Raw genomic sequence first — 66,143 nt, forward strand, 5'->3', positions numbered from 1 at the left:
CGCCGCTGGAGGAGTGGCCGCCGGTGGAGGACGGGTTGCAGGCGGCTCACGCTCGACTGACTGAGTTGCTGTACGCCGCGGCTTCCACGCTGGAGGAAATCAACCGCACGGGGCTGCGGGCGCAAAGACTTGCCGTTTGGCGCGGGGGCGGGGGGGGGGAGTTTACCTATTGATGGTGTGAAAAGGGAATTTATAAGAGCTGCGAAAGTTTGGGGTACCACTACTTGAAAAATATACTGTACCATTGAAATTAGTTTAATGTTTAGTTCGATTTAGAACATCTTTCCAATGGTTGCTTAATTTGAAACCATCTTCTCGGTTGAAATTGTCTGTGTTTGTAGATCTGAATTGCCTCGTGAACAAATCTCTGATAAAAACCCGTGGGTTTGCAAAGAACCTTGGTATCGGAGAAAATTAGATCGTGATCACCTACAGCGTTGTAACAGTGATCAGCCACAGCAGAAGAATTCGTTTTGCCGTGTTTCAAATATGATTTGTGCTCGCGAATTCGGTCAGAGACATGTCGCTTTGTCTCCCCGATATAGCAATCACCGCAGGTACAACTCAATTTGTAAACCCCGGGGTACTGTAAGTCAGGAATGACATCCTTCACGGATGGGATCAGATCACGAATTTTGTGTACTGTATTGAACCGGACCTGGATCTTGTGTTTGTTTAGAATTTTGGAAATCTTTTTAGTAACGCCTGATATATATGGTAGTGTGATGGTTTTAACCGGAGTATCAAGTGGTTGTTTCTGTATGGAGGGAGAAACAGCTTGGTGGATGGTACGGTCAGAGTAACCATTCCTTTTGAGGGCCAGGTGTACATGTTTTAATTCACTGGTCAGGTGGTGTTGGTCTGAAATGCAATGAGCCCTATGGTATAAAGTTTTGATGAGATAATTCTTTTGGGCTGGGTGGTGGTGGGAATCAGGTTTCAAGTAGGAATCTGTGTGGGTGGGTTTCCTGTAGACAGAATGCCCCAATGAGCCATCAGGTCTCCTCTCAAACAGAACATCTAAGAATGGTAGCTTGCCATCTTTCTCCACTTCCATGGTGAATTTGATGGCGGGATGTCTGGAATTGATGTGGTGTAGGACTGGGAGGCCATGTGGTCAAATGACGAAAGTGTCATCCACATATCTCTTCCACAGGGAAGGTCTGAGGGTGGAAGTCTGGATGGCGTCTGATTCAAATTTCTCCATGAAAATATTGGCTATCACTGGTGACAAGGGGGATCCCATGGGGGTACCCCTTTGTCAAGGGGTGCCTTTGCGGATGTGTATGCTTTAACTTTAACATAGCCATTTTTGTGACCCGTCACAAGCTAATCACTCAGCCATTTCAATGCTAAATTATATGCTAATTCCTTTGTCAAGGCGCTTTGTTTCTTCTCACACAGCTTAAAGGTCGTGATCTGAGCGTGGCTTTTTTCACTCCAGCGCTGTCCTCCAGACAGTCTCGTCCCTTCACCTGATGAAGGCCGCTTGTGTTGTGGCCGAAACGTCGTGACTTTTGTTATTTTATTTTTTACCTACGTGACTTTACCCAATAGAACCAAAGAGTATGGATCCTTGCAGTCACGGAAGCTTTAAATCTAGAAGTGTGGGGTTTATCTGGGGTCAGCCTGAGGAGACGGCAGAAACAGTGGGGTCGTGTTAGGACAGCCAGGTGAAGAGGCTGGGGTGATGAGGTAACGGTCGGGCCAATTAAGCCAGAAGGGCTGTGATTGGTTGGTGCTGTTGCTTGGGCCGAGAAGGCGTCGAGGTGTCTGGAAAAAGGCAGGTGGTTGAAGACGCGAGGCGTGCGGAGGCATGCGGACCAATTAATTAGCGATAATGAGAATGGGGATAAATTGGGAGGAGACAGAGAGAGGAGGAGAGATTGGAGTTGGGAGCTCTGCGGTGAAGACGTGGAGTTAGGAAACAGAGTTTAGAAGAGAGTTGGAGCATGGTGATAGCGAAGCCGAAGCAAGACGAAGCAGTTAGCAGTGGAGTGAGCATAGTGATAGCGAAGCCGAAGCAAGATGAAGCAGTTAGCAGTGGAGTGAGCATAGTGATAGCGAAGCCGAAGCAAGACGAAGCAGTTAGCAGTGGAGTGAGCATAGTGATAGCGAAGCCGAAGCAAGATGAAGCAGTTAGCAGTGGAGTGAGCATAGTGATAGCGAAGCTGAAGCAAGACGAAGCAGTTAGCAGTGGAGTGAGCATAGTGATAGCGAAGCTGAAGCTAGATGAAGCAGTTAGCAGTGGAGTGAGCATAGTGATAGCGAAGCTGAAGAAGACGGAGCAATCAGCAGTGGAGAGAGCATAGGAATAGAGTTGAAGACGTGTGTGCGGAGGAGAGCGACGTGATACTGGGAACCAAGGTGGTGAGCGAGACGGGCGAAGCACGGCGAGCGAGCGGGGTGTCCAGGATACGGTGGAGTGTGGAGAACGTGTTAACGATGAAAATAAAGAAGTGGTTGAAGATAGACAAAAGTTGTTCATGTAAAGTTCAACCACTACACATGTACAAGAAACACGTGTATAGTTCTCCAGGAAGGAATGATTTATTTTTTTGTCATCGGCTCCAGGACAATTCTTTATCGGGTCATAGCGTGGGTGACAGAGGCTTCGCTCTTATTCACAATATCATACAGACGTCAATGTCTCACTTTGCAGTTTGGAAACACAACTTCGACACCCAACACTGCACACCAGTAATAGCAAGGCTCTACGCTAAATCTATAGCATACGTACTAAGAATAGTATACATACGGTACGGTATATACAATGCTCACACGTATATGGCAGAACCCATAACACGATTTTAAAGTTTCAGTTTTATCTGCTCGTATAATAACATTCTAAATTCTAAAACAGCATGATTATCAGGTACAATTTGGATAGAAAATTGCAGTGAAAATACTTTGAATTAAAATTGTATCAACACAGAGAAAACTACTTTTTTTTCTTAAACAATAGTCCAGATATCTGCAGAGATACTTCCTTGGGAACAATGCAATTTTTATGGTACAATGTATCAGCACATTGTCCAAAACTTAATTACTGTACAGTCGATCATGGATTATCTGGCGTGCGCGATTATCCAGCTTCAAACATTATCCGGCGATCCCGGACCGATCCGGCCAAACCGGCATGTAATCCGGCACTGTACATTATACACTACATATAACAATTAAAAAAATTAAAATACTGCACATAAATACAATTTTCATGACGAATAACTAATACAAACTGAAAATATACAGCACGATCTGGCGAAAAGTGCTGTATTTTTCGGTCTCAAGGCTGCATCAGCCCGGCGATCGTCAAACACATCAAGTTGTTGAAACAAGAGCGTATGTACCAGTCGGCTCCTCCTTAAAAGTGTAGTGTAGCACAAGTTGGAGACAAGATAGTTGCAGTAGGCGCCTTCTTTATTGTAACACACACAACGCTCGCTTCCTGCCCTCCCTTTGCCGTACAGTTCAGCCTAGACACAACCCTAACCACGTTGCACCGACGGCATCGACCGAGACAGCCAACAACTGTCCGGCTGCACAATTATCGAGTGAAGGCGGCAGCGACGAAGGCGGTGAAGATGTCGGCGAGACGCGTTCACTCCCAGAACCGGCAGCCCAGAGCTCTGGCTCTCTGCTGCTTTTATCCTACTCGACGCGGCCTGGCTCTGCCCTGGCCGCGCCTCCCTTCTCAAATCCACTTGCGGGTTCCAGGGGCTTCCCGATGAGGTCTTCCGTGATCCTTGCCCCAGTTGCTCCGCCCTGCCGGCACACTGGTGTATATGCTCGACGCAGTTGCCGCTGCTGGACAGCAGTCGGTGCTATGTCACTACAAAAGCAATGTGTACGATTGCGTTAGCGAACAATATACAGAAAATCAGTCAGATTCAGACTGAAAAAACACCTCCAATTCCAAACTCCCCTAATCACATCACCCCATACAGAGTCTTCGAGATTGAAGCACAGCACAGTAAATCCAGTAACTCTTTACAGTGAATATTTTTTTTGTTTTTGTATATCTGTTTATGCCAATTCCACATTGTAAACAAATTTTAAAAAATAAAAAAACACATCAACAACACCTAAAAACATGTTATTCAAGAATGTACAAAAATAAGCTATTTTAAATAATGTGATTATCCGGCGTTTTTTGAAAATCCGGTGCCCCGTTCCCACCCCGAAGCTGCCAGATAATCGATGATCAACTGTATGAAGCGAGGTTTGTGACACAATGTTGTAAATTCTGCCAGAAAATTGAAAAATATCGTTTCATATCAAGTTATGCGTATGCAGAAAACGTCATACTTTTGGAACAAAACAAAAACACATTTCTAAGCAGTTTTGTTTAAGTATTACATATTAAATATGAGAGTAAAAAGTCAAAATAAAGACAATGCTGTGCCAGCATAGGGGCAATCGAGAAGAGCCGTGCGAAAAAGGCATCTTTCAGAATGCATTAATGAAGTCACTGTTCCATGATCAGGGTGTGTTAGGCAACTTCTGCGATCAAAACTAATTTTTGTGATTATCAGGATATTTTTTCAAATGGATTTTCCGAATAATTAACGGTATTTTCAAATTTTGATTTAAAGCTTTCGTGACTGCAGTGATTCATATTCTTTGTTCTTTCGGTAAAGTCACGTTGAAGGGAAACAATAAAATAATAAAATATATATAAAACAATAAAATTCTCACGACGTTTCGACTGCAACACAAGCAGTCATCATCAGGTGTGAAAACCAACGCCAAGAATATTTGAAAGAAGTGGCGGTTCGTATTTATTTATTTTTAAACGTTAGCGCCACAGATAGCGATTTGACAGTTTGTTTAGATGGACGATTCCATCTATGTTCGGAAAAGAGGAGGGGGGAGACGAAAAATTAATGTATGCTGTCTGAAAGCCACCATAAGCGTGAACAATCAATTAATACCCGAAATGGTTTATCAAATCCTTCCAATGATTGCTAAGCCAGAATCCATCTTCTCGGTTGAAATTGTCTCTGTGTTTGTATATGTGGATAGCCTCATGAACGAATCTCTCATGTATCACGAGTTTGAATCACTGTGTGAACTTGACAAGTAATTTAATCAATCTTGGTTATTTAGATTGTTTTTAATTATTCTAAAGCCTACATACAATATTATTTATATGCGCACGTTTGTGATGCATATTTCGTGTTATATTGTCTTCCTTTTACAATAAAAAAGGAAACAAGAAAAAGTACACTTTACTGAAGTAATGATTAAAATAAAGGGCTTTCACAATCTGAATGTTCTATCTAATTTGGAACTGGTAAAAATATTTCATCTCTAACATGTCTTTATAACACTGCCTACAGATAAGCTGCAGTGAGGGAAAAAAGTATTTGATCCCCTGCTGATTTTGTACGTTTGCCAACTGACAAAGAAATGATCAGTCTATAATTTTAATGGTAGGTTTATTTGAACAGTGAGAGACAGAATAACAACAAGTAAATCCAGAAAAACGCATGTCAAAAATGTTATAAATTTATTTGCATTTAATGAGGGAAATAAGTATTTGACCCCTCTGCAAAACATGACTTAGTACTTGGTGGCAAAACCCGTGTTGGCAATCACAGAGGTCAGACGTTTCTTGTAGTTGGCCACCAGGTTTGCACACATCTCAGGAGGGATTTTGTCCCACTCCTCTTTGCATATCTTCTCCAAGTCATTAAGGTTTCGAGGCTGACGTTTGGCAACTTGAACCTTCAGCTCCCTCCACATATTTTCTATGAGATTAAGGTGTGGAGACTGGCTAGGCCACTCCAGGACCTTAATGTGCTTCTTCTTGAGCCACTCCTTTGTTGCCTTGGCCGTGTGTTTTGGGTCATTGTCATGCTGGAATACCCATCCACGACCCATTTTCAATATCCTGGCTGAGGGAAGGAGGTTCTCACTCAAGATTTGACGGTACATGGCCCCGTTCATCGTCCCTTTGATGCGGTGAAGTTGTCCTGTCCCCTTAGCAGAAAAACATCCCCAAAGCATAATGTTTCTACCTCCATGTTTGACGGTGGGGATGGTGTTCTTGGGGTCATAGGCAGCATTCCTCCTCTTCCAAACACAGCGAGTTGAGTTGATGCCAAAGAGCTCCATTTTGGTCTCATCTGACCACAACACTTTCACCCAGTTGTCCTCTGAATCATTCAGATGTTCATTGGCAAACTTCAGACGGGTATGAATATGTGCTTTCTTGAGCAGGGGGACCTTGCGGGCGCTGCAGGATTTCAGTCCTTCACGGCGAATTGTGTTACCAATTGTTTTCTTGGTGACTATGGTCCCAGCTGCCTTGAGATCATTGACAAGATCCTCCCTTGTAGTTCTGGGCTGATTCCTCACCGTTCTCATGATCATTGCAACTCCACGAGGTGAGATCTTGCATGGAGCCCCAGGCCGAGGGAGATTGACAGTTTCGATTTAAAGCTTTCGTGACTGCAATGATTCATCTTCTTTGGTTCTTTCGGTAAAGTCACGTAGAATGAGAATAAAATAATAAATTGATAAAATAAAATAACACAATAATATTCTCACGACGTTTCGGCCACAACACAAGTGGCCTTCATCAGGTGAAGAGACGAGACTGTCTGGTAGGACAGCGCTGGAGTGAATTCCAACAGTGATCTGCCACGGCAGAGGAGTTCGTCCTACCGTGTTTCAAGTCTGCTTTATGTTCGCGGATGCGGTCCGAGATATGTCGTTTGGTTTCTCCAATGTAGCTACTACCACAGAGGCACTTTAGTTTGTAAATGCCCGGGTACTGTATGTCTGGAACAGCATCTTTTACAGATGGAACTAAATCACGGATTTTATGTACTGTGTTGAATCGGACCTGGATCTTGTGTTTATTCAGGATTTTGGAGATCTTTTTTAGTGACCCCTGCAATGTAGGGTAAGGTGATGGTTTTGAGTGGCTCCACAAGAGGATCCTTCTTCATGACTGGAGTGATGGCTTTGCGGATTGTGTAGTCGGAGTAACCATTAGCCCTGAGAGCCTGGTGTACGTGCTTGAGTTCACCGGTAATGTGTTCCTGGTCGGAAATGCATTGGGCTCTATGGTATAGAGTCTTGATGAGGGAGTTCTTCTGGGATGGATGGTGGTGGGAATCCGGTTTCAAGTAAGCATCTGTATGGGTAGCTTTCCTGTAGACAGACTGGCTCATTGAACCATCATGTCTCCTTTTAATTAAGACATCCCAAAAGGGTAGTTTGCTATCTTTTTCGACCTCCATGGTAAATCTGATGGCTGGGTGTATGGAATTGATGTGGTCGCGGAATTGGTCTAGAGCAGGCTGGCCATGTGGCCAGATGACAAAGGTGTCATCAACGTACCTCTTCCATAAGGTCGGGCGTAGAGTGGCAGTCTGGATGGCGTCAGTTTCAAATTTTTCCATGAATACGTTGGCTACAACTGGAGATAGGGGGGAGCCCATTGGGGTGCCCTCAGTTTGTTTGTAGAAAGTTCCATTCCAGGTGAAGTATGTGTTGGTTAAGCAATGTCTCACCAGGGGGGGTACATCAGTATGCAGTCCTTGATGAACCAGGTCTTCAATGATAGCGATGGTGTCAGGTACCGGGACTTTGGTGAACAAGGACACCACATCAAAACTGACAAGCAGGTCGTCTGGGGACAGGGAAATGCCTTTGATTGTCGATACCAGGTGAGTAGAATTTAGTACCGCAGAGGTGGTTTTTCCAGTGAAAGGTCGCAGTATATCAGCAAGAAAACGTGCCAGTTTGTAGGTGGGGGAGTTGATAGTAGAGACGATGGGACGAAGGGGTGTATCTTCTTTGTGTATCTTTGGAAGGCCATATAATCTTGGTGGTCTGGCAGCAGAGGGTTTCAACGAGAACTGTTTGATCTCATCAATTAATGCTGTTGAATCAGAGATGATTTTGTTCGTTTTGGTGACCAGGCTGTTGGTGGGATCTCTTTTTATTTTTGTATAGCTGCCATCGTTGAGTAGTTCTTGAATTTTGTTGTTATATTCTGTTTTGACCATGATGACAGTGGCATAGCCCTTGTCGGCTGAGAGGACGAACGTTTTGAATTATCTCAATTAAAAAAGAGGGGTGATATTGTTATTCTGTCTCTCACTGTTCAATTAAACCTACTATTAAAATTATAGACTGATCATTTCTTTGTCAGTGGGCAAACGTACAAAATCAGCAGGGGATCAAATACCTTTTTCCCTCACTGTACTAATGAAACACTAAACAGATTAAACACACTATATCATTCTGCTCTTCGATTTGCACTAAATGTACCATACATGACCCACCATATTGACCTCTACTTAAAAATATCACACCATTCCAACATTTGTGGTCCATATTTCAGAACTAGTATGCTATTTATGTGAATATATTTATAGCATATCTCAATACTTATTAAATAATAATTTAATTAATATATATTAATGACAACACCCTTCAAATACTGTTGTTGGAAAATACAATCAAGTGGTAGTATTTTATAGTCTACTTGTACCTAAAGGCAGCTTTGAGTAAATAAAAGAAAAAAATAGAAAAGCACGTAAAATAGCCCTTAGGAGGGATTGTTGAAATAGCCTTTAAAAAGGCTGTTGTTTTAGAAAAAAAATGAAAAAGTCTCTGAATATATTCCTGTGGCATACCAAGTAAGAAAACAGGCTTTTCCTACCAAGAAATCTCTAAAATACCTGCCTGACACAGAGAGAATGATGTTGCTTGAAATTCAAAAGATAACATTTTTCAATGGCTGAACAACCAACAAAGGTTGTTGATAAGTCAGTAAAATGACTTGGTGGAGACTATGCACATAGGCCACACCCCATCGATGGGGAGGGGGAAAAAAGACCTCGTAAGTGCTGTTGACAATTTGCATGTCAACGTTGGCATTATCTACTTCAATGGATCTAAGAACAGACAGTCTATGGAAAAAATGAATGGGGTTTTCCTTAATCTGTAAGTATGGCTTGGGTCTCTTATATATGTGTAGTGGGTTGCATAACTAGAAGAATGCTTCTCTGAGGCAACAAAGTTTTTATTTAACAATTAGCACTTAACACAGAGAGGTAATGGCCCCTCACACCCAATACACTATGGAGGTTACTCTCCAGACTACTACGCCTCTCACTGGATAATCTACAAGTCCTCCGTGAGTGAAGCTTGAATCTTTACTGGTATATAAGCTGGAGCTGACTCTTGCCAGGGGTGTGGCTCTGCCCTTCAGGCTCTTTAGTCTTCAGGAGGCTTCTTGTCTTCAGCTGGACGACGACTGCCGGGACCGTCCAGAGGTCCGGCTTTTATACAGAGCCGTGGCTCGCTCCGCCCTGGCCACACCTTCATTCTCAAACCTTCGAGAAGGATCCGGGGATGATGTCATCCCCCAGCCCCCCTCCTGGGGCCTGGGGTCTACCCTTTTTAATACTGTTCCATAGGGTAACCGTTGGACCCTATGGCCCATAGACTCTCAGCACTGGGGCTCAGCCCCTCTGTTTTCCCCTATTGGCATGAGGCTGGTATTGCCGGCGACCGCATAGGAACGGCGCATCTTGGCCCAATAACATCGTTACATATGCGTTCGTGTATGAAAAAATATGGCTTTTTAGTGTTTCACAAAACCGAGGTGTATTTTCAATACTAGATTCTTCAATGACTAACTAAGCTCTCAACAAACGATGAGCCCTCGGTCTCACTAGCTGGCTTTTTAGTGCAGCTAATCTGGTTGTAAGGTCAGCTAGCTGGAAAAAATGGCAGCTAGCTAACTAATTTCTGTTAACAAGCTGAATCATGGGCAGCTAGCTAAGGAAAATGGGCAGCTAGCTAAAATAAAGGGATAGCTAGTTACGGTAAGTCAAATAACGAATGGCTTGCCATAATATGACGCCCTTCAAACTGTCCTGTTATGCAGAATGAACTGACTTGTTGGTGAATACTGTATCATGTCACAGCATATTGTAGTGTGCCAACCAGTGGCTCAGTTGTAGAGAAGCACTGTACTTTCCGAGAGGCTCTCGTTTTAAGCATGCACTGTATGTGCCAAGGGGCCCAGGTGTTACGCTCGATGTATGCACCGAGGGGCCTGAGGGCCCCAATGGTCAACTCACGCTTTAAGCACCGAGGGGGCTCACATCATAAGCGCTGCGGGGCCCGGGGGCTCTAGTGGTCAGATCACGCTTTAAGCCCCAGGGACCTAGGGGTCCTAGTGGTCAGCTCACTATTTGAACGCCAAGGGGCCCGGGGGACCTCACATTGTAAGTGCTGAGGGGTCTGGGGCGCCCTAGTAGTTAGCTCATGCTATAAGCACCCAGGGGCCGAGTGGTCAGCTTGCACTGTGCGCATTGAGGACCCTGGCGTTCAACTTCCTTCGGAAGTCTTGGGCTACGCACCGCGCACGGCCTGATGCTTGGAGGCCCCCTGGCAGTCCGAGGCCCCGGGGCACTGGCCCCACTGGCCCGGTCCATAATCCAGCCTTGCTGAGCAGCACCATCAATAAGCGAATATGACAGGGTGTTGTCGAACCCCAAATTGCCAATTCACCATGATGTTGACGATCCTCCCATACTATCCTGAAATATTCACCTTTTCTGGTCAGTGAATCAAAATGTCAATAACAATACACCACCTTCGGATATATCGGAGCAGCGTTTGTATTTTCTGTCCTGGCCTTATAGTTAGGGACTTTATATTAGCTAATAAGACGCCTGCAGTTGATACAGATGCCTCATATCTGTTGTTTGTGTCCGTGTCTGTTGATCAGAGTTCTTACATGGGGTCATGTGTTTCTATGTAAATGAGGAACATTTGTATGTGCACTTGTCGATGAGTGTCATGAAGGTCATTAAATTAATCTCATGACAGAATCATCATTCCTCTCAGTATAGGTAATGCATTTTATGGAAAAGACTCGCACAAGTTCATAATAAAATAATAAATATTGCAATAAAGACATGTACATTTGAAGAATAGCGTCTATGCCAATCCTTACAAAACTGTTTATCTCTCTAAAGGATTAATTATGTCGAATCGTATCTATAAGATCATATGATCATAGTACAATTCAAACAAGTGACAACAAGATGGGTACAGCATTGGCCTTGGGCTCCATAGCTGCTACTATGATTTATACAAAAGGTCGCATGTTCTTAAAGTCATCAGGTATATACTCTTTGGTTCTATTCGGTAAAGTCACGTAGGTAAATAATAAAACAACAATAATCACGACGTTTCGGCCACAACACAAGCGGCCTTCAGTTGTTGTGGCCGAAACGTCGTGATTATTGTTGTTTTATTATTTACCTACGTGACTTTACCGAATAGAACCAAAGAGTATGGATCCTTGCAGTCACGAAAGCTTTAAATCTAGAATCATCAGGTATAGTTCATGAAGATTATTTAAAAATATTTTTTGGGGATGTGAGAAAATAAAAGGCAGGGTTTCATCTAATAAATAAATTATCTGAAGCGTGTCTTCAATTAGTGCGGTTTAGCTTTATATCGGTTTATTAAAGCAGTGATTTTTTTATATATTGATTTTACTGTCATTCGACGAACACCAGTTTCATAGCAGAATATGTGGGAAAGTATGACGACTATTGTGTAAAAGACCACTTTAATAAAGTTTAAGAAGCAGCTCTGAAAATGTTTGCGTAGATGCTCCCAGACACAAAGAGTCAGATTGCTCTATGAGATTCCCTAGTTAATTATAATCTTGTAACAAGATACTGATACTGCATCTGTAATACATTTGGGGGAAAAAACAATACATGTAAGGACAGTATGAGGCCTTGTGGCCGTAAATAATGATTGCAGTGATAGGACAATTAGGGTCAAGTGAGGTAACTGGGTTAGGAGTCAACGCGGGGGTAGAGATAGAACCCCCGAGGTGTTATAGTGAAGCAAAGGAGAGAGTTCTGGAAAAGGGGCGTGGCAAAGCTGAGGGGAAATAAAAGGCAGGGCGGAATGGGGCTCGGGGCTGTCGTGGGGGAGTTGGAGTCCGGATCATCATCACTGTCATCGCTGTGGATGATCCTTATTGTCTGGGAAGGCTAGCGAGGGAAGTTATATATTTACACCATAGCTGCTACATCGACAGCTCCTATATATTCAGCCAGCTGTGTAAGGAACGTCGTGCAGCCGCTACATAGAGTCACCCAGAGTAATATAGTCAAACAGTGTCCATCAATTCGGGTGGACTGTAATTTATAATACATATATAACTTTAAAAGACAGCGTCTCTGAGTGCAACAGTACACATGTCTAAAGAAATTTAATAGAAAATGTAGATTGAATCAATACAATTCCAGTTGTGAATTGTGATTTAGGAGGCTTCCATGATTAATTCACATTCCGTGGTTTGTGTATGTGATTTATGTTCTTATGAAGTGTATATCTGAGTAACTAATCTGAGAAGGCAGCACCAGTTAACAGTTGATATTATGGTCTCTCTTTTTTGCTCATCAAGTAGGGGTACCCTTAAATAGATTAACAGTTTACCTTGTTCTGTGTATGGGAACATAACGCTAACAATCTAAAAGCATAATCGTTGGTGGATTAAGCACTTATCATCTAAGTTCTTGCATAGATGCAACCGAGTCTTAGGTACGATGGAAGGTCACTCCGAGGTTCCGGGCTCGTTGGATGCAATGCAATTACAATCAGTATTCATGGTAAACTGCTCAGCAGAAAGGGAACCACTCCCTGGCGTTGGTGTGGGCAGCAGAAACACATTTTTATGCCAAAATTTAGTTGACAGTTGATCATCGAAGTTTCATGAGATACTGAGATGTTCCAATAACTTCACTGAGAAGAAGAACAGAGGACACATCAGCTCAAGATTATCCAGCAACGATAAGTGGACACGAACTCTGGCTTCATGACGTATAATCTCGGGTGGCATGTTTTCCATCTCCAGTTTAACGTGTCGTTTGGCGAGTGACATAGCTTAACCACGGGTTTTGAGACGAACATTTTGAAGTTTACTTTGGGATATTTGTAATGCCATCGCATCCGGTATGTCAATATCCGTCTCATTCTTATATTTTATTTTGCGCTGTGCTTAGTTCCGTATTTTTTTCCTCTTCCCACGCAATGAATGTAATATAAGGCACTTGAAGAGAGAGAGCAGCGTTTTTATAAAAAAATTGTATCTTGGCCTTTTAGTTCGGAACTTTATAGCCACAAATCAGACACCTTCAGTAGATACAGATGCTTTATAATTATGTTATGAGTGTTTATATAGAGTTGTATGTGATAACATGAATAAATAACATTTATACGTGCATGTATTCATCACTGTTGTGTATAACATCAAATTAATGCCATACCATAATCAACATTCATCTCAGTAAAGGTCATGTATTAAACATAAGAGACCTGCAAAGGTCATGTATTAAACACAAGAGACCTACACAATTCTCTATACACGTAATTAAATATTACATTAAAAACAATTCCACCGGATGAAATGTGCTGCTTATTATAGATTTTGACGTGCTGAATTCAAATATAACGATTAAAACAACTGATTGGCTACTGTTCACAAAATATTTAAGTTTTTACATTGTATGTCGATGTATATTGTGTAGATAGCAGAGATTTACTAATAAATTGTTAACCTAGGTTTTTACATTTGTTTATCGCTGCTTTACATGATAACATGTCACCTGTCCTGTTGATGTATCACAACAAAATCAGCAAAAGGGTTAAATAAATAACATTTATTACGAAACAAAAGGCAAAAAACTGTATAACTCACTTATCCTCCGCCATTCCAAAGTCAAGGGTCATATATAGTGACCAGTAGCATATCTTGAAGACTAGAGCCAATCAACAATTTTAAGCATCATTTTCATTCTCAGTGACCCAGAATTAGTCAAGTTGGACTACATTTATTTCGGAAGCATTTTAGCTGTAGACCAGTGTTATCTGAACTGGGTCCTGGGCCTCTCCTAGGTCGACTCAGCCCCAAATGAAAACCTGGTGCGGTAGTGTATTAAACGACACCACTTGTGAGACAAAGAATACCCGACGTGTGTGTTGTTGGCCACGCACCCCCCTCGTGCGCTGTGCCGGCCTTCATATAAGTGCTGTGGGGGCTACCGTCCCCTGCCATCACCGAATTGTCGGGGCCGCTGTCCCCCGATTCCCCCGTTAAATTCATACCACTACCACAACTGTAACAACCGGTGTATGATTATGCCCGTGGGTACCCCGTGTACCTCACGGCGCAGCTCTACTCACGCGGTAGCCACCGCCAGCAGCATCGCGTGCTTGAATTGTGTAATCTTGTTTCATTTACTGTCACAGCCGTTCGGAAGCAACTAATTAGGCTGCGCTGCGGAATACCCGCTCACCAATTTATCTCTACGCGCTACACGTGCGGCGCGTGCCGTGAGCGCCGCTGCTCCTGCACGCCCTCGTACTGGCTCGCCTGGGTTGCTCCCACGAGGTAGCGCCGTGGGGTCCGCGGGACTCGTCCAGTCCTTGTGGCCGGCCTCAGGGGTGGTGGCTCCGTCTCCCGGAGTTCCGGCGGCGGTCTCCTCCTCCACTCCAGCGGTTTTCCTTGGTCCTTGGCACCTGCAGGCTGGGAGACAAACTCGGGGGTGGTAGGGTTCAGGGGCCGTCGTCCCCGTCCTCCCTGGCCCGGGTCAGGACCCCCCGGGGCCCGGGGCTCCGTGGGGCCCATATACCGTGCGAGGCCCCCGGGTATGGGGGGTGTGGGGACCCCGGGGTTTTGGGGTACTCGAGCGGCGGGGTTCTCCTTCGCTGGGGCCGCCCCCCATGGTTTTAGTCGCCGGACGTTGACCACCATCTCCCGGCCTCTCTCCCTCCCCTGAATCAGTACCGTCCAGGGGGAGATCTGTCGTCCCACGGTCCAGGGTCCCCGCCAGTAGGTGGTTAGCTTCCCCGCCTGCCCGGCCCCGACGCGAGGGGTGTGCAGCCATACCTTAGAGCCCGCCGAGTAGAAAGGGGGCTCCATTCGGGGTCGGGCGCCCTGCTCCTGCCGCTGGTGTGCGGCCTCGCCTTGCGGGTAGGCCCGGCCCCTAGCTCCTCGTAGGGTCTCCATCAGGTGCTCCACGGGGCGGCTCCCTTCCTCCCATTGCGGCGGAGGGACACCGAACAGCAGATCCGCGGGCAGGCGAGACTCACGACCAAACATCATTAGGAATGGGGTCTATCCCGTATATGTGTGTACCGTGGTGGCGAAGGCGCACAGAGCATAGGGGAGGTGTTCGCCCCAGTCCCGTTGATTCGCGGCCGCCATGCGTTTAAGCTTCCCGGCTAGAGTCTGGTTCATCCTCTCTACCATCCCATTTGCCTGGGGGTGATACGCCGTAGTTCAGTCCTTCTGGATCCCGAACTCCCGGCACAGCGCCTGGAATAGCTCTGCCTCGAACTCACTACCCTGGTCGGTAATGACTCGTTTGGGGATCCCGTGCTTAAGTACGTAGTGCTCCACGAACGCTCGGGCTACCACGAGGGCTGTCTTATCGGAGATGGCCACCGCTACGGGATAGCGTGTGAAGTACTCCACCGCTACGAGAATATATCGGTTGCCCCGGTGGGATCGCGGGAATGGCCCCTGCAGGTCAATCCCGACCAACTGGTTCGTCCGGCTGATGCGGAACGGCCTCAGGGGTACCTGGTATCGCGCCGGTTTCGGCCCGCATTGCTGAAACGCGCGGCAGCCCTGCACCCAGGCGGCCACGTCTTGTGCCAACTTGGGCCAGAGATACTGGCAGCGCAGGGTTTCGCGAGTGCGCCGTTCCCCGTCATGGCCCCCGAGCGGGTGGTCGTGCACTAGTCTCGGCAGCTGGGGTTGCACCTGGGCAGGCACGCAGATGCATCCCGGCTGGCCGGCTTCGGTTAGTTCCCGTACCACCCCGTTCTGCACGCACAATCGGCATACAAACCACTCCAGGGCCCTGGTACGGTGTCCTCTTTCTCCCGTAGGGCCGCCTCCACCACCGCCAGATCTGGATCCCGCAGCTGGGTCCGTCTCAGCTGCTCGTCGTCCAGGCCTGGGAAGGCGCAGCCGACGTCCTCCTGGATCCGATCGGGTGGGGTTGAGCGACCCGTCGGGACCCGGGGTGTGGGCTCCGTGCCCGCCGAGTGGTCCCCCGGGTCCCTGGTTCCTCCTACCGGGGTCTCTGTGGCACATACTGCACTGCCTCTCACCGGGGGAGGGTTAGTCTCGGTCCGCTCCTGGGGGTCCGCCACCTGCCGGCAACGGCCCCCCGTGAAGCACGGGCAAGCTTCCTCCACCCTTGTCTCGGCGCACACCGCGGGCCGCCTCGACAAGGCGTCCGCGTTTGCGTGTGTACGCCCAGCTCGGTACTCTATTTGCAGGTTGCACTCCTGCAGCCGCGCCAGCCATCGGGCCATCTGACCCGCGGTTCCTTGAATGTAAGGAGAATCTGGAGGTCATAATGGTCGGTGCGCACCCGACATTTCCTGCCGTACAAATACGGTCGGAACTGTTTACACGCGAAGATCACGGCATACAGTTCTTGACGGGTCACGCAATAATTCAGCTCGGCCCCACTCAGGGTCCGACTGGCGTATGCGATGACCCGCTCCGTCCCACCGTGTACCTGTGACAGCACCGCGCCCAGCCCACTGCTGCAGGCATCGGTGTCCAAGATAAAATCCGTGGTGAAATCGGGGAAAGCTAGGGTAGGGGTGTGGGTGAGGTGGTCTTTGAGGGTGGTGAAGGCCGTTTGGCAGGCCTCCGTCCATCGATAGGGGTTCTTAGGGGAGGTGAGTTGGGTGAGGGGGCGTGCAATCTCGCTGAATCCCTTTACAAATCGACGATAATATGTGGCGAGTCCCAAGAATGACCTGATCTCCGTCAGGTTCCTTGGCCGTGGCCATTCCACCAAGGCGCGCACCTTTTCCGGATCGGTGCGTACCCCCGCCTCGCTGACTCGGTGTCCGAGGTACCCTACCTCGCGCTGCGCAATGTAACGCTTACTCGGCTTGAGCTTGAGATGGGCTGCTCGCAGTCGCTGGAACACCTCTCGCAACCTGGACCAGTGCTCGGGCAGAGATCTGCTGAACACTATCACGTCATCCAGGTAAATCAGGCACTGTTCCCACTGTAAGCCCCGCATCACCAACTCCATCAACCGCTGGAACGTCGCGGGTGCGTTAGTGAGTCCGAACGGAAGCACTCGAAACTCGAACAGCCCCATCGGGGTGGTAAATGCGGTTTTCGGCTGATCCTCCTCCGCCATCTCCACCTGCCAGTACCCGGATGCCAGATCGAGGGTGGAAAAATACCGTGCTCCTGCGAGGCTGTCAAAGGTGTCGTCGATGCGCGGTATGGGGAAGGTGTCGCCGAGGGTGACTGCGTTCAACTTTCGGTAATCAACGCAGAACCGGGTCGACCTGTCCTTTTTTGTCACTAGCACCACCGGGGCAGACCAGGGGCTCGCCGAGGGCTGAATTATGTTATCACGTAGCATATCCGCGACTGCCTCCTTGATCTGGGTCCGTTCAGGCGCGCCCACCCGGTATGCGGGGAGTTTGATCGGTCGGGCTGCACCTGTGTCAATTTGGTGCTTAACAAGGTCTGTTCGGCCTACATCTGAATTGTGCTCACTGAACACGTCGGCGTACTCCCGTAACAACCCGCGCAGCTGATCGGCCTCCCCCTTAGGTAAATTTGCCCAAGGCACATGTAACGCATCATGCAGGGGGACGACCTCGGCCCGGGGGGTCGGGCCGACCCGCCAGGCCAGATCCTGGTTGTCCTCGGGGCGGCCAGGGTCTTCTGCCCAGAGTGCAAACACCGAATCGTTAGAGTGGCGCGCGTGCAGGGGGTGTATGGTAGCTACTGTGGTGCGTCGTCGTAGCATTGCCAGGGTACTGTGTGGGTTAAACACCCGCATGAACAGTCGGCCCCCATCTGCGTTTACCAGCGTGGCTGACCCTACAACTCCGTACCGTGCTGCCAACTCCGGGTGAGGAGTTAGCATTACCTCGCCCGATGGTCGGTGTGTGGGGTCGGTGGAGGGGGTTGAGAAACCGTGGAGCACCGCACGAGGGGGCCTCTCGGGTAAAAACTCAGGGCAGGTGCCCCCCCCTCCCCATGAGGCCTTACTTGAGTGTGTGTGTGTTTATGTGGGGGGGGGGGTGGAGGAGGAAGTGCTGTGACGGGGGCCGGGTGGCTTCTCGGTCGCAGCAGAACAGCGACGGCTCCGGTTTCGACGGAGCGGCTTCGCTGTTGTGGCACCACAGTGCTACTCACGAACAGCACTTGCCTCTAGTCTGTTAAAGGCTACAGAGGGATCTTTGTCTTTGGTGCAGTGGTTAGCATACTGCGCTACAATCTCAGCCGACCAGGGATGAATTCTAAAAAAAAAACTCCACACATTCGTAAGCGATATAACAGTGTGTGGCCTGAAAAGAAAACGACATAATCAGCAGCGTTTTCGGCAATGGCCCTTCACAGCACACACTGTTGAGTGTTAATCTAAACTAACCTTTTCTCTACGTATAGCTACGGTTAATCACCAGTGTTATTATTAATGTTTCTATTAAATATTACATTAAGAAAGTTTATTATGTTTTTAAATGTGATCGAAAATTTCCCAGGAACACTTCCTGCCCTAATTACATTGTTTATTTTGGGGAAATGTGTCGCTTAACGTTGCTTCCCTTTATGTTGCATTTTCCAGGAAAGCAACCCCGACGTTAAGTGAGGAGTTACTATACAGTAAACCCTCGCTATGCGCGAGTTCTGGATTCGGGAGTTTCGCTTATTCACGAATGTATACTAATTCCCGATTTGTGACCCGCCAGATTCCAGTATTTGTGAGTATACATGCCAGACCAGCAACTCCGGAGAGGTGCGTCCAGAATTTAACATTTGAAACTGTCTGTAAAGATTAGTCATGCTCCCTCGGCTGCCCACTTCGTCCTCTTGTCTGGAAGTAATCCTGCACTGAACTCACTATTTTGCATTTTTACTTTTTCCGTACTTACAGTTGACTAGTTTATACATTTTGCTATAAACGAGTCGACTGTGAGGTTAATTAAAAATCGGGGAAAGTGATGCAGCTAGTGCTCCCTAGAGTGCCAAAACGACAACTGTGCGTTGTTATTAAACACCTACATCTGCCGAGGAGTCATCTTCCTGAATTCCCCACCATCACGTCCATCATCGTCAAATCATCAACGGCATACATTTTTTATTTCACAATATAGTTATTGTAATAATTGTTATTCAACATTTATCACTTCCCCCCCCCCTCCCCATGTGCCACTACTACCAAGAACGTAACCCTTTATTTCCCTTTGGAATGAGGTTTCTCCATTCGCAAAATCTGCATTTGCAAGCGTTTTCAAGAATGCAGCCCTCACGCACAGAGAGGGCTTACTGTATTGGTGGATGGGGACAATAGATAGGGGGATGAGTGGTGGCAGGAGTATATACTCTCCTTCAATGTATTTAGGAAAGTTCCAGAAGGATAAAGAAAAGGCTACATTTAACAGATAGTAGTAGGGGGTTGTGGCACCTGAACAGAGTAATTCTCTGATGTTCTATGTGGCGTGCTGAAGACATAATGAAGTCCCAGTTCAAGACTTATTACGGCTGGAACTTCTAAATACTTTTAATCAGGAGGGTCCTGTTTTGGCCCGCTTGACCATTTAAAAAAAAAATCGTGCTTAAATTGCAAATTCAAGCGTTGTTCTGGGCGGATTAAAAGCACAAATATTTGTTTTAGATTTAGTTTTTTATTAATAGTTAAAGTGTAACAGTTGTGTGATCATAGATTTAAGAGCATGTGTCGTCATGAGCAAGACCGGTATGGTGGGTGGAGAATGCAGATGTCACTTTGTCTGTGAAGTAATTGCTTTGTGCACATTCAGTATATGAATTCGGCCACAACAGACTCACACAACATTTATTTTGTCATCAGCTTTATTTTCAATCAGAATTTACTCATCTTAAGTCAGGGCACAGCTCATTACATTTAGTCACATCTCTTTTTCCGGGTTATCAAACAAAGTCAGAGAGTAGCATCCTGATTCTCAATTCACACAGACAAAGTGCTCATGGCCGGTGATGCCAGTGACGAGGAGTGAGGTCACTCGAGGAGATGGTGCTCTCTGTTCCATGGTGTTCATTGCTCGAGCCATGCAGGTGCAGCTGATTGAGTCGACTGCATTCTGAATATATTCACTTGGGAAGAGTGGTGATCACACTGATGGGTATAGCTCCTGAGCAGACTGAACTGTCTCCACAAACTGAATTCACACCTAACTGCTGCGTTCACTCACAAAACACTAACATTTTCTCATGAATATACTTTCGTGAACATTCATTAATTTTGTGTGGTTCAGGTAATGTTTTATATCTGGTGACTGTCTATTCAGAGTAATGAGTGGTGTATGTCTGGCGAGTATGTATCTGTGAGTGTCGCATATGTGTTTGCTCACGTTACCCTGTCCTCATGACAATTCGTCGTCTAATCATTCCCATTACACAACAACCAGATGTTTATATTACGTATAATATAACAATTACAGGACAATTTAAGCACAGCATCCAAGTACAATTCGAGTATGCAATAACCTTTAATTTATATAGTTAAACACGCACGTAGCCACCCTGAAGTTACACATCGATTCAATAATATATCGAGTTCATTTTATGTATACATAGAGGCCTTGCATATTCACTTACATGCGTTATAGATTAACCTACAACTTAAAATCCTTGATAAATGGGGTAAAATTGTGATTACATATAGACCTGCTTTACATTAGTGACAGGCACATGGAGTACATACATTATAATAATGTCCATAATATCGGGTTTTTTTAGGAGGATTTCTCCACGAATCTCGCTAGTTAATTATTGGCGAAACGCCGTAATCAGAAATGTCGTAGATTTGCTCTCCAACACACCGGTGTGCTGTACTAGTACCGAATTAACATGTTCTGTTTATGTGACAAACCTTACTGATTGGCTGTGTCGGGTGGTGGCGGGTTTAATGATGCATTTATATTTACGAGCTGTAACCCCAAAAAACTATTATGGATGATATTGGTCGCGAAAGCCTATGTGTTCAACATTATAATAGTGTGCACAAGTTATAGTCTTATAAGCACTTAATTAAAATCAACCATGTTCCATCCACTGTTGGATGAAGGCCTTATGTTGTTGCCACTGCACCGAATCGCGCTATGCAAGAAACCATCTCACTCCAGCACATTAGCTGATTTCATCAACTCGGTATACATAACGTGGTTGAGCAATAGGGAGCCATCCCTTGATCGCACCCGGGCATTGATCAGCCTCCCATTGTATCTGTACCAGATGGAAATTCCTCCAGTACAGCTATTGAAGGTCTCACGGACTACGTGGTCAAACTAGATGTTAAATAATGTGGGAGCCAGACGACATCCCTGTCGCACTCCAAGGTGTACAGCGTACAGCGTATGGCTCTGACTCCCGGCCACGTAGTTTTACCCGGGCCCGCTCACCATCATGAAGGTCCTTAATGATCGTGAGCAGAGGGTCAGGGACTCCGAAAGCACGAAGAACAACCCAGAGCCCAGGCCGATTAATGGTATCATAGGCCTTGACCAGGTTAATAAAGCAGAGATGTAGGTCTTGTTAGAATTCCCTACACATCTGCTGTAGCAGATGGACAGAAAATATGGCATCTGTGCAGGACCGCCCTTTCCTGAAACCGCATTGGGGCTCCGCAAGCCTCTCCTCAGTATGCCTAGCAAGGCGATGTTGAATAATCCTTGCCAGGACCTTTCTCGGCACACTGAGGAGTGAGATTGCCCTGTAGTTGTTACAGTTTGTGCGGTCCCCCTTCTTAAAGAGGGGGGCCACCAGGGCATCCTGCCAGTCCTGCGGAACCCGTCCAGTGGTCCAGGCTGTTGTTATGATGTCATGTAGGGCAGTCTGTGCACAAACGCCACCCTCCCTCAGTATTTCGCTTGGGAGATCATCTCTGCCTGGTGCCTTTCCTGGTCTCAGACTCTGGATCGCCTTCAGTACTTCCTCAACAGATGGCACCTCAGCCAGCCACTCACAGGGGGTGACTTACTCCAATATTTGAGGCACCGCAGCCTTGGCAGGGTCATCCCCATTTTGTGCCACGTTGTTATCCAGGCTGAGGGATGTCCCCTCCCCCAGAACCTCACAGAAATGCTCAGCAAATCTGCAAACCTGTTCCTGGGGGTCGGAGATTGAATCATCGTTCCTTCCCCTAATGATGGTAATAGGTGTGGCGCTGCAGGTTACTTTTTGGATGGAATTAAAGATCGATTTGTGATCGCGGGCCACTGAGGCAGACTCCATCTCCTCAGCAACCCACGACCACCACCCATCCTTGCAGCGCCTCACGGCTCTCCGAACCTCCAAGCGAAGGCTGCGGTAAGCCTCCTAAATCTCCGACGTGGGATGCTGTAGCCGATGAGAGTGGGCCTGTCGCTTTTTCTCAGCCAGCTTGAACACCTCCTCTATCAGCCGGGGTCTCTGGGGAGGTCTGGACCGTGTACCCAAAGCAACCATTGCAGCTGCATGAGCCACAGTCCTAAACCCAGCCCATTTCCCCTCAACATCAGGAGGAGTGGAGGACGATGCCAACCCCAGCCGCAAGCGATGATGAAATTCTCGCCTGCAACTTTCAACAGCTAGCTGAGACCATGCCACTAAGGGTTTAAATGGAGTCCTGGACAGGTGCATCTTACAGATGACAAGTCGATGGTCAGTGGGCAGATCAGCTCCACGATAGGTCCTGGTGTCAAGGACATGGGCCCTCATCCGCTGTTCCGTCACTATGTAGTCCAGCAGATGTTCTTGCTTGGACCCGGCATGCATCCATGATGTTGTGTGGATGCGCCGATGCCAGAACAGCGTGTTGGTAATTACAAGCCCATGGGCTGCACATAAATCTAGCAGTCTCCTGCCGTTGTTATTGAGCTGATCTGCCCCTTGCCTTCCAACCACTCCAGACCAGGTGCCAGCATCATGAGCAACTCGGGCATTGAAGTCACCCAACAAGATGGCTCTGTCCCGAGAGGCCACTTTAGCTAGCACCTGTGACAGGTCATAGAAGGCATCTGATTCATCGGCCTTGCCTGCATCCCTCAATGGATGTTCATCTTCAGTGGGGGCATAAGTATCCACGACCACCACTCCTCGCCTCTGGTTGATAGGAAGGGGAACCCAAAGTAGCGTGGGGCTTACAGCTTCCCACATCTCACCGCCACGCTCCCACGCCCCCTTCATTCTCTTGTTCAGAAGAAGAGCCACTCCCTGTTGTTTGGCAGTCTCCTGCCCCGAGAAGAGGACTGTCCACCCCTCATGGTGGCAGGAGCCAGAGCCGGTCCACCGTACCTCCTGAATACCACAGAGACCCAGGCGGTACCGGTCCAGCTCCAGACAGAGGAGTGGCAGCATCTCCTCCGCAGTGGGCGTTTGAACATTCCACGTGGCCATCCGTAGTGGCTTTTTGTTGTTTCTGGAGGAGCCCGAAGGGTAAAGATTCAATCTCCTGGCTCCGACAAATGGGGTTTGGCCAGGAGACATCATAGACGCCGGTCCCCCCGGAGCCTCCGACACAAGCTTGTTAATTAAAATTTTCATTCGTGGTTTAGTGGTAATTAATTGAAGGTGGAGGGGTTACCAGCCACTCGCACCCGTTCAGAGCCCCCATTTGGCCGCTGTGGTGGTTACAAATGCCATGAGGGGAAAGGCCAATCAGAATTGGCCCTCCCCCCACAGCACTGTCCACGACAGCGTTGCCCGTCCGGCACCACGAGGAGATAGGGGGTTGTTTTTGCGTCACTACTGTGTACACACATACACGCACACGTGTGATGTCACTATGCGGGGGAGCGTCACTACCACGCGGGCCTACACACACACATGACGTCATCCCGTCTGGAGGCGGGAATGACATCAGGGTCGGTTCAGGGATCGGGAGGCCGTGGGTGAGGGCCACGGGGGTTGTGTAAGGCCGTGGCACTCTGAGTGAACCCGGCTGGACACGTGACCAGATCAAGGTGGGGGGCCCGGGGGCACCTTGGGGGGGGGGGCACGTGGACAGCCGAGCAGCTTCGAGAGGGTTCTCGAAGGAAGGCGTGACCGGGGTGGGGCCCGGACACACCAATGCTGATATAAGCAGCTCCCTCACCAGGTTCGAGGCTGCTCGTGTCAAGAAGGAAGATGCATCGCGACGACGCCTCGTAAAGAGTCAAGCCTCCAGTCAGTGGACCAGCCAGTAGCCCTCCTGGCTGGGTCACGCTAGTTGTATCCGAGAGTCCGGGTTAGTGAGTGATGGTGTGTGTTAGTTAGAATAGGTCGGTGGTCACCACCCTATGTTAGGTGTACGTTGAGTTAATAAATAGTGTTGCCTCCCAAGAAGTTGTGTGCGCCTATTTTTGAGCCCATTACATATGTAACTTCCATTTATAGTGTATGTTTCTACTGTCATTCAATCTAAGTGTAGCTGTTCCATCATTATACATTTTTTTTAGAAATGCATATTACCTGCTTTAATATGTAAATTAGAAACATGAACATTGATAATTAAAATAGCACCACAGCTGAACAGTGCAAAGCGACACATGGAGAATATATGGATCAGAGAACACATGCACGTTAAATGCATCATATTGAATGTTAATAAAAGTGGGATTCATTGCCAGTGTTCAATGCAGGCTAACGACTGCGTTGCGGTAAATATAGAAAATACACCCGAGAGTACCTCCACGTGGGGATGGAGCAATGAAATCGTCTCGTTTACATAAACGTAGAAAATGTATGAATTGCGACTCTGAGATGGCCTTCACCCAGTAGTGGATAGACAATGGCCGATCATGATAACATCTTTATTGCAATGTTGAGAATAGTAAAACATTAAAGTCGACATACAAAGGTTCATTGATTACATTTGGAGAATTATTTTCAGAGTCGCAGGTACCAAGGTAATAAGACAAATATTTTCCTTGGTAGTTATAAATCTTGCCTTGGATCATTAAACATAAAAGGTGAACCTACATGTGAAAAGGAGATGGCAACGCCAAATTCACATATTTGCTGGTTTTATATATTCTGATCCTTTGAATGATTACTTTCACGCGTATCTGTAATAGTAATGGGAGGTGTGACCTCAGCATTAGTCATCTTGTCAATGCCATTTACAAACGTGTTCAAATCATCGACATCCCACTTAACTTGCTGAAGAGATGTTTTGTTTTTATGTAGGTGTTTGACAAATTCTTCAAATTTTAACATTAATTCTTTATCTTGTGTTGATATCACAACCTCGTTATTTTCTGGCATTGCATAACCTGGGTGTTTTGTAGAATTATGTTTGTTTTCATTGTTATTTTGAAAAAAGTTGTTTCCAAAGCTTTTAACTCTTGCAAAGACACTACTATCACTTTTCACTGCAGTTACTTTTTGATTTGATGTTCCTTCTGATAGTTTGTCATCTTTTACTCCTGCTCCACAAATTTCAGTTTTATTCCTTTTCCCCCCATTTATTTTTCCCTGCTTCCCATCTGACCCGTGGCTTCCTGCAATATATTCTCCTGATTGCGTTCCTTGAATACCTGTCTTTCTATGTCCTGCTTGACCAGATGCTTCTGCACTCATTATTGCCAGTCTTCCATGGGTTGTTATTTTTTTATTTTCCGAAGCTAATTTCCCCACCTCACAAATTCGTTCACTAATATACTTTATGACCTGATCATGCTTGTTAATAATGTCTCCCAGTGATGCCAAAATATCCGCTACTTCTGATCTAAATTCATTTACAGACATTTCGAATGTATGTTTCAGCGTGATTTTTCTTACTTGGAAAAGATGCTGGAATGTGATTTCCATTGAACCTTTAAGGAATTCTGCACTGTTTTTAGCATCCTGGCATTTTAAAGAGAATGCATGGACCTCTGGTAGCAGTTCAATGCATAAACTTCCTTGGCTGACGTGCATGTACTTCATAAGAGATTTTAAATCGTAGTAAATCTGGTCTGTGAGAGTGCATACTTTTTCAACAGATGCTCTGGTTTTGCCTGCTGCATCACGAAACTTCTTGTCAACCTGCGAAGAAAAACTTAAAATCATGTTTGGTGCTATTAATGTCTGTTTGAATGTAAAACAGATTATTTCACTTAGATACTAACTGCAGTTGGTTCGAAAACCTACTTCTGCCAAGCCTAATTCAGTTTTGGCTATTGATTTGCACAACATCTATCATTATTAAATCAGTCAAAACCTTTAAAAACCCAACATATGGCCATGCTATTAAACCTTACAATATCCACTCGGCTCATAAGATTTTATCTATTAAAATAAAATAATTTGACTACAGTGATTAGATCTATTGCATAGTTTCCTGTATCCGATCCAGAAAAGACGTTTGTCATATCTAAGTGAAAAAGAAACATTGATCCTGCTCTTGGCATTTTGAGCATTGGTCCGTTTTTGGATCATTATGCAAGTCTTTAAATACAATTAAAAATTTGCAATGTTAAAGTATGTATTGATTAAATGAAATCTGACTAAACTTAAAAATAAATAATAAACAAATTATGGGTATCTTGTCAGATTTAATATATTAGCCAGTCAGTTTATTTCAGGTGAGGCCTATTGAGCAAAGATGCTCTTGCAAGCAAATTAATTTATCTCGTTTATCTTGTCAGAAATCAGGTAAGCGTTATAATAGCCAATTACAGATCGTGGTCTTACTACATTCTTGGTCTTTTTGGATCCGACAGCAATCCTCTTTTAACAAAATGTAATTGATTGATGCAATCCTCTTTCATATTCATTTCATCTTCTACGTTCAGGGGCCGTGGCAGAGTGCTTTGTCGCAATGATGGCACGGCCATTACGTTCTCTGTTGTTATGTAAAGAATCTGTGAAACCTTGCCAATTCAAGGATTATGGGAATAATCACATATCTTCTGGGCTTGTGTATCTAATAGGATTCGTGGATACGAGGATGATGGACAATATGAGTTTGGTTTTGCATAGTTTAAATGAATTATGTTATGATCTAATTACGGCCAATGCTATTGATGCCACCATATCTCATGATTACTGACTTTCTAAATCTGTTATGATACTTTTACCTTTGGAAGACGCAATTGCCATTCTCATGTGCACTGACCTCCTAGGGGAGCAATACAATTCCTCCCTTGGTAATCTGCCACCCTTCCTCCTGCACACGTGTCACACTCATCACAATCTCCCCTGCCTGATGACATCTACATCAACACCCAGTTTTCTAACACACTCTGCCTCTGCTCTGCCTTCTCACGATTTACTGTATTACTTGCAGTCCAATATAGAAAACACTTTCGTATATTACCTCTACATACAATACATCTCTGGGGCCCACACAAAGGCACTTAGTACTTAAAATACCAAAAAGTTTCAGCCAAGATCCAAGTTAGCAAGCTTGCATCATTGCATACTCTACAATTCTAAAGTAAAAACGATCGATTGTGATGCACAGATTTTCTGGTGTGTACCTTTATCCATTGTTTTAGTGAACACTTCGAGCATAAACAGTGACCAAACTGGGTGACAAATGTATACCCCTAAACACCAAACATTACCGAATAAACCATAGCTAAAGAAACTAATTTGCTTTGGATGGATACTAAAGAAGAGCAGAAGGGGATAAAGACGAAATTGAAAGTGGCAAAGCAATAGACTATACACAAAATAGCTCGCATTATGATTAATTGGAAGAAGCTGGTAGATAAAATGGAATATACTAACAATAGAGGCAGCAAACTACTCTATTTTATCAGGCTTAACAGAAACCAGAGTTCAATATAGACTAAGAAACAGTTACAGATGGCACTGATACAATATCACATACAGCAACAGTATCACAGCTACATCATCAGTTTAATCAATTGCAGAAGCAGAAGCTGCATGGTCATTTCATCAACAGCAAAAGCTGTTACACAGGTTGTGGGTGCCACGGTGGCGAGATGTCAACTACCTTGCGTGGTATACAGGAGGTCGTGGGTTCAATCCCTACCATGATGCCTGTAGTCGCATGCATTTTTCTCTGGGTCCTCTGGTTTTTCCTTCCACATTTAGAAACTTGTTTTTGAGTATTTGGCTACAATAAATTTCCATGTGATAAGCCACTTTGTTGAGCTATAATTTGTGACCAGGTCGCTTCTAAAAAAGAGTTATGTAGCTCAGTGGGCTTTTCCTGGTAAAATAAAAATAGTTTAGTTTTGAAGGCAAAGGCTTGTGTAGAAATGTTCAATTTCCAAACCAATTGGATTGCAAGGCAGTCGTCAAATAGATTATAGAGTGGGTGTATGAATGCGTCTATGGAGATCTTTCACTCTGTTATCTCGTGTGTGTGGGTCTTCTCGAGATAGTCATGTATCTTCAAACATTAAAAACACTCATAATCAGAAAAGCTTTCCTTAATAAATCGTCGCTATCGTCAGCATTGCCATCATTGCATCCTCACTGTCTACAGCATTGGTAGTGTTTTGGGAGAATTTACCCATCCACAGGAATGTGCAATTTCCACTGTCGAGTAACGGCCACCCAATTAATATAAAATCCAGTTGGTCCCAGTGTCTCTGGCGGATTGTGTCCATTCCTGGGAGTCATTCCACTTGTAGGCGTGTGGGAGAGATGGGAAACTGTTTGTTGGCTTCTGGATACGAGAGGGGGTTTCGTCAAGAAGTTGTAAAATATTCTTCTCACACCAATCTTAAGCTTTAATTGGCTATTGTAATGGGATCGGGAACGTAATCCATATATTCCTCCGGGTGGCAGAGTATCTCACCACACGAATAAATACTGAAAATCGCCCTTGGCAGGTAATTTTCAGGTGGTGGCGTCGTTCGTTGCTGGTGTTAAAGGAGGCAGCCGTCAGATACTTAGAATATAAAGTTGCATGAGACAGAAAACAAATACCATAGTACAGCAAAGATGGTCATCATTATATAATTATTAATAAGGATACGTTATATTGCATGGTAACTCGGGATGATTTTACTGAGCATTGCAGTTTTATGAATATGGTGAACAATATGTAAGTGCACTTAGCCATTATGGTGTTTCTAGCAGTGAGTAGGTTGTAGAGGTCAGAACAATATTCTGTGTGGTTATTAATAAGCAACATGATTTATTTTCTCATAAACTGCACTAACCAAATAGGTACAGTATTCAGATAAAAGTTATTTTGACATAGCAACGTCCACACTGTGAACAATATCTTCTTTAAAAATGTCACTTGTTGAATAATTCCTCATAGTACAATGTCAGTGTCATAATAATTTGTGATTTATTTACTTAAAACAAATTATATGTTTCTGCATGACGTTTCAAGTACTTTCTCCATAAATAACGATGTTTGGAGATAATTTATTATCAATATAAGTGTGATGTATTGGATATTATACTATTTAGTAATTCATTGTCTTATATGAGCAAATTATAATAGAAACATTTATTTCAGGTTGACTTTCTGAATAGTTAACAAGCGCACAATAGCTGCTGAGAATATTATTTATGTTGGGAAGCTATTTCAGAGTATTTTGCACATTTGTCCTTGATTCTTTTACATTCCATAGATATCTTTCCAAATCGAGAGATAGCAATTTCATCAAGTGTTTTAGATCTATCTATATTTTTCTTCATATTTTCTAGAGATTGATATATGTTTTGAAGATTAAGTTTTGCGCTGTTAACATTTTCAGTGATACATTCCAGTTGCATGGTAAACTGGGTAAACACTGTTACCAGGGATTTATGTTCATTTTTGAACTGCTTCACTACATCTGATGACACCGTCGCTACAAACATGTTGCTCATATACTTTGCATAGGTTTCAAACTTGATTAATAGTCCTGTTTCCCCTTTCAATGCGTTATTTTTTTCAGAAACTGCCATATTCATTAATTTAACTCTGATATCCTGTTCACATGCGTTAGCACTACATGTATATTTTTGCTTTTCCGATAATGATGTCTTAAATAATGTATTGAGTTGTTCAACTATCTTGTTGTTTGATTTGACAGCTTCATCAAATGCTGGCAGGAGGTCATCCAATTCACTTCTTATTTCATCAAGCACTTCCTTTGGTAATTTTTTAGTAATTTTAACTATTTCAGACAAACGTGAAATATGATCAAGAGAAATCGCGGTTGTACCAATAAGAAAATCAACGCTATTTTTCACATCATGATATTCCAAACCTAATTCCCTCAGCTTTATGTATAACCCAGACAATTGTACATCTGAGTTTTCCCGAACAGACTTAATAATACACTTCAGATGTTCACGACTTTTGTGGATACTTTGGGCCAGAAATATAACTGTATCGCTAAACTGTATTAATTCATGACTGAAGTCCTCGTTATTCTGTAAAAGAAAAAAGTGGAACACAAGCATTAACCCCCTCCAAAAAAATTCCCTAAATGTGACTTTATATAATTAACAAAGAAGGTGGGCAGGCCATAATGAGTAAAGGCTACCATATAAACTACTTAATATGAAATTAGAAAACAAACGTTATTGAAACATGACCACACCACTCCCTGTCATTATTCCTGAGCAGTATGGACCACAGCTCCCTTAGCTCGCTGCACCTTCCATTGGCTCTCTGCATGTATACTGTATAGTCACCTATCTGCACATTATCTTAGCACTCTATATGTTTTTTGTAAATAAATGTTTCATTGAGAATTGTGTGACTGTATGCACGTATGACGTGGTTTAGTTTGTGTAAGACGTAATTAATTGATACTACGCTGGCAGTGGTGCAAAATCACGATTAACAATCACCCAACTAGATTTGAAGCTTTCGTGACTGCAAGGATTCATACTCTTTGTTTTTTTCGGTAAAGTCACGTAAGTAAAACATCTATTAAATAAAATAAATGAAATCTAAATTAAATCACGACGTTTCGGAGGCAACACAAGCTTCCGTCTTCAGGTGGAAACCGTCACAGCAAAATTGCCGTATCAAGTGGAGAGCTCTAAGATACCCGAGATTATATACAGGTTAAGGGGGGGGGCCAAGAAGGGCCATGGGGGGGGGCTAAGTTAAGCCGCCTTTTGTTATGCTGCAGGGGATTAGGGGGACGGGGACAGAGAGATGGACGTGTGCAGGTTGAAGAGCATTACTGTACATACATGAACCAGAGGCAGGAGGCAGTATTTAAGCTGACAAACTGGTTGCCTTGCAGTATACTGCTGTAAACTATAAGGCTGCTAAAGTTTAACTAATTTTTTACTTGGTTAAAAAAGGGGGGCTAATCAAGCTGGGAATAGAAACCAACTGGAAGAAATGGAAATGGCTGTACAATTATAAGGCAGCTAAAGTTTGACTTGGTTGATGACATCTTTCCAATGTTTGCTTAATTTAAACCCATCCTCTCGGTTGAATTTGTGTTTGTATATCTGGATGGCTTCATGGACAACTCTTTGGTAGTATCCGGGAGGTTTGCAGAGTACTTTGGTATCGGAGAAAACAATATTATGAGAACCCGCTGTGTTGAAACAATGATCAGCTACGGCCGAAGAATTCGTTCTGCCGTGTTTCAAATCTGATTTGTGCTCGCGAATTCGGTCAGAAACATGTCGTTTCGTTTCCCCGATATAGCAGTCACCGCAGGTACAACTCAATTTGTAAACACCGGGGTACTGTAAGTCAGGAATAACATACTTTACGGATGGGATCAGATCACGGATTTTGTGTACTGTATTGAACCGGACCTGGATCTTGTGTTTGTTTAGAATTTTGGAAGTATTTTTGGTAACGCCTGCTATGTATGGCAACGTAATTATTTTTATTGGAGTTTCAGGTAATTAATCGCAGTAACAGTTCTATTTCCGATAGTCTGAAATCCGTTTTAGCTAAAGGGCTAAACTTTGCAGTCACACCTAAACACATACCAGTTAATGATATCATTGCCCAAGTAGACGTGGCTCTCAAGGGCATGGGTCACATCGCTGCAGACGTAGCAAGATCTGAAATTGCTGCAACCCTCAAAAACGCTAAGATGCCAGCTAGCAACCTCAGCAAAGATGAGCGTTTTGAATTATATAAATTAAAGAAGAGGGATGACATTGTCATCCTCTCAGCCGACAAGGGCAATGTCACTGTCATCATGGATAAAACTGAATATAACAACAAAATTCAAGAATTACTCAACGATGGCTGCTATACAAAAATAAAGAGATCCCACCAACAGCCTGGTCATACAAACTAACAAAATCATTTCTGATTCAACCGCATTAATTGATCAAACCAAACAGTTCTCGTTGAAACCTTCTGCTGCCAGACCACCAAGATTATATGGCCTCCCAAAGATACACAAAGAAGATACACCCCTTCGTCCCATCATCTCTACTATCAACTCCCCCACCTACAAACTGGCTCGTTTCTGTCTGAAATCCTACGGCCTTTCACTGGAAAAACCACCTCTGCGGTACAAAATTCTACTCACCTGGTATCGACAATCACGGGTATTTCCCTGTCCCCAGACGACCTGCTTGTCAGTTTTGATGTAGTTTCCTTATTCACCAAAGTTCCTGTACCTGACACCATCGCAATAATTGAAGACTTGGTTCATCAAGTACTAAACACTGAGGTACCCCCCCTGGTGAGATACTGCTTAACCAATACATACTTCACTTGGAATGGAAGTTTCTACAAACAAACTGAGGGCACCCCAATGGGCTCCCCCCTATCTCCGGTTGTAGCCAACATTTTCATGGAGAAATTTGAGACTGACGCCATCCAGACTGCCACTCTGCGCCCAACCTTATGGAAGAGGTACGTGGATGACACTTTTGTCATCTGGCCACATGGCCGGCCTGCTCTAGAACAATTCCTCGACCACATCAATTCCATACACCCAGCCATCAGATTTACCATGGAGGTCGAAAAAGATGGCAAGCTACCTTTTTTGGATGTCCTAATAAAAAAGAGACCTGATGATTCAATGAGCTACTCTGTCTACAGGAAAACTATCCATACGGATGCTTACCTGAAACCGGATTCCCACCACCATCCATCCCAGAAGAATTCCCTCATCAAGACTCTGCACCATAGAGCCCAATGCATATCCGACTAGGAACACATAGCCAGTGAACTCAAGCACGTACACCAAGCTCTTAAGTCTAATGGTTACTCCGACTACACAATGCGCAAAGCTATCACTCCAACCATGAAGAAGGACCCTCTTGAGGTGCCTTTCAAAACCATCACTTTACTCTACATTGTGGGGATCACAAAAAAGATCTCCAAAATCTTGAATAAACACAAGATCCAGGTCCGATTCAACACATCACATGAAATCCGTGATCTGGTTCCGTCTGGAAAAGATGTGATTTCGGACATACAGTACCCTGGCGTCTACAAACTAAGTTGCCTCTGTGGTAGTAGTTACATTGCAGAAACCAAACGACATGTCTCGGACCACATTCGTGAACACAAAGCAGACCTAAAACACGGTAGGACCAACACCTCGGCCGTGGCAAATCACTGTTATAATTCAGTAGGCTCACATGACATTGACTTCTCCAAGACAGAGGTTCTTTGCAAGCCATCTGGCTACCATGAGAGATTCGTTCATGAGGCTATTAACATATACAAACACAGACAATTTCGACCGAGAAGATGGATTCTGGCTTCGCAATCATTGGAAGGATTTGATAAACCATTTCGGGTCTTAATTGATTGTTTATGTTTAGGGTGGCTTTCAGACCGCATCCATTATTTTCGTCTCCCCCTCCTCTTTTCCGAACATAGATGGACTCGTCCATCTGAACTAACTGTCAAATCGCGCTCCGTGGTGCTAACGATAAAAAAACGCCACTTTTTTCAAAATTTCTTGCTATAATTTTCACACCTGATGATGATTGCTTGTGTTGCAGCCGAAGCGTCGTGATAATTTTATTGTTTTATATTTTATTATTTTATTGTTTCCCTTCTACGTGACTTTACCGAAAGAACTAAGAATATGAATCCCTGCAGTCACGAAAGCTTTAAATCTAAATTTCAGGTGGTTGTTTCTGTATGGTGGGAGAAACAGCTTGGTGGATAGTATGGTCAGAGTATCCATTCATCTTGACGGCCAGATGTACATGTTTTAATTCACTGGCCAGGTGGTGTTGGTCAGAGATGCAATGAGCCCTATGGTATAGTGTTTTGATGAGGGAATTCTTTTGAGCCGGGTGGTGGTGGGAATCAGGCTTCAAGTAGGAATCTGTGTGGGTGGCCTTCCTGTAAACAGAATGTCTCAAAGAGCCATCAGGCCTCCTCTCAAAGAGAACATCCAAAAATGGCAGCTTGCCATCTTTCTCCACTTCCATGGTGAATTTGATGGATGGATGTCTGGAATTGATGTGGTCTAGGAAATGGTTTAATGCTGGGAGGCCATGTGGCCAAATGACGAAAGTGTCATCCACATATCTCTTCCACAGGGAAGGACGAAGGGTGGATGTCTGGATGGCGTCTGATTCAAACTTCTCCATTAAAACATTGGCTATCACTGGTGAGATGGGGGAACCCATAGGGATACCCTCATTTTGTTTGTAGAAGGTACCATTCCAGATAAAGTAAGTGTTGGTAAGGCAGTGCCTAACCAGTGCAGGTACATCAGGGTTCAGTCCATTTGGACCAAGTCTTCAATTATTGTTATGGTGTCAGGCACTAGGACCTTGATAAACAGAGAGACCACATCAGTGCTGACGAGGCTATTGTCAGGAGAGGATAAACAGAGAGACCACATCAGTGCTGACGAGGCTATTGTCAGGAGAGAGTACAATGTCTTTGACCATTGAAACCAATTGGGTCGAGTTAAGTGCTGCTGAGGTGGTCTTGCCAGTGAAGGGAAGCAGAGTATCCAATAAAAAACGGGTTAGCTTGTAGGTAGGAGAGTTGATCGTGGACACGATGGACCGTAGTGGGGTACCTTCTTTATGGATCTTGGGAAGGCCATAGAATCTGGAAGGTCTTGCAGCCGAGGGTTTTAGGGAGGGACGTTTGGTTGGTTCGATTAGGGAAGTCGAATTGGTGATGATTTTAATAATAGGGTTTTCCCCTTTTTTCTGGCAACAAAACTGAAACCTTTTTACAAGGATTCATGTCTGCATTAACCACAATACCTGCAGTCAAAATGCAAACAAAAAACATACTACGAAAATATATGCATATATGCATACTATGATAATGCATATATTACCATAGTATGTTTTTAATATATGCATACTATGATCATGCATATATTATCATAGTATTTTTTTGTTTGCAAAAAAGGTATTGTGGTTAATGCAGACATGAATCCTCGTGAAAAGGTTTCAGTTTTGTTGCCAGAAAAAAAGGGGAAAACCATATTATTATATTTTGGTACTGGCAAAGGAGGTCTAATGATGTAGATGCTCACCCCGAGCCCTCATTACTTTGAAAGTGCATTGTCTTTGAGCTGTACGCCTTATGGCGTCATCTGGTCGAGCACCAATTGGGTCGAGGCTCAAAAAGAAAGCCGTCCCTTGGTGTGGACCAATCAGTTTCAAGAACAATGCATATATTATCATAGTATGTTTTTTGTTTGCATTTTGACTGCAGGTATTGTGGTTAATGCTACCATGAATCCTTGTACAAAGGTTTCAGTTTTGTTGCCAGAAAAAAGGGGAAAACCCCATTATTATATTTTGGTACTGGCAAAGGAGGCCTAATGATGGTGATGATCTTGTTGGTTTTTGTCGTTAGGCTGTTAGTAGGATCACTTTTAATTTTGGAGTAACTACCATCATTGAGTAGGTCCTAGATTTTGTTGTTGTATGAGCTTTCATCCATGATAACAGTAGCATTGCCCTTGTCGGCCAAGAGGATGACTATATCATCCCTCTTTTTCAAATTCGCGAGTTCAGAGCGTTCGTTTTTGCTAATGTTGCTAATGGGTTTCTTAGCATTCTTGAGAATAGTGGCTATTTTAGCTTTCGCAACGTCCGCTTGGATGTGTCCTATGCCTTTGAGGGCTACATCGACCTGAGAGATCACATCCTCTACTGGTATATGTTTAGGGGTGACAGCGAAATTTAGCTCTCTAGCCAGTACTGTTTTCAGATTGTCTGAAATCGGGATGTTACTCTGATTAATAACGATCTTGTTAACATCCAGCTTTGTGATGTGTGGTTCTGGCTTCTTCTTTGATAGGAGAAATTGAATCCCTGCAGTCACGAAAGCTTTAAATAAAATAAAAAAACCTTACTAGTTGGTTGTGTCGGGTGGTGGCGGGGTTTAACGACACATTTATATATTTACGGGATCTAACCCAAAAAACCCCTCTATTATTGATATTGGTCGCGAAAGCCTACGTGTTAAACTATGTGTAGCTACAGAAATAACAGAACACATTCGTAAATAACACTGCGTTAAAGGAAAACTATATAATAGGTGATGTTTCTGGGAATGGACTTTCTTCATAGCCTTAAAAATAGATTGAATAAGGAATGGCGACTGCACAATGCACCACGATTAATGTGTTTATGCATGTGTTAAGTTTGTCATAATACAGTTTTGATTATTAAAGAGTTTGTTTCTCAATATGGACCGAATAGGTAACTACCATATTCATATTTCAAAACTTTATTATAAAACGCAAAACAACCTTATCAGGCCCCATTGTGTATACTGCAGTCCCCAACTCTTAGTTGATTCCGCCTCTGGCCTATATGATTTTTAAAGCTACCCTTTGTAAACTTGGGAAAACCAAACAAGGGTGAAAAGGAAAGGGAAGCCCTTTTCCAAGGATTTGCTCTGACCACACACACAGTATTGTAATACCAACCACTTTTCCGTTTGTGACAATGCCATGGAGAATGTTTTGTGCATGATGTTTCGTTGCGTGTTCAGGTGTGACAATAGTTTAGTTTTGGTTTTTTTTATAACGTCAACTACAAGATTAAGCTGTGCACCAAAGTGATATCATACCTCGTCATAATGCGCCATGATGTCACGTCCAAGTCTCACTGTGATTGAAGGTTACTGACTTGCTCTTTATCCGATGGGTTGTCACGCTACATTAATCAATCAGAACCCATGTTAGGGAATTAATGTCGCAAAAATAACAACATGTATTGCTTAAAACTACATTTGAAAAAAAGTGTTCTGGGTGGATTTCTGGCTGTGTTTCTCTCTGCCTGCCTGAGAGCAGACACGTTGGTGACGTCACCGCGCACATCTGCGTAATGACGTCACACGCATACAGTAGCGTTGGGACGGGTTCGTGCGTCGTGCTCACGTCATGCCTCACCCACCCGCTCTCCATCCCGGCAGTGGATTCCGCGCAAAGGCAAAACAGGGAGGTGAGGGAGGGAGTTAAGGTAGGTAGAGGGAGGATTTTGAGGGAGATATAGGAGGGCAATACGAGGGAGTTGAGAGATAGCGGAAATAGATCAAGGATGGAGGTGATGAACGGAGATGGATGAGGGAGATAAAGAAGTGAAAAAGAGGAATGAGAGAGGGAGATGAGGTAGGGACATTTAGGAGGGAGGTGAGTGATGGAGATAGAAGGAAGAAATAGAGGAAGGTGAGGGACGAAGATAGAGGAGAGCGATACAGGAGGGATGTGAGGTAGAGAATTAGAAGAGGGAGATACAGGAGTGAGATATAGAAGGCAGGTTAGGGCTGGAGATAGCGGAGGGAGGTTAGAGAGGGTAATAGACGACTGATGTCAGGTAGGGATATAGGGGAGAGACATACTGGAGGAAGGTGAGGGAGGGATATAAAGGAGAGCGATAGAAGAGGACGTTCAGGCAAGGAGAAAGAGGAAGGAGGTGAGCGAGGGAGATATAAAAGGGACGTGAGGGAGGGAATTAGAGGAAGGGGACAGAGGAAGATGAGGGAAATAGATGACAAAAATAGAGGATGGAGATAGAGGGAGGTGCGGGAGTGAGACATCGGGGAGAGGGATATAGAGCAGGGAGACCGAAGAGAGAGGCAAGGATGGCAGATAGATGAGTGAGGAAGAGTTTGAGAAGAAAGAGAAAGAGCAAAACGGAACGAGCAGCGCAAGGAAAAGTATGAAGCCCTGGGAGACAGCAGTATGGAGTGAGAGATGAAGACAGAAAGGGAGAGGTGGGTATAAGGAGAGCAAGGTTAAGTGATGAAAGAGAAATAGAGATATGGGGGAGTGAAGTGGTTTAGATACAGGAGAGGGAGGTTGGGAATATAGAGGGAGCGGTAGAAGAGGGGACAAGGATATAGAGAAACAGAGACAACGTGAGAAATGGCTATAAATTCGGATATACAGGAGAGACAATGCAAGAGGAAGTTAGTGAGACCGGGGTTTATTTTGAGATAAAAAACACTTTTGCTGGCTGGCTGTGTGGAACGTACAGACGGTCACGTCCAAAAGACATGTGGGTCGCTAGTGTTCGCATAAAACATTCAAATACATTTAAAAAATGAATACGTTCATAATAATTGAGACTCCACTTTTGAGCTGTCAAAAGTTACACTGGAGCATTTTCTTAATTCATGGAGGTATGTAGAATCACTACACTTTTACTGCAGTTGAGCATTCCTAGATTCAATACCATCACTTATGATAATCCCCACCTTAGCAGTTGAACGGAAGTCAGAGTGCGTCCAGTCCAAGGGATGTTTGCTTCGCCGCTGTGTTTGCAGACCCTTGGCACAGCTGTGGACTTATTGAAATATAATTAAAGATCCGTAGTGTAGTTTAGCATTAATCCAGTGTCCTGATACCTTAACTTAGACGTTTAATGACACGTAATAGGAAACACAAGCATTGGATGCATTAAATAAATATAATATGAGCTTTCTGTAAGGGAGCAAATTATTACCTTTTTAGACGTGAAAGAATAGCCGCGGAGGATGAGTGAATACCCTGAGGACGCTCACGTTTATATGTGGGTGGTCAGGAATGTGGGCTGTGACGCATCACGTACCCTAGCAAATAGGATTCTTTACCACTTGTGGACAATGAAAAGTTGAACTGAAACAGTATTTATTGTTTTCGTGACATTTTGGATTTAGATACAGATGTAGATTATCGCCTCAATAATTGTGTTTATATTCTGCCCAAGGGAACTGTTCAGTTTGAAACTGCATCAACGTTTTCGTCATCAATCCACTGCTGAATGAAAGCCTCCCCAGGTCATCGTCATATTTCAATGATTCTGTTATGGGAAACTCCACTGAGCATTTGGACACGTGCTGATTTAATTGCTCAATTTCCAGGTTAGTTACTCTCTTAGGTGCATTCCCTCACATGTCTGCCACTCTGTTGTTATTCTCGAACAGCAGCTATCATTCTTTCTGGTGGCATGACCTGTCCAAGTAAAAATAAAATACAGTATGGGCAGTCCTCGAGATATGAACGGGTTACTTTCTTGAGACCCGTTTGTAAGTCGATTTGTTCGTATCTCGGAAATCAACTCATGGGGTACTTCATTACAGGTCAGACAGTCAGCTTTGCTGGTAGCAAGTCAGAAAGGTCACCAGTGACATGTGATGTGCCACAAGGTAGTGTGCTTGGTGCGGTGCGCTTCCTACTCTCCACCATTGATGTCATCTGCATTGCACATTATCATAATATCGGCGTGCATTCATATGCTGATGATATACAGCTCTACATTCACTCAAAAGGCAATTTGTGTGTCTTTCAAGTTCCACGTCTGATATTGTGCATTGGCGACAAACAGGTGGATAATGTCAAACCGCCTTAATTTTGACATAAAACTTTCGTGACTGCAGGAATTCATATTACATGGTTATTTCAGTAAAGTCACGTAGATAAAAAAATAACAATACAAAAATAACAATAAAAAAATATCACGACGTTTCGATCGCAACACAAGCAGTCGTCATCAGGAATAGGGAGGTTAGCCTCTGACGCAAACTGTTTATAAATGTTTAGAGATGGGCGGGGCAGCTAATGTTAATGTAGGAGAAGGCCCCGATACCAGCAGTAGATCTACACCAATCAAAGCATTGCACCTCGCTCCACACACCCACACTGCTGATGGTGGAGGTTGACAGGAAAACAAAAATCAAGTCATGACCCCAAGTGGTTGATGACATCTTTCCAATGATTGCTGAGTTTAAAACCGTCGTCTCGGTTGAAATTGTGTCTGTGTCTGTATATATGGATGGCTTCGTGAACGAATCTTTGTTGATAGCCAGTCGGCTTGCAAAGTACCATCGTCTTAGAAAAATTAATTTCAGGTGAGCGAGCCGCATTAAAGTAATGATCAGCCACGGCAGAAGTATTGGTCCTGCCGTATTTCAGATCTGCCTTATGTGCACGACCACGGTCCGAGACATGTCGTTTGGTTTCCCCAATGTAACTGCTGCTGCAGATACAGCTTAGTTTGTAGACGTCAGGATATTGCATGCCAGGAATCTTGTCCTTCACAGATGGGATCAGGTCACAAATTGTATGCACTGTGTTAAATTGAACCAATATTTTAATGGGAAAATTTTAGACGGACGCCATCCAGGCATCCACTCTACGCCCGTCCTTGTGGAAGAGATACGTGGATGACACGTTTGTCATCTGGTCACATGGCCGACCGGTTCTGGAACAATTCCTCAACCACATCAATTACATACATCCAGCAATCAAATTCACAATGGAGGTAGAAAAGGATGGCATGCTACCCTTCTTGGATGTCTTAATCAAAAAGAGACCAGATGGCTCAATGAGCCACTCTGTCTACAGGAACGTAACCCATACTGATGCCTACCAAAAACCTGATTACCACAACCATCCATCCCAGAAGAATTCTCTCATCAAAACGCTACACCATAGAGCTCAATGTATCTCCTACCATGAACACCTGACCAGTGAACTCAAACACGTACACCAAGCTCTCAATGCGAATGGATATTCTGACTACACAATCCGCAAAGCCATCACCCCAACCGTGGGGAAGGAGCCATCTGAAGATCCAATCAAAACCATCACCTTACCTTACATAGCAGGGATAACAAAAAATACTTTCAAAATCTTGAACAAACACAAGATCCAGGTTGTAGATTTATTTAAAATCGGCCTATTCCCGTTTTATCGATACCACAAACGCTCACCAGATATAGATTCTCGCCAGTCCTCTATGCGGGTTGTCATTTCCCACACTCCCCCCTCAAAATGCAAAAGTCTATTTTTATATGTTTTGCATTGTGTACAGTCTGGAAGCTACCCACATGCCAAATTTTAAGTTTGTTGCATGTCGGGAAATATGCTAAACATTTCGAACAGACACACATATTCACAAATTCTTTTTTTATATATATGTAAGGGATGTCAGGGAAAGGATTCCTACCAAAAGGAAGGGGAGTGGGATGGTGACAGGGGAAGGGGGAGGAGCAAGCGAGGAGAGATAAGAGAGAGAATGGGCAGGAAGAAGGGAGATCTTGGCGGGAACGAGATTGAGACGACTGGGGACAGGTGTGGACTCAAAAAGGAATAAAAGACGAACCCCCTGCAATCTTGTGTCGGCTCTCCTTTACATCTGGTGGCAGTGGTGTGATCGACAATGACTACAAGGAAGAAACTCCGCGGAAGAGAGCCAACAGAAGAGGAAGCAGGGGCCAGGGTTCCTCCACATCCAGGGCAACAAGGGGGCCTGCTACCAGGAGCAGCAGCAAGGGGCCCGGACCTCATGGAGGACTCCATGGAGGACCACATGGCCCACGTGGAGAGGGCACTCCAGGAGCTACTGCGGCGGCTCTATATGGGGGGCCTGCCGGCACCGGGACCCCCTCTCCCACGGGACCTGGAAGCCAACTAGTCAGCCGGGCATGAGCCGCAACCAGCCTCGTCACGCCAGCCGCCACCGCCGCTCCTGTCAAAACCGCCAGGGATAAACACCCAACGGAGGGAGCAGATGGCAGGTCGGGCATGCCGGCTGGGGCACGTCGAGAAATTTATAGCCAAGGGAGGTGATTGGGAGGCGTTCGTCCGCCGATTCGAGGCTGCCTTCTACGCTCTCGAGTGGTCGGACGAAGAGGCGCTCGCCTCTTACACCTCCCTTCCCACACACAGCAAGACCACGCTACAGGCGGCCTACGAGGCCCAGCTGAGAGGGTACCTTTAGACGGTTCCAGGACCACTAACGGGGGGCTAGAGAGTCCCCTTTAGCTTATAGGGGTGCGCTGCGACTTCACCGAGGGCCTCCTCGGGGTGGGCGCCGTTGGTGTCGGGCCCTGGGCTCCACCGTCCTGGTCAGGGGAAGGGCATCGCGCCGGTGCCGGGGATCGCGCCGGGGATCGCGCCGGGGCCGGGGACCCTGCCGGGGATCGCGACGGGGCCTGGGATCGAGTCACGGGTGGACGTGACGTCGCGGTCGGGGGTGACATCACGGCCGGAAGGGGCCTCGCACCCAGAAGTGACGTTGCGGCCGGGGGTGACGTCGCGGCCGCGGGTGACATCACTATTTACCTGCAACGCCAGCGAGTCGCCAGGGGCAATGGCTCCGGGGCTGAGGCAGCACACGCAATCACCGGTGCGCCGTACAGCAGTTTCATGCACCGCCTCACCCTCGCAATGCGGTGGAGCGAGACAGGACCGGGGGGGGGGGGGGGGCACATCATAAAGAGGGCCCACGCCCCTGCAACAAAGGAAGAGGGGAGAAGCGATGGGCTCACGGGAAGGCCCACCCCCCAATCCCCACCCCCCAATACAATGGGTGGGCCGCCCCACACCAAAAGGGGGGCCCATCCCACATCACAAAGGCGGGGGGGCACTTCACACCACACGGGGAGCCCAGCCCGCACCCCAGGGGGTAGCCCACACCGCGTAACAAGGGCGCATTCACCCAGCTGCGACACACTCCAAAGGGGGGAACCCCATCTTTGGCCCATTCGCATCCATTCCCCGTCGTCTCGTTATGTACTGCAGGATAGTTAGCCGCCGCCTGGTCAGAGGCCGGACACAGCCACACAATGGAGGAAGCTGGCAAGGCGGGTGGTAACGACGGCGTCATGAACCTCGGTCCTGGTCGGTGCAATTGCGGGAGTGTCGGCACGCATCTTCGTTGATACTGGGGCATCGGCCACGATCATCTCGAGCACCATGCACGAGATGCTGCCAGATAAAAACCGGCTTTTATTCCATGTCAAGACGACGTTCATTGCAGCAAATGGAGGCAGCATGGGCTTCCTGGGCCAGGTTGAAGCCCCCATACAGATTGGGCAGCTTTTGATAGCAGGACCCATCCTTGTCTCAGCAATGCTGCTAGTACCCTGCCTGTTGGGGGCGGACTTTCTGAGGTGAATGCCTATGAAAATCGATCTGGCCAATGGGCGGGTGTAAGTCCAGGGAACTCGTCTCCATTTCCTAAAGGCGGAGGGGGCCGGCCAGGGGATACCCTACGTGCAGACTCTGGTCAGTGAGTCTGTCTCCATTCCCCCAGCAGCCTAGATGCTGATTCCGCTGCGATATCGGTCCTCCCTTGTGACAGTCCGGCCGGACTCACCCATCCTGGTGTCTCCAACGTCAGCTGCCATGGATCGCCACACACTGGTGGGGGTCGAAGATATTGTCCAGGGGAACCAGCATCTGTTCATTCAGGTGCTGAACACCTCGAACAGAGCAGCGACGGTGCAGGCGAAAAGGTTCTGGCCCACATTAGTCCCTTGTCACTAGGAGCCCTCAGGACGGAGCCAGAGCTTGTGGGAACCATCAGCCAGGCCGAGCACAGAGGGAAGGACTCATGAATGGACCAGGTGGCGGGGCCTGAGCCAGATTTGCCGCCCGACCAGAAGCGCCAGCTGCACTCATTAGTACAGGAGTTCTCTGACGTGTTCAGCTGGGGACCGTTCGACCTAGGATGCACACATCTGTTGCAGCACCACATCAACAAGGGAGACAACACACCCCTGCGCCAAAACACATATAGAATGAGCCCAATGGAAAAAGGGCACATTCAACAAGCGGTGCAGGAGATGCTGCGGGCCAACTAAATGTCCCCATCCCCAAGTCCCTGGGGGGCACCGGTGGTCCTAGTCAAGAAGTCAGACGGGTCACTGAGATTCTGCATGGAATTCCTCCGCTTCAATGCCGTCACACTTGCCGACGCATATCCCCTACCACGTATCGACGACTTACTTGATGCACTGGCAGGAGCAAAATTTGCTGGATTTATTGTCCGGGTTCTGGCAGGTCCGACTAGACGCGGACTCCCTGCCTAAGACAGTGTTCCGGACACTACAGTGCCTGTTCGAGTTCAACTGCCTGCCTATGGGCCTCCAGACTGCACCGGCAACGTTCCAACGCTTAATGGAGTTGGCCTTAGCAGGCCTCAAATGGGAAACGTGCCTCATCTACCTGGATGACGTCATTGTCTTCAGCCGATCATTCGATGAACACATTGGCTGATTGTGTCAGGTATTCTTGTTGTTCCGGAACGCGAACTTGAAGCTCAAGCCGTCGAAGTGCCACCTTATGCAGTCGTCGGTACACTACTTGGGCCATGTTGTCAGTGAGTCTGGAGTGGCTACAGACCCGGAAAAGACGGCCTGCATGAGGGCCTGGGCTGTTCCCACGACGGTTCCAGAGGTACGGAGGTTTGTGGGCTTCGTGTCCTACTACCGCTGGTCTGTACCCAACTTTGCAACCATTTCGAAGCCCTTGCACGTGTTGATGGCGAAAACCAGAGGTTTTATTGGGGACCTCTGGATGAGGAGGCATTCCAGCAGCTGCGCTCGCATCTGACAGATGCACCACCATTGGCCTTTCCAGATTTTGGCTTCCCCTTTATCCTGGACACGGATGCCAGCGATGTGGGCATCGGCAGCGTCTTGTCCCAAATCCAGTAGGGCCGAGAGGTGGTTATCATCTATGGTAGTCATGTGCTTTCATCAGCGTTGCAGCGCTAATGAGTCACAGGTAAGGAATTCTTGGCGGTCGTTCACTTTGTGCAATAATGTCGACCCTACCTGTATGGTCGCAAATTTATGGTCCGCACTGACCACACGGCCTTGCAGTATTCGCTCCGCATCGACCAGCCTTCGACATAGCTGGCCAGGTGGATAGAGTGCCTGCAAGAGTACAGGTACCAAGTGGTGCATCACAAGGGAACCAGACACGCCAATACGGATGCATTGTCCCGGCTGGCGCCCCAGGGCCCTTGTGCATGCACCACAGGTGCGGCACGCTGCAAAGAGGCGAGGTCGGAGGGAACGGTCATCGCTCCCGTACACACGGCAGAGGAAGCACAGGGTGAGGTCCAGCTGACGACCATAACCTGGGGCTGACCTTGGACGATTGAAGACGGATACAGCTGGAGGAGGTCTCCCTGCGAGCGCTACGCGCCTCAGCGGAGGCAGGGGGGGAGGAGTACGTCATATGGGAGGACCTCCTCATGCGATGGGACCCGGAAGGACGCCAGCGATGCCTGGTGGTTCCGCAGTCGCTGCGTCGACAATTAGTCATGGATGTGCACTGCCACCAGCTGCTACACCTGGCGGGGCAGAAGACACTGTCCACATTACAGGGCCGGTACTTCTGGCCAGGCATGACCGCTGACGTGCAACGATGAGTCGCTACCTGCGTGGAATGCGCACGGCGGAAGCCACCACCCAGGTTAACCCGGGTGCACCTGCTTTGCAAGCCTACTGGCTATCAACAAAGATTCGTTCATGAAGTCTTCCATATACACAGACAAAATTTCAACCGAGAGAATGGTTATAGACTCAGCAATCATTGGAAAGATGTCATCAACCACTTTGGGTCGTAACTTGACTCGTGTGTTTTTTATCAATCAACCTCCACCGTCAGCAGTGTGGTGTGTGGAGCGTGGTGCAGTGATTTCCTGGCGGCCCTTTGCTGCATTGGCTTTGCTGCTGCATTGGCATTGCTGACCTGCACATGCTGCTGTTGCTCCTGATACACTTGGGCTACGCCCATCTCCAAACCTTTATAAACAGTTTGCCTTTAGAGGCTAACCCCATTTCCTGATGACGACCGCTTGTGTTGCGAACGAAACATTGAAGTATTTTTATTCACTTTATTTTTAATTATTATTTTTGTATCTATGTGACTTTCCTGAAAGAACAAAAGAATATTATTGGAACTGTTATGAGAAAAGAAAATTTAGGGTCGAATCTAATCAATGAATGAACTGAACGCTGTCATCAATTGCTGCATTAAAGCGTCAATTATTTTTGGGTTTATGCTTTATTTGGGTTAATTTAAGATTTTTTTCTTGAAAATATTGTATTGACCGTCATTCGACAAACACCAGTCTCATAGCAGAGTGTGTGCGACCCAGATTGTGGAAAAGACTACTTACATTTTTTTTCAGAAGAATCTCTGAAATTCTATTGCGCAGATGCTCCCAGACATAAATTATCGTATTGCTAAGTGAGATTCATGACTTCTCACCTCGTGACAACATACTGACACCGCCTATGAAACACATTTGAAAAAAACGAAATAGATAGGTAAATAAATTGAACAATTTAAAAAAGTGGTTGTGTTAAGCATCTAAAAACAAGCCTTCCTTGATGAATTCACATCCCGTGGTAGTGTGCATGGAGATGAAAGTGTGAATTATGTTCTTAAAGTGTGTATCGATGCAGCTAATCTTGAGTCGACATTAACATACACCAGCTGACATGATGGTACCTCTTTTTGCTTTGTAAGTGGGGTGTCTCTACAAAAGATTCCGCACATACTTGTTTCATTCATGGGTACATCATGTGAACAATTTACAAAGCATAACCGTTGGCGGACGAAACCCTCATCACCTAATTTCTTGGAAATGATGCAACCTGGTTGTACGTGTGTTGGAAGGACACTCCTAGGTTTAGGGCTAGGTTAGCTGCAATGATTAAAGATCAATGTTCAAGGTGAACTGGTGAGTATAAAGTGAACACTCCCTAGCATTCGTGTGGGAAGCAGTAAAATAAAAATACCAGAAATGTAGTTGATTGTTTACGATCGAAATATCCTGAGATACTGAGATGTTCCAATAATTCCCAGGAGGAAAAGAACAGAGGACCCATGAGCCTAAGATTCTCCTGCAACGATAAGTGGAAAAGGGCTCTGGCTTCATGACCTGCCATCTCGGGTAGGGTTTTTTCCATCTCCAGGTTAACATGTGGTGTGGCGATTATCAGAGATAGAACATACCGGCGTGACAGTGGTAACAGGGAATACTGCAGGTTTGAGTAGGAGACATTCGTTTGTGCAATGGCAGTGGCTAATATTTTATGAAGAATTACATTTTGGGTATGTTTTGAGTTTAAGAAGTATTCTTGCATAAAGTAGTATGAAGTAAGTACCAATTTTGGAACCTTCTAAATGTCCATGTATATTTAAGAGAGCATTCATACAGCAGACAATAATCAATCACCACTTAAGCAAAACCAAATGATACACTTTCAAACCACAAAATCATGACAAATGCATTTTAATATTGGTTTCTGTGGCAATCGCTGTATCTATTGCTAGTGATCGCCCTGTAAACTTCAAATGCAGGGGACGTGGCGCTTAGCTACGATAATACCTTGGGGCATCATGACTGGTCTCAGATATTCTGAGGAGAGAACATTTGCTATCGGTCATCTTGCAAGAATATGACGCTCAATGTACTAACATTTGAGTAAACACGTCTATTAAAATCCAAAAAGATCCACGTAAAATGAGAAGTTGTAAAGTTTCGCTTCTTTTGTCAGCATATTGGAATGGCCCTAAATAACTTCCTGCTGGCTATCACTACAGCTACGGCAGTGATACAATATTTATCTTAAAGCAAATACACTCTCATTTATGAGACACGGTACGTGGCATCTATGACCAAGCATTCAATGTATTACTTAGTTTGCTTTGGGAGATTTGTACAGTGATTGATTGCATCAGGCTTAAAACACGTTTGTTTCAAAACACGTTTGTTTTATGCCCACGTTGATATCCGTCTCATTCTTTTCTTTTGCACCATGCTTAGCTCCGTATTTATGTTCCTCTTCACGCTAAATGAACGCAATGTCAGGCACGTTAAAGAGAGCAGCGTTTGTGTTTTCTATCTTGGCCTTACATTTGGAGACTTTGTAATAGCACATTAGACACTGTTAATAGATGCAGATGCCTCGTAATATGTTGTATCTGTCTGTGTTTATCAGAGTGTTTACATGGAGTCGTGTTTATTGTATGGGTTACGGAATTGGCCTTGGGCTCAAGGGCTCAACTGTGATTTCAAGAATAAGTCGCATGTTCTCTAGGATTTCATTCAAATAACATTATTGGGACATGTCTCTGACCGTGTTCGAGAACATAAGGCAGATTTGAAACATGGTAGGACCAATACTTCTGCCGTGGCTGATCATTATTTTAACGCGGCTGGCTCACGCGAAACTTTACTGAAAGAACCAAAGAATATTATTGGGACTGTTATGAGAAAAGAAAAATGCAGGGTCGAATATAATCAACGAATGAACTGAACGCTGTCATCAATTGCTGCATTAAAGCGTCAATTAGTTTTGGGTTTATGCTTTATTTGGGTTAATTTAATGTTTTTTTAATGAAAATATTGTATTGACCGTCATTAGACAAACACCAGTCTCATAGCAGAGTGTGTGCGACCCAGATTGTGGAAAAGACTACTTAAATACATTTTCAGAAGAAGCTCTGAAATTCTATTGCGCAGATGCTCCCAGACATAAATGGTCGTATTCCTAAGTGAGATTCATGACTTCTGACCTCGTGACAACATACTGACACCGCCTATGAAATACATTTGAAAAAAACTAAATAGATACGTAAAGAAATTGACCAATTTTAAAAAGTGTCTATAAATAAGCCTTCCTTGATGAATTCACATCCCGTGGTTGTGTGCATGGTGATTAAAGTGTGAATTATGTTCTTCAAGTGTGTATCTATGCATCTAATCCTGAGTAGACATTAACATACACCAGCTGACATGATGGTACCTCTTTTTTGCTTTTGAGTGGAGTGTCTTTAAAATATATACAGCACATACTTGTTTTATTCATGGGTACATCATGTGATCAATTTTCAAAGCATAACCGTTGGCGGATTAAGCCCTCATCGCCTAAGTTCTTGTAAATGATGCAACCTGCTTGTACGTGTGTTGGAAGGACACTCCTAGGTTAAGGGCGAGGTTAGTTGCAATGTTTTAAAGATCAATGTTCATGAGGAACTGGTGAGCATAAAGTGAACACTCCCTAGCGTTGGTGTTGGCAGCAGTAAAATAAAAATACCAAAAATGTAGTTGATTGTTTACGATCGAAATTTCCTGAGATACTGAGATGTTCCAATAATTCTCAGGAGGAAAAGAACAGACGACCCATGAGCCTAAGATTCTCCTGCAACGATAAGTGGAAAAGGGCTCTGGCTTCATGACTTGCCATCTCGGGTAGGGTTTTTTTCTATCTCCAGGTTAACATGTGGTGTGGCGATTGTCAGAGATAGAACATACCGGCGTGACAGTGTTAACAGGGACGACCACAGGTTTGAGTAGGAGACATTCGTTTGTACAATGGCAGTGGCTAATATTTAATGAAGAATTACATGTTAGGTATGTTTTGAGTTTAAGAAGTTTTCTTACGTAAAATAGTATTAAGTACGAATTTTGGAACCTTATGTCCATGTATATTTAAGAGAGCATTCATACCACAGACAATAATCAATCACCACCTAAGCAAAACTAAATGATACACTTTAAAACCACAAAATCATGACAACTAGATTTTACCATTGGTTTCTGTGGCAGTCGCTGTATCTACTGCTAGTGATCGCCCTATGAACTTAAATGCAGGGGACATGGCGCTTAGCTACGATAATGCCTTGGGGCATCATGACTGGTCTCAGATATTCTGAGGAGAGAACATTTGCTTTCGGTCATCTTGCAAGAATATGACGTTCAACGTACTAACATTTGAGTAAACACGTCTATTAAAATCCAAAAAGATCCACGTAAAATGAGAAGTTGTAAAGTTTCGCTTCTTTTGTCAGCATATTGGAATGGCCCTAAATAACTTCCTGCTGGCTATCACTACAGCTACGGTAGTGATACAATATTTATCTTAAAGCAAATACACTCTCATTTATGAGACACGGTACATGGCATCTATGACCAAAGTATTACTTAGTTTGTTTTGGGAGATTTGTACAGTGATGGAATCGCATCACGCATAAAACACGTTTGTTTTATGTGGAGCATAAAAAGTTAGTTTCATGCCCACGTTGATATCCATCTCATTCATTTCTTTTATTTTGCATCATGCATAGCTCCGTATTTATTTTCCTCTTCACACGAAATTAATGCAATGTCAGGCACGTGAAAGAGAGCAGCGTTTGTGATTTCTATCTTGGCCTTACATTTGGAGACTTTATAATAGCACTTTAGACACTGTTAATAGATGCAGATGCCTCGTAATATGTTGTATCTGTCTGTGTTTATCAGAGTGTTTACGTGGAGTCGTGTTTATTGTATGGGTTACGGAATTGACCTTGGGCTCAAGGGCTTCAACTGTGATTTCAAGAACAAGTCGAATGTTCTCTAGGATTTCATTCAAATATCGTACGTGACGATGTTTTAAACATTATTGGGGCATGTCTCTGACCGTGTTCATGAGCATAAGACAGATTTGAAACACGGTAGGACCAATACTTCTGCCGTGGCTGATCATTATTTTAACGCGGCTGGCTCACACGAAATTGATTTCTCAAAGACGAAGGTACTATGCAAGCCTCCTGGATTTCAACAAAGATTACTTCATGAAGCCTTCTATATATACAGACACAGACACAATTTCAACCAAGAGAATTGTTATAGACTCAGCAATCATTGAAAAGATGTCATCAACCACTTTGGATCATAACTTGACTCGTGTGTTTTTTGTCAATCAACCTCCACCGTCAGCAGTGTGGTGTGTGGGGTGCGGTGCAGTGATTTCCTGGCGGCCCTTTGCTGCATTGGCATTGCTGCTGCATTGGCATTGCTGACCTGCACATGCTGCTGTTGCTGCTGATACACTTGGGCTACGCCCATCTCCAAACCTTTATAAACAGTTTGCCTTTAGAGGCTAACCCCTTTTCCTGATGACGACCGCTTGTGTTGCGATCGAAACATCGTAGTATTTTTATTCACTTTCTTTTCATTATTATTTTTGTATCTACGTGACTTTACTGAAAGAACCAAATCATATTATTGGGACTGTTATGAGAAAAGAAAATGCAGGGTCGAATCTAATCAACGAATGAACTGAACGCTGTCATCAATTGCTGCATTAAAGCGTCAATTAGTTTTGGGTTTATGCTTTATTTGGGTTAATTTAAGAATGTTTTATGAAAATATTGTATTGACCGTCATTAGACAAACACCAGTATCATAGCAAAGTGTGTGCGACCCAGATTGTAGAAAAGACTACTTAAATTACTTTTCAGAAGATGCTCTGAAATTATATTGCGCAGATGCTCCCAGACATAAATGGTCGTATTCCTTAGTGATGTTCATGACTTCTCACCTCGTGACAACATACTGACACCGCCTATGAAACACATTTGAAAAAAACTAAATAGATAGGTAAAGATATTGAACAATTAAAAAAAGTGGTTATCTAAAAATAAGCCTTCCTTGATGACTTCACATCCCGTGAATGTGTGCATGGAGATGAAAGTGTGAATTATGTTCTTAAAGTGTGTATCTATGTATCTAATTTTGAGTAGACATTAACATACACCAGCTGACATGATGGTACCTCTTTTTTGCTTTTGAGTGGAGTGTCTTTAAAATATATTAAGCACATACTTGTTTTATTCATGGGTACATCATGTGAACAATTTTCAAAGCATAACGGTTGGCGGATTAAACCCTCATCACCTAAGTTCTTGTAAATGATGCAACCTGCTTGTACGTGTGTTGGAAGGACACTCCTAGGTTTAGGGCTAGGTAAGCTGCAATGTTTTAAGGATCAATGTTCATGAGGAACTGGTGAGCATAAAGTGAACACTCCCTAGCGTTGGTGTTGGCAGCAGTAAAATAAAAATACCAAAAATGTAGTTGATTGTTTACGATCGAAATATCCTGAGATACTGAGATGTTCCAATAATTCCCAGGAGGAAAAGAACAGAGGACCCATGAGCCTAAGATTCTCCTGCGACGATAAGTGGAAAAGGGCTCTGGCTTCATGACCTGTCATCTCGGGTAGGGTTTTTTCCATCTCCAGGTTAACATGTGGTGTGGCGATTGTCAGAGATAGAACATACCGGCGTGACAGTGGTAACAGGGACTACCACAGGTTTGAGTAGGAGACATTCGTTTGTGCAATGGCAGTGGCTATTATTTATTGAAGAATTACATGTTAGGTATGTTTTGAGTTTAAGAAGTTTTTTTGCATAAAATAGTATTAAGTACGAATTTTAGAACCTTCTAAATGTCCATGTACATTTAAGAGAGCATTCATTCAACAGACAAAAATCAATCACCACTTAAGCAAAACCCAATGATACACTTTAAAACCACAAAATCATGACAAATGCATTTTACCATTGGTTTTTGTGGCAATCGCTGTATCTGCTGCTAGTGATCGCCCTATGAACTTCAAATGCAGGGGACGTGGCGCTTAGCTACGATAATACCTTGGGGCATCATGACTGGTCTCAGATATTCTGAGGAGAGAACATTTGCTTTCGGTCATCTTGCAAGAATATGACGCTCAATGTACTAACATTTGAGTAAACACGTCTATTAAAATCCAAAAAGATCCACGTAAAATGAGAAGTTGGAAAGTTTCGCTTCTTTTATCAGCATATTGGAATGGCCCTAAATAATTTCCTGCTGGCTATCACTACAGCTACGGCAGTGATACAATATTTATCTTAAAGCAAATACACTCTCATTTATGTGACACGGTACGTGGCATCTATGACCAAGCATTCAATTAGTTTGCTTTGGGAGATTTGTACAGTGATTGATTGCATCAGGCTTAAATACATTTGTTTTAAAGAACGTTTGTTTTATGCCCACGTTGATATCCGTCTCATTCTTTTCTTTTGCACCATGCTTAGCTCCGTATTTATGTTCCTCTTCACGCTAAATGAACGCAATGTCAGGCACGTTAAAGAGAGCAGCGTTTGTGTTTTCTATCTTGGTCTTAAATTTGGAGACTTTATAATAGCACATTAGACACTGTTAATAGATGCAGATGCCTCGTAATATGTTGTATCTGTCTGTGTTTATCAGAGTGTTTACGTGGAGTCGTGTTTATTGTATGGGTTACGGAATTGGCCTTGGGCTCAAGGGCTTCAACTGTGATTTCAAGAATAAGTCGCATGTTCTCTAGGATTTCATTCAAATATCGTACGTGACGATGTTTTAAACATTATTGGGACATGTCTCTGACCGTGTTCGTGAGCACAAGGCAGATTTGAAACACGGTAGGACCAATACTTCTGCCGTGGCTGATCATTTTTTTAACGCGCCTGGTTCACACGAAATTGATCTCTCTAAGACGATGGTACTATGCAAGCCTCCTGGATTTCAACAAAGATTACTTCATGAAGCCTTCCATATATACAGACACAGACACAATTTCAACCGAGAGAATGGTTATAGACTCAGCAATCATTGGAAAGATGTCATCAACCACTTTGGATCATAACTTGACTCGTGTGTTTTTTGTCAATCAACCTCCACCGTCAGCAGTGTGGTGTGTGGAGCGCGGTGCAGTGATTTCCTGGCGGCCCTTTGCTGCATTGGCATTGTTGCTGCATTGATATTGCTGACCCGCACATGCTGCTGTTGCTCCTGATACACTTGGGCTACGCCCATCTCCAAACCTTTATAAACAGTTTGCCTTTAGAGGCTAACCCTTTTTGCTGATGACGACCGCTTGTGTTGCGATCGAAATAACGTAGTATTTTTATTAACTTCATTTTTAGTATAATTTTTGTATCTACGTGACGTTACTGAAAGAACCAAAGAATATTATTGGGACTGTTATGAGAAAAGAAAATGCAGGGTCGAATCTAATCAACGAATGAACTGAACGCTGTCATCAATTGCTGCATTAAAGCGTCAATTAGTTTTGGGTTTATGCTTTATTTGGGTTAATTTAAGAATGTTTTATGAAAATATTGTATTGACCGTCATTCGACAAACACCAGTATCATAGCAAAGTGTGTGCGACCCAGATTGTGGAAAAGACTACCAAAATAACTTTTCAAAAGAAGCTCTGAAATTCTATTGCGCAGATGCTCCCAGACATAAATGGTCGTATTCCTTAGTGATGTTCATGACTTCTCACCTCGTGACAACATACTGACACCGCCTATGAAACACATTTTAAAAAAAACTAAATAGATAGGTAAATAAATTGAACAATTTAAAAAAGTGTTTGTGTTACGCATCTAAAAATAAGCCTTCCTTGATTAATTCACATCCCGTGGTTGTGTGCAAGGAGATGAAAGTGTGAATTATGTTCTTAAAGTGTGTATCTATGCATCTAATCTTGAGTAGACATTAACATACACCAGCTGACATGATGGTACCTCTTTTTTGCTTTTGAGTGGAGTGTCTTTAAAATATATTCAGCACATACTTGTTTTATTCATGGGTACATCATGTGAACAATTTTCAAAGCCTAACGGTTGGCGGATTAAGCCCTCATCACCTAAGATCTTGTAAATGATGCAACCTGGTTCTATGTGTGTTGGAAGGACACTCCTAGGTTTAGGGCTAGGTTAGCTGCAATGTCTTAAAGGTCAATTGTAATACGAAATTGGTGAGTATAAAGTGAACACTCCCTAGCATTGTGGGAAGCAGTAAAATAAAAATAGCCAAAACTGAGTTGATTATTTATGATCGAAATTTCCTGAGATACTGGGATGTTCCAATAATTCCCAGGAGGAAAAGAACAGACGACCCATGAGCCTAAGATTCTCCTTCAACGATAAGTGGAAAAGGGCTCTGGCTTCATGACCTGCCATCTCGGGTAGGGTTTTTTCCATCTCCAGGTTAACATGTGGTGTGGCGATTGTCAGAGATAGAACATACCGGCGTGACAGTGGTAACAGGGAATACCGCAGGTTTGAGTAGGAGACGTTCGTTTGTGCAATGGCAGTGTCTAATATTTAATGAAGAATTACATTTGAGGTATGTTTAGAGTTTAAGAAGTTTTCTTGCATAAAATACTATTAAGTAAGTACGAATTTTGGAACCTTCTAAATGTCCATGTATATTTAAGAGAGCATTCACACAACAGACAATAATCAATCACAACTTAAGCAAAACCAAATGGTACACTTTAAAACCGCAAAATCATGACAACTACATTTTAACATTGGTTTCTGTGGCAATCGCTGTATCTACTGTTCGTGATCGCCCTATGAACTTCAAATGCAGAGGACGTGGCGCTTAGCTACGAAAATACCTTGGGGCATCATGACTGGTCTCAGATATTCTTAGTAGAGAACATTTGCTATCGGTCATCTTGCAATAATATGACGCTCAATGTACTAACATTTGAGTAAACACGTCTATTAAAATCCCAAAAGATCCACGTAAAATGAGAAGTTGAAAAGTTTCGCTTCATTTGTCAGCATATTGGAATGTCCCTAAATAACTTCCTGCTGGCTATCACTACAGCTACGGCAGTGATACAATATTTATCTTAAAGCAAATACACTCTCATTTATGAGACACGGTATATGTCATCTATGACCAAGCATTCAATGTATTACTTAGTTTGCTTTGGGAGATTTGTACAGTGATGGATTGCATCAGGCTTAAAACACGTTTGTTTGATGCCCACGTTGATATCTGTCTCATTATTTTCTTTGCACAATGCTTAGCTCCGTATTTCTGTTCCTCTTCACTCGAAATGAACGCAATGTCAGGCACGTGAAAGAGAGCAGCGTTTGTGTTTTTTTTATCTTGGCCTAACAATTGGAGACTTTATACAAGCACATCAGACACTGTTAATAGATACAGATACCTCGTAATATGTTGTTTCTGTCTGTGCCTGTTTATCAGAGTGTTTACGTGGAGTCGTGTTCATTATATGGGTAAGGAGATGGCCTTTGTCTCAAGGGCTGCAACTGGAATTTCGAGAATAATTAGCATTTCGATTTAAAGCTTTCGTGACTGCAAGGATTAATCTTCTTTGGTTCTTTCGGTAAAGTCACGTAGAATGAGAATGAAATGATAAAATAATAAAATAAAATAACACAATAAAATTCTCACGACGTTTCGGCCACAACACAAGCACCCTTCTTCAGGTGAAAGAACAGAACTGTCGGGACGACAGAGCTTCAATTAACGCTGCTAAGATTCGCAGCGTCTTTTTAAGCTCGGTGAGAGGCGCGGCGAGCCTTGACAAAGGAGTTTACATATCAGAGCAGGAGAATTTAGTTGGTTAGTTGGAGTCCTTTAGCGTACATATACTAAATGCCTCTGTTGATATGCAAACTTTGACTTTAACACAGCTATTTCTGTCACAAGCTAATCCCTCAGCTATTCAATGCTAAATTCTCCTGCTCTGATATGTAAACTCATTTGCAAAGGCTCTTCACGCTTCTCACCCACCTTAAAAGACGCTATGGTTTACTTTATAATAGTTGGTAATTGGAGGCCTTTAGCGTCCATATACTAAATGCCTCTGTTGATTTTTAAACTTTGACTTTAACACAGCTATTTCTGTCACAAGCTAATCCCTCAGCTATTCAATGCTAAATTCTCCTGCTCTGATATGTAAACTCCTTTGTCAAGACTCTTCACGCTTCTCATCGAACTTAAAAGATGCTATGGTTTACTTTATAATAGTTGGTAATTGGAGGCCTTTAGCGTCCATATACTAAATGCTTCTGTGGATATGTAAACTTTGACTTTAACACAGCTATTTCTATCACAAGCTAATCCCTCGACTATTTCAATGCTAAATTCTCCTGCTCTGATATGTAAACTCCTTTGTCAAGGCTCGCCGTGCCTCTCACCGAGCTTAAAAAGACGCTGCGAATCTTAGTAGCGTTAATTGAAGCTCTATCGTCCCGACAGTTCTGTTCTTTCACCTGAAGAAGGCTGCTTGTGTTGTGGCCGAAACGTCGTGAGAATTTTATTGTGTTATTTTATTTTATTATTGTATTATTTGATTCTCATTCTACGTGACTTTACCGAAAGAACCAAAGAATAATAATTAGCATGTTCTCTAGGATTTAATGCAAATATCGTACGTGACGATGTTTTAAACATTATTGGGAAATGTCTCTGACCGTGTTCGTGAGCATAAGGCAGATGTGAAACACGGTAGAACCAATACTTGTGCCGCGGCTGATCATTATTTTCACGGGACTGGCTCACGCGTAATTGATTTCTCTAAGACGATGGTACTTTGCAAGCATATTGGCTATCAACAAAGATTCGTTCATGAAGCCTGCCATATATACAGACACAATTTAAACTGAGAGAATGGTTATAGACTCAGCAACCATTGGAAAGATGTCATCAACCACTTTGGGCCATAACTTGACTCGTGTGTTTTTTGTCAATCAACCTCTACCGTCAGCAGTGTGTTGTGTGGAGCAGGGTGCAGTGATTTCCTGGCGGCCCTTTGCTGCATTGGCATTGCTGCTGCATTGGCATTGCTGCCCCGTCCATGCTGCTGTTGCTACTGATACACTTGGGCTACGCCCATCTCCAAACCTTTATAAACAGTTTGCCTTTAGAGGCTAACCACATTTCCTGATGACGACCGCTTGTGTTGCGATCGAAACATCGTAGTATTTGTATTCACTTTATTTGTATTATTATTTTTTGTATCTACGTGACTTTACTGAAAGAACCAAAGAATATTATTGGGACTGTTATGAGAAAAGAAAATGCAGGGTCGAATCTAATCAACGATTGAACTGAACGCTGTCATCAATTGCTGAATTAAAGCGTCAATTAATTTTGAGTTTATGCTTTATTTGGGTTAATTGAATGTTTTTTTAATGAAAATATTGTATTGACCGTCATTCGACAAACACCAGTCTCATAGCAGAGTGTGTGCGACCCAGATTGTGGAAAAGACTACTTAAATACATTTTCAGAAAAAGCTCTGAAATTCTATTGCGCAGATGCTCCCAGACATAAATGGTTGTATTCCTAAGTGAGATTCATGACTTCTCACCTCGTGACAACATACTGACACCGCCTATGAAATACATTTGAAAAAACTAAATAGATAGGTAAAGAAATTGACCAATTAAAAAAGTGTCTATAAATAAGCCTTCCTTGATTAATTCACATCCCGTGGTTGTGTGCATGGAGATTAAAGCGTGAATTATGTTCTTAAAGTGTGTGTCTATGCATCTAATCGTGAGTAGACATTAACATACACCAGCTGACATGATGGTACCTCTTCTTTGCTTTTGAGTGGAGTGTCTTTAAAATATATTCAGCACATACTTTTTTATTCATGGGTACATCATGTGGACCATTTTCAAAGCATAACCGTTGTCGGATTAATCCCTCATCACCTAAGTTCTTGTAAATGATGCAACCTGGTTGTACGTGTGTTGGAAGGACACTCCTAGATTTAGGGCGAGGTTAGTTGCAATGTTTTAAAGATCAATGTTCATGGGGAACTAGTGAGCATAAAGTGAACACTCCCTAGCGTTGGTGTTGGCAGCAGTAAAATAAAAATACCAAAAATGTAGTTGATTGTTTACGATCGAAATATCCTGAGATACTGAGATGTTCCAATAATTCCCAGGAGGAAAAGAACAGAGGACCCATGAGCCTAAGATTCTCCTGCAACGATAAGTGGAAAAGGGCTCTGGCTTCATGACCTGCCATCTCGGGTAGGGTTTTTCCCATCTCCAGGTTAACATGTGGTGTGGCGATTGTCAGAGATAGAACATACCGGCGTGACAGTGGTAACAGGGACTACCACAGGTTTGAGTAGGAGACATTCGTTTGTGCAATGGCAGTGGCTAATATTTAATGAAGAATTACATGTTAGGTATGTTTTGATTTTAAGAAGTTTTTTTGCATAAAATAGTATTAAGTACGAATTTTGGAACCTTCTAAATGTCCATGTATATTTAAGAGAGCATTCATACAACAGACAATAATCAATCACCACTTAAGCAAAACCCAATGATACACTTTAAAACCACAAAATCATGACAAATGCATTTTACCATTGGTTTCTGTGGCAATCGCTGTATCTGCTGCTAGTGATCGCCCTATGAACTTCAAATGCAGGGGACGTGGCGCTTAGCAACGATAATACCTTGGGGCATCATGACTGGTCTCAGATATTCTGAGGAGAGAACATTTGCTTTCGGTCATCTTGCAAGAATATGACGCTCAATGTTCTAACATTTGAGTAAACACGTCTATTAAAATCCAAAAATATCCACGTAAAATGAGAAGTTGGAAAGTTTCGCTTCTTTTATCAGCATATTGGAATGGCCCTAAATAACTTTCTGCTGGCTATCACTACAGCTACGGCAGTGATACAATATTTATCTTAAAGCAAATACACTCTCATTTATGAGACACGGTACGTGGCATCTATGACCAAGCATTCAATTAGTCTGCTTTGGGAGATTTGTACAGTGATTGATTGCATCAGGCTTAAAATACATTTGTTTTAAAGCACGTTTGTTTTATGCCCACGTTGATATCCGTCTCATTCTTTTCTTTTGCACCATGCTTTGCTCCGTATTTATGTTCCTCTTCGCGCTAAATGAACGCAATGTCAGGCACGTTAAAGAGAGCAGCGTTTGTGTTTTCTATCTTGGTCTTAAATTTGGAGACTTTATAATAGCACATTAGACACTGTTAATAGATGCAGATGCCTCGTAATATGTTGTATCTGTCTGTGTTTATCAGAGTGTTTACGTGGAGTCGTGTTTATTGTATGGGTTACGGAATTGGCCTTGGGCTCAAGGGCTTCAACTGTGATTTCAAGAATAAGTCGCATGTTCTCTAGGATTTCATTCAAATATCGTACGTGACGATGTTTTAAACATTATTGGGACATGTCTCTGACCGTGTTCGTGAGCATAAGGCAGATTTGAAACACGGTAGGACCAATACTTCTGCCGTGGCTGATCATTATTTTAACGCGGCTGGTTCACACGAAATTGATCTCTCTAAGACGATGGTACTATGCAAGCCTCCTGGATTTCAACAAAGATTACTTCATGAAGCCTTCCATATATACAGACACAGACACAATTTCAACCGAGAGAATGGTTATAGACTCAGCAATCATTGGAAAGATGTCATCAACCACTTTGGATCATAACTTGACTCGTGTGTTTTTTGTCAATCAACCTCCACCGTCAGCAGTGTGGTGTGTGGAGCGCGGTGCAGTGATTTCCTGGCGGCCCTTTGCTGCATTGGCATTGCTGCTGCATTGGCATTGCTGACCCGCACATGCTGCTGTTGCTCCTGATACACTTGGGCTACGCCCATCTCCAAACCTTTATAAACAGTTTGCCTTTAGAGGCTAACCCTTTTTGCTGATGACGACCGCTTGTGTTGCGATCGAAATAACGTAGTATTTTTATTAACTTCATTTTTAGTATAATTTTTGTATCTACGTGACGTTACTGAAAGAACCAAAGAATATTATTGGGACTGTTATGAGAAAAGAAAATGCAGGGTCGAATCTAATCAACGAATGAACTGAACGCTGTCATCAATTGCTGCATTAAAGCGTCAATAAGTTTTGGGTTTATGCTTTATTTGGGTTAATTTAAGAATTTTTTATGAAAATATTGTATTGACCGTCATTCGACAAACACCAGTATCATAGCAAAGTGTGTGCGACCCAGATTGTGGAAAAGACTACCTAAATGACTTTTCAAAAGAAGCTCTGAAGTTCTATTGCGCAGATGCTCCCAGACATAAATGGTCGTATTCCTTAGTGATGTTCATGACTTCTCACCTCGTGACAACATACTGACACCGCCTATGAAACACATTTGAAAAAAACTAAATAGATAGGTAAAGAAATTGAACAATTTAAAAAAGTGGTTGTGTTAAGCATCTAAAAATGAGCCTTCCTTGATGAATTCACATCCCGTGGTAGTGTGCATGGAGATGAAAGTGTGAATTATGTTCTTAAAGTGTGTATCGATGCAGCTAATCTTGAGTCGACATTAACATACACCAGCTGACATGATGGTACCTCTTTTTGCTTTGTAAGTGGGGTGTCTCTACAAAAGATTCCGCACATACTTGTTTCATTCATGGGTACATCATGTGAACAATATACAAAGCATAACCGTTGGCGGACGAAACCCTCATCACCTAATTTCTTGGAAATGATGCAACCTGGTTGTACGTGTGTTGGAAGGACACTCCTAGGTTTAGGGCTAGGTTAGCTGCAATGATTAAAGATCAATGTTCAAGGGGAACTGGTGAGTATAAAGTGAACACTCCCTAGCATTCGTGTGGGAAGCAGTAAAATAAAAATACCAGAAATGTAGTTGATTGTTTACGATCGAAATATCCTGAGATACTGAGATGTTCCAATAATTCCCAGGAGGAAAAGAACAGAGGACCCATGAGCCTAAGATTCTCCTGCAACGATAAGTGGAAAAGGGCTCTGGCTTCATGACCTGCCATCTCGGGTAGGGTTTTTTCCATCTCCAGGTTAACATGTGGTGTGGCGATTGTCAGAGATAGAACATACCGGCGTGACAGTGGTAACAGGGAATACTGCAGGTTTGAGTAGGAGACATTCGTTTGTGCAATGGCAGTGGCTAATATTTTATGAAGAATTACATTTTAGGTATGTTTTGAGTTTAAGAAGTTTTCTTGCATAAAGTAGTATGAAGTAAGTACCAATTTTGGAACCTTCTAAATGTCCATATATATTTAAGAGAGCATTCATACAGCAGACAATAATCAATCACCACTTAAGCAAAACCAAATGATACACTTTCAAACCACAAAATCATGACAAATGCATTTTAATATTGGTTTCTGTGGCAATCGCTGTATCTACTGCTAGTGATCGCCCTGTAAACTTCAAATGCAGGGGACGTGGCGCTTAGCTACGATAATACCTTGGGGCATCATGACTGGTCTCAGATATTCTGAGGAGAGAACATTTGCTATCGGTCATCTTGCAAGAATATGACGCTCAATATACTAACATTTGAGTAAACACGTCTATTAAAATCCAAAAAGATCCACGTAAAATGAGAAGTTGTAAAGTTTCGCTTCTTTTGTCAGCATATTGGAATGGCCCTAAATAACTTCCTGCTGGCTATCACTACAGCTACGGCAGTGATACAATATTTATCTTAAAGCAAATACACTCTCACTTATGAGACACGGTACATGGCAGCTATGACCAATGTAGAAATTAGTTTGCTTTGGGAGATTTGTACAGTGATGGAATCGCATTCGTCAAATGTAGGGACAATTTGATTTCCAAATTCAATCACCTCTCCAGCAAAAAATCGGATCCACACACCGAAAAGATAGACGTCAACAAAGTCATATTTAATCGCAGTAACAGTTCCATTTCTGATGGTCTGAAATCCGTTTTAGCTTAAGGTCTAAACTTTGCTGTCACACCGAGACACTTACTGGTTAATGATATCATTGCCCATGTCGACGTTGCACTCAAGGGCTTGAGTCACATCTCTGCAGACGTAGCAAGATCTGAAATCGCTGCAACCCTCAAAAACGCTAAGTTGCCACCCAGCAACATCAGCAAAGACGAACGTTTTGAATTATCTCAATTAAAAAAGAGGGATGATATTGTCGTCCTCTCAGCTGACAAAGGCAATGCCACTGTCATCATGGACAAAACAGAATATAACAACAAAATTCAAGAACTACTCAACGATGGCAGCTATACAAAAATAAAAACAGATCCCACCAACAGCCTGGTCACCAAAACGAACAAAATCATATCTGATTCAACAGCATTAATTGATGAGATCAAACAGTTCTCGTTGAAACCCTCCGGTGCCAGACCACCAAGATTATATGGCCTTCCAAAGATACACAAAGAAGACACACCCCTTCGTCCCATCGTCTCTACTATCAACTCCCCCACCTACAAACTGGCACGTTTTCTTGCTGATATCCTGCGACCTTTCACTGGAAAAAACACCTCTGCGGTACTAAATTCCACTCACCTGGTATCGATAATCAAAGGCATTTCCCTGTCCCCAGACGACCTGCTTGTCAGTTTTGATGTGGTGTCCTTGTTCACCAAAGTCCCGGTACCTGACACCATCTCTATCATTGAAGACCTGGTTCATCAAGGACTGCATACTGATGTACCCCCCTGGTGAGACATTGCTTAACCAACACATACTTCACCTGGAATGGAACTTTCTACAAACAAACTGAGGGCACCCCAATGGGCTCCCCCCTATCTCCGGTTGTAGCCAACGTATTCGTGGAAAAATTTGAAACTGACGCCATCCAGACTGCCACTCTACGCCCGACCTTATGGAAGAGGTACGTTGATGACACCTTTGTCATCTGGCCACATGGCCAGCCTGCTCTAGGCCAATTCCGCGACCACATCAATTCCATACACCCAGCCATCAGATTTACCATGGAGGTCGAAAACGATGGCAAACTACCCTTTTTGGATGTCTTAATTAAAAGGAGACATGATGGTTCAATGAGCCACTCTGTCTACAGGAAAGCTACCCATACAGATGCTTACTTGAAACCGGATTCCCACCACCATCCATCCCAGAAGAACTCCCTCATCAAGACTCTATACCATAGAGCCCAATGCATTTCCGACCAGGAACACATTACCAGTGAACTCAAGCACGTACACCAGGCTCTCAGGGCTAATGGTTACTCCGACTACACAATCCGCAAAGCCATCACTCCAGTCATGAAGAAGGATCCTCTTGTGGAGCCACTCAAAGCCATCACCTCACCCTACATTGCAGGGGTCACTAAAAAGATCTCCAAAATCCTGAATAAACACAAGATCCAGGTCCGATTCAACACAGTACATAAAATCCGTGATTTAGTTCCATCTGTAAAAGATGCTGTTCCAGACATACAGTACCCGGGCGTTTACAAACTAAAGTGCCTCTGTGGTAGTAGCTACATTGGAGAAACCAAACGACATCTCGGACCGCATCCGCGAACATAAAGCAGACTTGAAACACGGTAGGACGAACTCCTCTGCCGTGGCAGATCACTGTTATAATTCAGTGGGCTCACATGGCATTGACTTCTCCAAGACAGAGGTTCTTTGCAAACCAACCGGCTACCATGAGAGATTCGTTCATGAGGCCATTCACATATACAAACACAGAGACAATTTCAACCGAGAAGATGGATTCTGGCTTAGTAACCATTGGAAAGATGTTTTAAACCATTTCTGTTCTTAATTAGTTGTATTTTACGATGACCTTCAGACCGCAGCTCTTTCGCCGGCATTGACTCTTAATACCTCTCACACCACGGTTAATGGTATGGTTTACAACAAGGAGTATAATAGCGCCTCGCAGCTGTCTCTCTCCCCCTCCTCTGTTCCGACCATGGATGAACTCGTCCGTCTGAACAGGGCCCGTAGCTATCCGTGGTGCTAAAGTTGAGGGTAAGAATCCACCCATTTTATCGCCATATAACATTGTGATATATAACGACTTATTGTTGGTAGCTTAGCTGATTGGAGAATATAGAGTTTATTGATAACATTGACGTAATTTATATTTTAGTTTTTTATTGGTTCACTATATAGTACTGTGAATAGCTCAGATGTGTAGGCCTTGACTTCAACATAGTCATTTCTGTGACCAGTCACTAGCTAATCACTCAGTTATTTCAATGCTAAATTCGCCTAGTTATTTCAATGCTAAATTCTCCTGTTTGATTTGTACTAAGTGCCTCGGTGAATGTGTATGCTCTGACTCTAACGTAGCTATTTCTGTGACCAGTTACAAGCTAATCACTCAGCTATTTCAATGCTAAATTCTATGCTAATTCCTTTGTCAAGGGGTGCCTTTGCAGATGTGTATGCTTTAACTTAGCTATTTCAATGCTAAATTCTATGCTAATTCCTTTATCAAGGGGTGCCTCTGCGGATGTGTATGCTTTAACTTTTAACATAGCTATTTCTGTGACCAGTCACAAGCTAATCACTCAGCCATTTCAATGCTAAATTATATGCTAATTCCTTTGTCAAGGCGCTTTGTTTCCTCTCACACAGCTTAAAGGTCGTGATCTGAACGTGGCTCTTTCACTCCAGCGCTGTCCTACCAGACAGTCTCGTCCCTTCACCTGATGAAGGCCGCTTGTGTTGTGGCCGAAACGTCGTGAGAATATTATTGTGTTATTTTATTTTATCAATTTATTATTTTATTCTCATTCTACGTGACTTTACCGAAAGAACCAAAGAAGGCTAACCCTTTTTAATGATGACGACCGCTTGTGTTGCGATCGAAACAACGTAGTATTTTTATTAACTTCATTTTTAGTATAATTTATGTATCTACGTGACGTTACTGAAAGAACCAAAGAATATTATTGGGACTGTTATGAGAAAAGAAAATGCAGGGTCGAATCTACTCAACGAATGAACTGAACGCTGTCATCAATTGCTGCATTAAGGCGTCAATTAGTTTTGGATTTATGCTTTATTTGGGTTAATTTAAGAATTTTTTTATGAAAATATTGTATTGACCGTCATTCGACAAACACCAGTATCATAGCAAAGTGTGTGCGACCCAGATTCTGGAAAAGACTACCAAAATTACTTTTCAAAAGAAGCTCTGAAATTCTATTGCGCAGATGCTCCCAGACATAAATGGTCGTATTCCTTAGTGATGTTCATGACTTCTCGCCTCGTGACAACATACTGACACCACCTATGAAACACATTTAAAAAAAAACTAAATAGATAGGTAAAGAAATTGAACAATTTAAAAAAGTGTTTGTGTTACACATCTAAAAATAAGCCTTCCTTGATTAATTCACATCCCGTGGTTGTGTGCAAGGAGATGAAAGTGTGAATTATGTTCTTAAAGTGTGTATCTATGCATCTAATCTTGAGTAGACATTAACATACACCAGCTGACATGATGGTACCTCTTCTTTGCTTTTGAGTGGAGTGTCTTTAAAATATATTCAGCACATACTTGTTTTATTCATGGGTACATCA

The 66,143-nt window shown here is 43.9% G+C and overlaps 1 long non-coding RNA gene across 4 annotated transcripts; it reads right to left on the reverse strand.

Annotated features, from left to right (window-relative positions):
* Positions 1 to 19,918: 19,918 nt before the first annotated feature.
* LOC116955881 (uncharacterized) lies at positions 19,919 to 39,619 on the reverse strand. 4 transcript variants are annotated; one of them, XR_012929570.1, is made up of 4 exons: positions 38,861 to 39,619; positions 38,613 to 38,701; positions 36,984 to 37,069; positions 19,919 to 26,089 (listed from the first exon to the last, which is right to left on the reverse strand). It is a non-coding gene; the product is annotated as an uncharacterized LOC116955881 (long non-coding RNA). The 4 variants fall into 4 exon arrangements; XR_012929572.1 differs by having other exon boundaries at positions 38,613 to 38,694; positions 38,861 to 38,888; XR_012929569.1 differs by lacking the exon at positions 38,861 to 39,619 and having other exon boundaries at positions 38,613 to 38,851.
* Between the last annotated feature and the right edge of the window lie 26,524 nt (positions 39,620 to 66,143).

The sequence above is a fragment of the Petromyzon marinus genome, chromosome 3 (assembly GCF_048934315.1).
Source record: "Petromyzon marinus isolate PM22_M1 ecotype Great Lakes invasive population chromosome 3, UKy_Petmar_22M1.pri1.0, whole genome shotgun sequence".
NCBI lineage: Eukaryota > Metazoa > Chordata > Hyperoartia > Petromyzontiformes > Petromyzontidae > Petromyzon > Petromyzon marinus.